Here is a 65,216-nt window from a genome sequence, read left to right on the forward strand (position 1 = left end):
CAGATGTAAATACTATTCAAGTTCTTAATGAGCTTTATAAATCATTAGATGTTCCTGTATTTGTTTAGTTTGATTGAGCAAACAATTTATAAATAACAAGTTACAAAAAAAAATCAATTTAATATCCTAAGTTAAACTGAATGACATGAAAGTTGGTATGTAACATCTAAACAAAGAATAAACAAAAACACAAGAGAAAATAAATATTTGTATTCTTTTTGATTTCCAGGATCTATTTCATTGTTGATTTTTTTCTTCTTCTGTGTTTCAAATACAGATCATTGTAAATGTAGATAAAATATATTGAAGGGTATGCCAAAAAAAGATGAAAAATAGGCATCGCAATATATACGATATACGATCGGGCATGAACTTGACAGATTTTTTTAGAACACAAAGGGAAAATAATTATAGGTTTCGTGACGAGTCAGATTAAATCAGTCATTAAATCTCACTTTGAATGTAAAGAAGGATAATCAACGATGTATAACTAATATAGCAAGCAAGACGATAGTTTGGTAGCTAATGAAATAGAAAGACCATAGTGAACATAATGAAGAATTCTTGAAAAAAAACATCAATAACATTTCACATCATCCATCAACAATCGCCTTCTCTAAAGATAGCATGTGCATGCAAACAGAGATATATCATAGGACAGAACTCTTAAGATAGCATGTGCATGCAAACAGATATACCATAGAAAACACTCCAAAGATAACATGTGCATACAAACAGAGACATACAATACAAAAAACTCCAAAGATAGCATGTGCATGCAAACAGAGATATACCATAGAAAAAACTCCAAAGATAACAGGAGCTAGTGAAATAGAAAGACCATAGTGAACATGGTGAACATAATGAAGAATTCTTGAAAAAAAAACATCAATTACATTTCACATCATCCATCAACAATCGCCTTCTCTAAAGATAGCACGTGCATGCAAACAGAGATATATCATAGGAAAGAACTCTTAAGATAGCATGTGCATGCAAACAGATATACCATAGAACACACTCCAAAGATAACAGGAGCATACAACCAGATACATACCATAGAAAACACTCTAAAGATAACATGTGCATGCTAACAAAGATATACAATAGAAATCACTATAATTTGTCTTCCCCAAACAGAGATATACATTAGAAAATACTTTTTATTGCAGATGACCTGTACAATATCTGATAGATGTACAAGTTTTGATTGCGTTACAGTAGTGGTATGTACAACCTAGGTACCAATGATAATCACAGGCCTGTTTTATTAAAGAAAATGTACAACAAGAGATGACGACAATGTTTAGATACTGCTTACAAAAATATATAAGTTCACTATCATGACTATGAAAGGCCTTCGCATGTAATGTACTAAACTGTTTTGAGATGTAATCGATTTAGGTTACAAATTATAAATAACTTCAGGTTTTAATTAATTCACAAGTATCTATCTATTTATATCAGTCTACCTTCAAGATTTGAGAGGAAAATGATAATTTAATAGTCCCAAGAGACCAATCTTTGACCCAGAAGCATCGGTATGAAAGATAAGTGCGTCGGAAAGTTAATTAGTGTTTCTGAAGAATTAGTTTTTATATCAAGGGAAAAATAACCAGATAACTGTGAAAATTATTTAAAGCTAGTAAAATCTGTATTCTTGGACACCTTTAAAAATAATATTCAGAAAAATAACTTAGATAAGTTATATTTAAATTAGCCTCCTTTTTCAACATTACTTGTATAGGTAATTTTAATTGTTACTTGTTTAAGTAATGCCCCTGACTGGTAATGTACACAATAGTATGTTGACCATAAATAATGACCGCTTTAAAATGTTATGTTGAATACACAAGATATGCCCTACTAGACTATGTTATATATAGTTTACATTTTGTTAAGTCAAAACAGGAAGATTTTGGTTGTGAATATTAACAATTTGTATTATATATGATTCACATCTTCCGGAATTTACAAGTAGAAACGATAGACTTTCTATTTTAGCTGGATTTCATCTCATTTCATTGTTTAATAATTATATTTAATATTAAATTATCCACTTAAAGTAAAAACTTTAACTGTGATATATCAAAAGACACGTCATCATTTTACTAATTACGACTAATTAAAGGGGAAAACCCCATGCATACCTAAATAGGTTCCCTTTATGTTAACGTACTGTTTTCAAAATTATTCATTTTTGCAAAATCGAGGTTTCATCTCAACTATCGTATACCCTTAAATGTAAAAGACGACATAGTCCGCGATGTAGAATGTTTATAGCTATTGAAATAGAAAGACCATATTATACATAATGAAGAATTCGAAAAAAAAAATAAGAACAACTACAATTTAACATTCAACATAATCCATCCACAATCGTATTCTCCAAAGTTTACATGTGCATGCAAACACAGATATACCATAAACAACACTATATGCTTATAGATTATCGTTGATTATCTCAACGAGATTGATTTTCTCGCTTGAGCTGGAAAAGCGAAAGTGAGAAAAGCAATCGAGTTGAGATGACCAATGATAATCTGTTTATCTCTATTTACCTATGTATGACGACGTTGTCAATTTCAATGTCAATTTCGTTAGCAACGCCACGTGACCTTCTTATTTTTATGCGATAATTTTTCCATCTCAAGCGAGAAGCATGATATAAAAATTATCACGAAAAAAGATCAAAGGAAAAATGCACAAAATAGCGATAATGCAAATTACCTGATATGTACAAGTTTTGATGACGTTAAAGTAGTGTTATGTACAACCTATGAAGCAATACATAGTGATTATCACAGGCGTGTTATATTGAAAATATACAACAAGATATGATGCCCGTGTTTAGATACTACTGAAAATAACAAATATAATATGGAAGGCCTTCATTGTTTATGTACCAAACTATATTCAGATATATAAAAAAGAAGATGTGGTATTATTGCGAATGAGACAACTGTCCACAAGAGACCAACATTACACAGACATTAAAAACTTTACGTCACCATACGGTCTTCAATAATGAGCAAAGCCCATACCGCATATTCAGCTATAAAAGGCCCCGATAAGACAATGTAAAACAATTCAAACGAGAAAACTAACGGCCTTATCTATATAAAAAAAAACACAAATATGTAACACAAAAACAAACGACATCCACTGAATTACAGGCTCCTGACTTGGGACAGGCGTATACATAAATAATGTGGCGGGGTTAAACATGTTAGCGGGATCCCAACCCTCCCTCTAACCTGGGACAGTGGTATAACAGTTCAAAATAAGAACAAAATATAAAAACTATATAAATATGTTTATAATGTAATATAAACAATAGTATGCATACCATGGATAATGATCGCTTTAAAATGTTTTGTTAAATACACAGAATATACCCTACTAGACAATGTTATATATAGCGTAAATGTAGTCAAGTGAAAACAGTAAGATTTTAATTGTGAATATTGACGATTTGTATTGAACATGATTCATATCACTCGGAATTTACAAGTAGAACGATAGTCTTTCTATATTAGCTAGATCTAACCGTTTTGAAAAGTTTAATGATAATAGTAAATATTGAATTCTCCTCATTAAGTGAGAGATGAACAACACACTGTGATATATTAAAAGACACGTAATCATTTCACTAATAATGAATATTAACAGTGAAAATCGCGACACAATTAACAAGATAAACAATTATGAAACATTCCACACGTAATGTTTTCAAGATAACTCATTGTCGCAAAATCAAGGTTACATATCAACTATCATACAAGTAAGGTGTTTAGATAACTAGCAATGCAGGTTAAATCTACCATTGTAGTAAATGCCTGAACCAAGTCAGGAATATCACAGTTATTTTTAAATTGTTTAATGTGCGTGAGCCTGTCATATTACATAGGAAAACAAATATTTTAAAATCAATAAAACATACTGTTTTTCAATAAATCAATGTATTTGTTATTTTATGACGCCTTAGTTTTATTGATTTAAAACAATGAATTGATAAATAAGGAATAGGTAATAGAAACTTTTGCGACTGTCATAGAAGTGAAAGGTTTAGCTAGGAATTAAAGTTTAGTTCACCATTGTTTACATGAGGACATATCTGTACCTAGTCAAGAATATGACAGTTGTTTCCATTCATTTGATATATTTTACCTTTTGATTTAGCCATTTATTAAGGGACAATCCAATTGAATTCGGTACCTTTCTTATTTTACTTTTGTTTAACATAAAACGTACACTATGACAACAAGTGTCAGTAACCTAACGAGTTTCAATTTTAATGCAGTCGACGCTCATCTCTAAAATTAATGCCTGCTTTTAGTAATGTTTAAATTCAAAATGTGTGAAAATAAGAAATATACTACAAATGTTAGAGAACTGAATTCACAAATAAGAACTTAAAATATAGCCAGTTCTAGAAGGGAATCAGAGCTTTGTATGAGGACGATACATTCATTGAGGTTAAATCATTTTCAAATTCCAGATTCCAATCAAACTGTATCTTACTTTTAATGCCAGTTCCAAAGACCTGCTACTACGTAGGAGTTTTCCTATAAGACTAACAGCCTCAAACAGAGGTTTTAAACTCTATGGTTTTTTTAATGGCAGTCCTGAAATCCTGCTACTGGGTTGGTGTTATTATATAGGACTAACAGCCTTAAACACCCGTGTTAACTCTATGGTCTTAAATGTCAGTACCTAAGTCCTGCTACTGGGTTGGAGTAATCATATGGGACTAACGTCTTAAGGTAGCACAATACAAAGATTTTATAACATCAACTCCCAAGTTTAAAAATGTTGTAACTTTCTTAATAATGCTTGGAAATTTATAAAAGTGGTAGTTTTGGATAGCTAACAGACTACTCTTTCAAATTAATGCAATGTTAGTAGTATGCAACAATTATGTAACCAATTATAATGTAAACTGTGTCTAAAATAGTTTTCAACAAATGTCCACTTTCAAATGAAATAAGCTTCGGCATAGTTATTCCTAGAGGAATGATTTTTATTACATGTCCATTATCTACAAAAGGTTGTCTCAGATTTCAGATAGAATGTATAGCTCAAATTTTACACCTAATTAAACATTATCTTTTTATGTGGTTAGGATGTTTACACTAAGTAGAGATTTATGAAAGAATGGAATACCATAGGAACAATTTGAGACACCCTTTTGAAGCCAATGATGTGTTGATTAAGATTTCGTTAAAATTTTCTGTATAGTTAAAGAGATGATAGAGCTAAATTCATGCAAGTGAACTGGCCGAGATTTTAGCACTAATTACATAATAATTGATTACATAATGATTGCATAATACAAATATTGCATTTATTTAAAAGATTAATCTTTTATCTATCTGTATATACCTCTTTTATTATTTTTATGCATTCATAAGAAAGTCAAATCATTTTAAAGGTAAGTGATTGGTAGTAAAAAACTATTTGTATTGTGCTACCTTAAGCAGTGGTTGTTGACTCTAGGGTCTTTAATGTCAGTACTGAATCCTGCTACTGGGTTGGTGTTATCTTATGGGACTAACAGGTTCAAAGAGAGGTTTTTAACTCTAGGGTCTTTTAATGCCAGTACCTACGTCCTGCTACTTGGTTGGTGTTATCCAATGGGACTCAAACAGAAGTCATTACCTTTAGGGTATATCAAAGGAGAATATTCTCAACTTAACATTAAAGGATACGATTTGTATAATAGTCTTATAAAATTGAGAATGGAAATTGGTAATGTGCCAAAGAGACAACAACCAAACCATAGAAAAAAATAACTGCAAAAGATCACCAACAGGTCTTCAATGTAGCGAAAAATTTCCGCACCCAGAGGTGTCCTGCAGCTGGCCCCTAAACAAATATATAGTCTAATGTATGAAAACATAATGAAACTTAATATTCTTAAAAGAAATGAGTACTGGTCGTTACAGTCTTTTGATAGTATGGTAATACTAGTAAAACATAGTAAATGTTTAAAATCAAAAGCAATAAGAATCAATTGAAAATGGGCTTTAACTTATTGAAAATGCAACTGCTATAGTTTGTTCTGTTAGTGTTCTTTTTGCCAGACATTTTGTGATATAAGGTGTATGATGAAAAGCAGGACTAGAATTTAATAAGTGACTTTTATTTATCGTAAAACAATTGATCATAATTTCGGTAAGGATGATTTTCGTGTTGCAAGTTAAATAAAGGAGTAATAAGACAGTACTGCTTGCAACACTCAAAATATATCAGGTATATGAATAATTTCAAACTATCTTAAGTGTTCTTGCCACGATGCGACATCGTGTTGATAAAAAAAAGATGGAGATTAGGAAGTACGAACATTGAATAATTATGATTCTGTAAACTATCAAAGTTAAGTGAACGAAAGCGATTATCTTATCTATCATATTTAACAAATACATACAACATGTACAATGTAGTTATATTTACCTTCATTTGCACTATCCACAACGTCTTTATGCTTTAAAACAGCACTTGTTTCGTGGTGATTTAAACTAGTATCATGACACGGCGAGTATAAAGGGAAACGATCCTCCAAATGAGGCAACAACTCAATTCTATTCTATCAGTAGTACATACTAGTCAGGTCCATGACGCGATTGGTAAAACATTAAATATTCCTGTAGCTTAGTTAATTTTACTACGCAAAAAAACTATATGAATCACAAGACGAAGTAACATAATCCAAGTGCTTGTGATTGACATGATACTTAGTCATATTTAACATCTGAACAAAGTATACATTGGCTCATTGGCACTCACACCACATCTTCCGATATCTATATAAACAAGGGGAAATAAATCTTTGTATTCTTATTGATTTCAGGGATCTTATTCTTTCTAGTATTGTTTTTTCTCTATTGTAAGAATTTGGATTTTTATAAAATGTAATGAACAAAAGATGAATAAGTTGCGAAACATTATTAGAAGATCGGAATGAACTTAACAGATTGATTTAAAAAAGTGGAAATAATTCATGTCATTATAGGTTTCACAACGATTGAGATTTGGCTATCGTTTGATATTAACTCGAGTTATTCAATTTCAATACAATAATAAATGAGCCTTAAATAGCGAGAGTTGATATCTAGCATTATCCAATAATCACTAGTTGTTTAACCTATTTATCTTATGATCAACACTTGTGTTGTGCAAAATTATATTTCCTAATACGACTTTTTCTTTAATTTTGATATAATTTGTCCCTAAAGTAAAAATAATTTTTCGATAGAGCAGGTGTGAGTATTCCAATTTGTAATATTGTCCACAAGAAATGCACTACAAAATTATTAAAGGCAACAGTAGTATACCGCTGTTCAAAACTCATAAATCGATAAAAAAAGAATTCGGGTTTCAAACTATATCATGAGGGTTTACCGCAGTACCATGGCACGACGACCGTGAAGGAAAACGATGCACCAAAATGAGGCAACAATTCACCGCCATTCTATCAGTTGTACATACTATTCATATCCATGACGTGGTTAATAAAATATAGTTTTAAAATATGTTATACTATCAAATAACTGTGTTCGCGAACATATTATTAAGCGTGTTTGTACGCTACAGATGTTAACTTGCAAAAAAGGAGATTTTCAGGTGAAAATATTTTAGCGTTTTGTATATCATTGAAGAAATTACAAATGTCTGTTGCTATGGTAAAATTGAATATCGTGTTAACCTTTGCAAGCCATCAATGATCCCAGTATAAGATAATGAAAATGACATAGTATTGTATAATTATGCTAGATAAGCCAATCAAATTAACGCAGGTTTTGGATCACTTTTTTTCCGTCCAGTGTGATACGAGAAAAATGTCTCCATGGGAGGAATAGTATCAGGGCAGACTGGCCACAATAATAAGATACTAATATTATCTATATCGTTTTTTTTCTTTTTTTTTTTTTTCTATTTAAATAAAATTGAGAATGGAAATGGGGAATGTGTCAAAGAGACAACAACCCGACCATAGAAAAAACAACAGCAGAAGGTCATCAACAGATCTTCAATGTTGCGAGAAATTCCCGCACGCAGAGGCGTCCTTCAGCTGGCCTTCAAGCATGTTCATCTGTTCAACCAGTTGTTGGCATGACACGGGTTATGTTCTTCTCATATATGTTATGATTGTATGATACTCAACCCCTAACGGGAAGGATTGTGCCTGATATTCATATGATGAAATAATAATCTTTCAATCAGTTTAATTGAAGTCTGGAGCTGGCATCACAAGATGATTAAATAAGTTGAGCCATTGTCAAGCGTAACAGTAATAGTTTTCCAATTGTTCTGTGCAAACATTTTCACATTATTGATAGTGAGTACATGTCAATGTTTGTTTTAATTAATTGGTTGCATTCATATTCGTAGAACAAGCTTCTAGTTTTGAAAATTAAAACAAAACTGGAAAAACAAAAACAAAAGGCATAACAACAAAATTAAAAGCCAACTTAATACTATAATATATATGTACGTACATTATATCAATCAAACTAAGAAAAGTGTTTTTGAAGAAGTTTAAAACTCTTAGGAAGACAAATGAAGGTCTTTCAAAATGTCAGAAAAAATACACAAACTTAAAAAAAAATATTTTAAGGACGTAGTTTTCATCAATTTAATTTATCTAAGGCCAAGTACAACTCTTTTCGTATACAAACAATTCCGAACTTAGAGACAACTCGCTCCGGAGACAAGGAAATCTTATTTGTCATATTCATTTTTTCATGAATTGATATGTCGAAGAGCAAGCTATCTGTAAACTGGATTGATCGTTTGAATTTTTCATCGCTTGCCAGGACGGGAATATCTTTTTAGTGTTGACAATATATATATGACATTTGCTTATTAAAAAAGAAATGTCGGTTATCCTATGTTTCTTTGTCTTTGCTTCATTTAGAGTATGTTAATTAGTTGTCTTATTAGCAATATATAATACCATATTACACTTATATTTTGAAGGAAAGGTCAAGAAAAAATTAAATTTGTCAATTTATCGACTAAAAGAGGCGATTGGTTCTAAAGCCCGAAACTCATATATTACCAATGAATAAATCGAATACGAACTGACAATGCCATGGCAAAAAAATACAAACTACCGATAGACAAACAACAGTCTACAAAACACAAAATATTAAATAAAAGACTTGTTACACGAAATCTATGACAAAAGGGATTATCTTGGGTCATATGGAAGAATGATATCATCCTTCTCTTATGTTGTCACCCGTCGTGTTACTCATTTATGTACAAACCTGGTGAAACTGCTACATAAAATCTAAATACGGTAATTTAAAACGTTTAGTACTGTTAATGTTTATATTTACATTCCATCTAACACCAACACAACAGTTAAGTATGTTATCAGCAAGCCGATTCAAAACAGTAAAGGTATGATAAGATATAAATATATATGCAAGTACAGGAAGAAGTTTTAGTGCCATTTAAACGTTTAATCCCGCTGCAAAAGTTTGCACCTGTCCTAAGTCACGAATCTGATGTACAGTGATTGTTGGTTTTCTCGTTTGAACGGTTTTAAATTTACGCTTAGTAATTTTTGGGGCCCTTTGTAGCTTGCTGTTCGGTGTGAGCCAAGGCTCCGTGTTGAAGGCTGTAACTTGACCTATAAAGGTTTACTTTTATAAATTGTGACTTGGATGGAGATTTGTCTAATTGGCACTCATACTACATCTTCCTATATCTATATACAATGTATTGTGTCAGATCTGGCAGTGACAATTCCAAATACTAAAAACTACAATCTCTTGACTAGTTGAAAAATAAGTTTTTACTTGACAGATTTTTCATCAGCAATTAAAGACTAGTGCTCAAATTTTTTTTTTAAATTTTACTGTTGAGTTCTTTTTTAGAATTATTCTTTTGGAGTGCTCGGTATTTATACATCTAGCCTATAGAGAGTCTATATGCCATTTTGTTTTTCTTTGTTAAAAGAGTTATTTGTTTTTATAGTGATTAAGATCATAACCCCTTGTTGACCGCTGCACCTTAATTTTTGACATGCTTACTTATATTGTTTATTCTTAAGTTTTCTATGCTGTGTCATATGTACTATTGTTTGTCTGTCTGTCTTTTTCATTTTTAGCTATCATGGCTATGGCGTTGTCAGTTTATTTTCGATTTATGAGTTTGACTGTCCCTTTGGTATCTTTCGTCCCTCTTTTATATTGCCAGTTTTGTTTTGTAAAGTGACAACAATACATATACATGCGATCATCATGTAAGTACGAGGATTGGCTAGCTATAAACCAGATTCAATCTACTTGTTAACCATCAATTTCTTCGTCTTTTGAAACCTTTAAGATTGTTTCTCAGTTCCGATTTGTTTTTATAAAAGGACGTAACACAATCATTGACCGGGTGTGAAATACCCCCCCCCCCCTTTTCCCTTTTAACCTAATATGTAATATAAAGAAATGTACATCACTACTAGCCGTGTTTGAAATGAGCCCCGCCTCCCTAATAACATAATATAAAATATATACGGACGCTTTTAACCAATCATATCCCTAGAAATGTATCGGAGGTAAGATAAATGTAAACGCCTGTAAAAGTTCAGGAATATGACAGATTTTTTCAATTATTTTGAGTTGTTTTAGTTTTTGGTTTAATTTGCCATTTAATAAAGAATTTTCTGTTTTGACTTTTCTTGGAGTATTTTTGTTCTTTGGCCTTTTTTTTTCGTAAACACGTTGTGCTCGATTGGTCAGCACAGACATGTATCATATATCATAAATTTTTATTACAATCAATGGCCGGACGTACGCATATAGACATCTCTCAGAATGAGTTGACAGCAATAGTCAAAAGTTACAGAAAAATTTGGCAATAGCTGAGGAGCAGAATAAGCAGATGTGGAGGACAACCGTGCTAATTTATCAATGGCAGTCGCACAACTTTATAAGGGAGGTAAGTTTAAGAAACTGAAAAGACGACTGAGCGACCAAATAAACGAGGATTTCAAGGGATAGTGTGCCAGCCAACGAAAAAATGGTTAAATTTGTACTTGGAATTAAACATAAAAATACCAAATACCAACAGAAAGGGCACCCGTAAGAAAAGATACAACCGGTAACTTCATTTATCTAAATCACGTTATCAATAAGATTAAAATGTTTCTTTACATACAAATGGTCAAAACTCTTTCTCTGTCATTCTAAGACAAAATTTGTTGTCTGCACATTTTGTGTTTTCCTTTGACTTGTGTTTGGGTATCTACATATGTTGGACAACCCAGAGCGGACTACCTGTTAATGTCATGGCAACCCGACCCTTTGTGAAAATACTATAATGTCTGGTTATCTTTGTTGCATTTGATGATAGAGTTCCATTTTAGTATAATTTCCAATATATGTCCCTTTCCCTGTTTTTTATAAAAAAAAATGGATATTAAGTGATAAAATGTTGAAGATATTTCCGCGTAAAACTGCATAAAAGAAATTTTCAAACTGTTACAATGTGTAAACAGCAAAAATTTAAAAGATAAGTTCCCCAAAAAACAGTATAGAAGAGACGCGGTGTTTTATTTAATATACCAAAGGAAAATGTCCTTTACAGAAATTATGTTTATTTTTTTATTGCATTTGATAGTAAAAATGGATGTAATTGCAAATTAAGCAAAGATATTACAAACAGTCCAAATACTTTATCATAGAGAATGTAATCCTAGATTACTCAATAGTTTATGTTGTGTTTGTTTTTATTGTTAACAAAAAGTCGCCCGCACCTAGAAGGATGTACTTGTTTTTCATACAAATTGTTTTTCATACATAAGGGCAGTAATTGCTCGAGATTTAGGCAGTGAATTGTCAAATATAAGACAACACATGGAAAGGCTGTAGAAAAATGTAGGATACATAACATGGAAAAAATTGGAATGAAGGTAAACTTTATCGTTATAAGGCAGTGATATTAATAAGTTGAGACAAATGTGCAAAAAAATGGAAACAAAACGTTTAATAATTTAATGCGTCCGAAGCGCTTTTCTGAATTTACCTTCATTACGAACGCTCAAAGCCAAACATTTGAAATCCAAGGATGTGTAAGTACCGAAGCCGTTGAAGAGCTATATGACAAAACATACCTAAAATAAATAGCCAAATTTATCTAAAGTCAGAGCATCATCGCCAGTTTCTAGATGTTAGATGTTAGTAAAGATATACGGAATCAGCATACGAAATGTATGCTGGTTGTTAAACACTCCTTTCCCTCATTTGATGAAAGAAATATTTATGTAAGCAAATAATAGTTATCTTTATCGCTAAAGTAATTTTAAGACACAAATACTTATCGCGTTACTGAATGAAAAAAAATATCAATCGGGAAAATATAGTCTAAAAAAACACGAATTATTTTTAAGGTGAAGCGACGTAATAGCACGCCTCTAGCGGAAGTTGAGATAACAAACGTTCGTCGTTAGTTACGCAAGTTATCTCCCTTACGCCAAGAGAGAAAAATGTTCAACTACTTCTTGTGGTCTATTATGTAGCCAACAAGCAAAGCTGTATCATAACCTCATAGAACGTTTCTGAATGACTCCAATTAAAAATGAAAGTATCATATTTTTTTGGCAGCCTTCAATTTAAACAGTTTTTTTTAATACGCGTAGGAGAAAGTAATACAATACGACTCATGTTTTTTATCAATAAAAAGTAAAACGCCTTACAACAAAATTATAAACAAATAAACATGTGACAAACCTCCTTCTATTGATAACGAATTGATTAATTAAAATAACGAGACCTGGATTGACCCAACAATATTGATTTATAAAACTGTAGTTTTGAAGTCAACACGCGCGTCTTTACGAATAATTTATAAAATAACATGCGAATTAAAAAGACGTTACATGGCATTTTCGTTTTTTCTGCACTTGAAATATAATGACATAATTTAAAGTAATGACTATTACATTCATCTGCCTTTTTTCAATAAAATAAATAGGTATATTCTATTCCGTCAGCAATTAGAACCAATTTGCAATTAAATGTAACGTTCATATCAAAATATTCATAAAGCCAAACATGTACAAAGTTGAAGAACATTGAGGATTCAAAATTCCAAAAAGTTGTGCCAAATACAGTTAAGGTAATCTATGCCTGGGATGAGAAAATTCTTAATGTTTCGAAAAATTCAAAGTTTTGTAAACAGGAAATTTTTGAAAATGACCCCATTATTGATATTCATGTTAACACAGAAGTGTTGACTACTGGGCTGATGATACCCTCGGGGACGAAAAGTCCACCAGCATTGGCATCGACCCAGTGGTGTAAATAGTTATCAAAGGTACCAGGATTATAATTAAGTACGGCAGAAGCGCGTTTCGCCTACATAAGACTCATTAGTGAAGCTCATATCAAAAAAAGTATAAAGCCAAACAAGTACAAAGTTGAAGAGCATTGAGGATCCAAAATTCCAAAAAGGTTGGGGCAAATACGGCTACAGTAATCTATGCCTGGGATTAAAAAATCCTTAGTTTTTTCGATAAATTTAAAGTTTTGTAAACAGGAAATTTATGAAAATGACCATATTATTGATATTCATGTCAACACAGAAGTGTTGACTACTGGGATAATGAAACCCTCGGAGACGAAAAGTCCACCAGCAGTGGCATCCATTCTTTTGTGTAATAGTTATCAAAGATACCAGGATTATAAATTAGTACGCCAAAAGTGCGTTTTGTCTACATAAGACTCATCAGTGACGCTCACATCAAAATAGGTATAGAGCCAAACAAGTAAAAAGTTTAAGAGCATTGAGGATCCAAAATTACAAAAATGTTGGGCTAAATACAGGTAAATAAATCTATGCCTGGGATAAGAAAATCCTTAGTTTTTAAGATAAATTCAAAGTTTGGTAAACAGGAAATTATGAAAATGACCACATTATTGATATTCATGTCAAAACAGAAATGTTGACTACTAGGCTAGTGATACCCCCGGGGACGAAATGTCCACCAGCATTGGCATCGACCCATATGTGTAAATAGTTATCAAAGGTACCAGGATTTAATTAAGTACGCCCGAAACGCGTTTTGTCTACATAAGACTCATTAGTGACGCTCATATAAAAAAAAAGTATAATGCCAAACAAGAACAAAGTTGAAGAGCATTGAAGATCTAAAATTCCAAAAAGGTTGGGCCAAATACGGCTTATGTAATCTATGCCTGGGATAAGAAAGTCCTTAGTTTTTACGATAAATTCAAAGTTTGGTGAACAGGAAATTTATGAAAATGACCACATTTCTGATATTCAGTTTTGACTACAGGGCTGGTGATACCCTCGGGGACGAAACTTCCACCAGCAGTGGCATCGACCTAGTGGTGTAAATAGTTATCAAAGGTACCAGGATTATAAATAAGTACGCCAGACGCGCGTTTCGTCTAATCTACATAAGACGCATCAGTGACAGTCATATCAAAAAGTTCATGAAGCCAAACAAGTACAAGGTTGAAGAGCATTGAGGATCAAAAATTTAATAAAGGTTGGGCCAAATACAGCTAAGGTAATATATGCCTGGGATAAGAAAATTCTTAGTTTTTACGAAAAATTCAAAGTTTGGTAAACAGGAAATTCATGAAAATGACCACATTATTGATATTCATGTCAAAACAGAAATGTTGACTACTTGGCTGGTGATACCATCGGGGACGAAACGTCCACCAGCAGTGAAATCGACCCAGTGGTGTAAATAATTATCAAAGGTACCAGGATTATAAATTAGTACGCCAGACGCCCGTTTTTCTAGTCTACATAAGACTCATCAGTGATGCTCATATCATAATGTTCATACAGCCAAACAAGTACAAAGTTGAAGAGCATTGCGGATCCAAAACTCCAAAAATGTTGGGCCAAATACGGCTAAGGTAATCTATGCCTGGGATAAGAAAATCCTTAGCTTTTACGACAAATACAAAGTTTTGTAAACAGGAGATTCATAAAAATAACCACATCATAGATATTCATGTCAACACAGAAGTGTTAACTATTGGGCTAGTGATACTAATGTAAACAAAACGCGCGTCTAGCGTATTAAATTATAATCCTGGTACTTTTGATAACGATTAAATCAACTCTACAGAAATACGTTTACATCTAAAAGTTTGCTACAACAGACTTTAAGGACCTTGATTTAACGTGAGGATCTTACACGCGGTCAGCTCTATTCTGTCACTAATTTCAAGATTTTACAACAAAAAATCATATTTTAGGTTTTTGACGTACTTTTACGTAACACACTTTAAAATTATAAAAAATGGTCATTGTTATCTCCCGTTGACCATTGAACTTGTAAACTAAACAAAAATCGTATATTTTGACGTACGTAATACACCTTAACTTGGTCGTTGTAAAATTGTGTTTGTCTCCCTTTCTCCATTTACTTCAAATCTATTTAAAGTAGCGTATTCCACGAGCAAGAGTTTACACTTGTCTAATATCTGAACATACAAAAATGCAAATGTTGTTCGCAGAAGACACAGATATATTTCACATGATATACAGTTAACACATTTTCCTATTTTCATACAAAATTAACTTATTTTTTTAACTAATTTGTGAATATGGCGTGCGGCGTGCAAAGAGTATACGGGATGATGAGTTTTTGATTATATTTATTCGAAAAAGGATTAAGTTGATCAAAGATTAAGGAAATTGTACAAATTCAGTAATTTAGGTAAATATGTACATGAAGGTTGCAATGTTTTTCTAATATTTAGGCAAATTAAAATACCTGTATTATTTGGGGGTTATTTAACTGATTAACCTTTAACATGAGTAAGGGCTTTTATAAATACATGTGAGAATGCCAAACATATTTTTGTTGTCTTATTGATGACTCAGCTTTTCTTTTTTTATAAATGAATGATCTGTGTCGTGTGTTCCATGATCTTTCTAGAAAAGCAGTTCGAGAACTTTTACTTGGAAAGTTCATAACGGCAAGTGCAAACAAAAAACATATCGTGGTGTGATAAATTTGCCATGCTCAGAATCCCTTGAAGGATGCAGATTCAAGAGTGTCAATAGGGGTGTTATGAACGGACGGACCGACGAACAGGCTGAGAGGGATCGACGGTACCATTGTGTAACTATTATCCTTCGCAACATCGCGGGGGAAAAATAATTACTCTAAAAAAAAAGTCGCGGAATGAGAAAATGTCGGTGTGTCGACTAAAAAAATCCAAGGCGACATGTTAGTATCCAAGGCGAGAAATTGATGAGCAGAATTCCATAAGTAATGACCCTGACATTTGTCATTTTAATTCTTTTCTTTTCGGAGTCATAATTTTTCTTTAAATTTTATAGATAATATTTCATTATTGTTAACGTTCAGTATATCTCTTTTCCTCGATGTATCTAACAATTTCTGTGTTTCAAGTCGTATAATCATGCGACAAACGTTTAAGTTCTTTATTTAACTTGATGCACTACAATGTTATCGTAATGACGACGTAAAACTTGTCACTAGTTACTAGAAACGGTCAAATGAACTAAAAATCTTAAACAAAAATATAGATTTCAGTTTTTAATCTTATTTTCAGACCACAGTCCTTGCTGTAATGTGTATCAGTTGAATCTGTTTAAATCTCACTCACCTACACGACTTGGTATGGAAAATGAAAAGGACTCTTCCAATCTTGATTTACCTAAAGAATTGTACTTTGAAAAATGATCTGAAAGGGTTTGAAATCTTTACAATTTTATCTTGTAACAACGAGAAAAAAACAATCGTGCATGGCCTTATTCTGCAACTGTAGGAACATCTTATTCTTAATCAAGATCATTTATAAATTCAGCCCTTCTCTTTAAAAGTCCAACACATAACTAAAAAGTAAAATCACAATAAAACTGAACTTAGAGGAAAATCAATTCGGAAAGTCCATAATCACATGGCAAAATAAAATAACAAAACGCATCAAAAACGAATGGACAAGTACTGTCATATTTCTGACTTGGTACAGGCATTTTCCAATGTAGAAAACTAAACTATACGTGAGAGTTAACCTTTACACTTGTCAACCTGTCGACTTTGCATTTATCGACTGTTCATCATGTCGACCTGTCGACCTGTCAACCTCTTAACCTTTATACTTGTGAACCTGTCAACCTATGCATTTATCGACGTTTAATCATGTCGACTTGTCAACCTGTCGACCTTAACACTTGTCAACCTTGTAGATATATCTAGTGTCAACTTGTAAACCTTGCTCAAGTCAAACTGTCGACCTGTTACTCTGTCGACTTTTGTACATATAATCCGATTTACCTTTCATTTTTGCTATGGAACTACAATACCGTATATCTTATTTGACCCCACCTTATGAGGTAGTTGAACCCCGTTCTGTCAGTTCGATAGAACGAGGATCATGCTGATCTATTTGCAAGTATTCTGGTATAGAGAGGTCGATAAATTCCTTCAGTCCCGAGAAGACGGAAGACAAATGAATATGAAAATATTAACTTTCAAATACCCAAAACTTTGTGGTAAACAAATTATTCTGTAAATGTGTTAGTCTTCAAATTGTACACATTTTACCTTCGTTCAGCTTAATAAGTGTCCATGTTTTTGATAAGGAAGCAACCCTTTTTATTTTTAGGGGAGGGGGTGCATGGATAAATTTGTTTTATTTCTCACTTTCTGTTCTAAGTTTTGATTGAGCCAATTTGTCCTAGCTTGCCAACATGATTTTTTCTATATTCGAATAATCTTGTTTTGCGGCCATTTTTTTTTATTCTGCCTTTTGATTTTGTAAATAATCTTCCAAAATTTGCTTCGCCATAAATTCGAAGGTTCTGTCTGTTTATTTCAAATTTTATATAGGCCCCTCTTAACTAGTTATGATTGTATAAAGAAGAACATTACGTTTAACGCATAACTGATTTAATTTGTCTTTAGGTCATCGATCATTTATTTTTTTTAGGGGGGGGGGGGGGGGGGGGATTTTGATGCGGAATTATTGTTTAAAAAATTATCTAATGGGTAAATGTAGACTTTTGTTTAACTCAAAGTGCTGGCCAACTGTAAAATCAATTTCATTCAGTCATAATCAGGATCAGACATTTCTTCATTGTAAATCCCCCCTACTGAAAATCGAATGGTCCGGGCTTGATACATGAATGTTATTTTAGAATTAAAACAATATTATAACTATCCGACTGAAAATTGAATGCTGAAACTGGCGAAGGGAGACAACCACAATTTATATTATGTCTTATAAGTCCGTATGCCTAATTTAATTGCGTGAACGTACGTAAGTTTCGTTTGAAACTTAAAATTCTCTAATAGGTGCTTTTTCACCTTAAATATCAATGAAATATCTGCTATGGGATAATTCAAAACTCTCTGATCTGTTCTATTTTGTTAAAATTGATTTGTGAGTCTATCCTTCTTTTGACATTATAAGAGTCATACAAAATCTAAAGGTTAAATGATATCAACACGTTTGACATTTCATGCGTCCAAAGCGCTTTTCCGGATTTACTTTTATCAAGAAGGCTAAATGCCGAATATTTGAAAGCCAATGATGTATAAAAACCGACATAGTTGAAGAGTCAATTTATGCTGACTTTTGGAAGCCGTGGATGTGGATTTTGTAAACTAATAAGTGTACAAAAAATATATTCCTTTATTACCGAAACTCCATTCAGCAAACATAATATCAAGTTCTGTTGAAGGAAAGGGATAAGGTATGCGTCACGTGCATGTGTAAAAACGACAAATAAAATAGTGTTTGATGTAGACTATATCAATTGCTAAATACTAACAGAAATGATAAGGATGAAAAGATGCAGAAAAAATTATCTTTCATTGCGTTTTATGTTTTAATACAAACATGCAGAAGTAAGATGGGAGACGGCTTTTTTACCCGATCTTAATAAAAAGAAATGAAGATAATATCTAAATTAACTTTTTTACACGTGCAGTACATTTATTTGCCAAGTTGCATTTTTTTCATTCAACTGATATGTAAAACACTATGACGTACATGGAACTTTTGTGTTAGTGTTTTAATAGATACATTATAACAAAGACGTTGTTTTGTTTGATCTTCATCACATTTTATTGTATAGACTACTGCAGTTTTAAAATAAAGAGTACAAAATAAAAAAATAACAGTTAAAAATTGAACTAATGAAAAGTGAACTTCGACATGTTCAAGGAAAATTCAAACCGGAAAATTCCTAATTATGATATTTTAACAGTCATGGTTTTTTTTTTAGTTCGTATGGATCATTTATTAGGGGGAATGCATATCAAAACTCAATGGATTTCAATTAGTTGTGCCAGTTTAATACAACTTATAATATATCTTGGATATCTCAGATAGTTAGAACGACCAAATCAGACGATGTCACATGTTAACCTAGTTTTACGTCTGCTTTTAGAGTAATTTGATACTTTACCAAAGAAGGCAACTATGTATTAGACTGTATAAATGTTGCAATTACTATCAATATTTTGAACACATATTTATCTAAAAATCAGTTCTTGACCCTTCCTGATAGTAGATTTGAAATCAAATACAGGATCTAGGGAAAACACGGGGACAATAAAAGGTATACAAAAAAACAACAAAAGAGTTGTACAGGCCAAATCAAGGAAACCAGGCATTTTTCGAAGAACGACACGCATCTCCAAACAAAGTAGCTGCACAAACACCACGTTAAAACTACGGAAACGGGAGAGCTGCCTACACTAAAAATCAAAATCCGAAAACACAAATTAAACAAAATAAAGACGAGTACGCTGTACGGAGAATCACCATAACCAAGGAAACTGATGAGTATTACCGATAAAAAGTCAGGCCAAAGAAACGAGAAAGCTTAAAACATGTTAAATCAAAGAAACGAGGAAGCTTTACAACATGTCAAATCAATGAAACGAGGAAGCTTGATAACATGTCAAATCAAAGAACCGAGGAAGGATGACTACATGTCAAATCAAAGAAACGAGAATTCTTGACAACATGTCAAATCAAATAAACGAGAATTCTTGACAACGTGTCAAATCAAATAAACGAGGAAGCTTTACAACATGTCAAATCAAAGAAACGAGGAAGCTTGGCAATATGACAAATTGAAGAATAAGGAAGCTTGACAACATGTCAAATCAAAGAAACGAGAAACCTTGACAACATGTCAAATTAAAGAAACAAGGTAGCTTGACAACATGTCATATCAAAGAAACGAAGAAGCTTGACAATATGATAAATGAAAGAATCAGGAACCTTGACAACATGTCAAATCAAAGAAACAAGGAATCTTGACAACATGTCAAATCTAGGAATAAAGAAGCTTGATAACATGTCAAATCAAAGAAACGAGGAAGCTTGACAACTTGTCACATCAAAGAAACAAGGAAGTTTGACAAAAAGTCAAATCAAAGAAACGAGGAAGCTTGACAAAATGTCAAATCAAAGAAACGAGGAAGCATAACAACAAGTCAAATGAAAAAAAAAACGAGGACACTGAGCTGACAAACAGTTAAAGATAAGTTCACCAAAGAAAGTTAAATACAAAACGATACAAAAAGACTATCATGAATGTCAATGATAATTTACTGGATAAGGGATATGAACTGGGTGATCAATAATCTTTAAAATAACTGTTCAGTAGCAAACGTCTTAACAAGTTACCGTGTTTTCAACACTTGAAATAACCATATGCGATAGTGATTTATATTTAAATATAAGATATACACGATGAAGTACAAATATATAGGCTGAAGGAAATTAAATTAAAGTAGATTTATGTTAGAATAACTTACCGATGTCTGAATGATCATTTTCTCTTCAGGAAATAGATTTACTAAGACATTCTTTTGGAAAAATCAACAAATCTTCCTCATGACGCTATTAAATGTAATGTGTCTACAAGGACGATAATTTGTCACACACACATTAACACACTTCAGTAAATCTGAATAGTTCAGTAGTTGAAGCTGGTGGAATATATGTGTTGTATTTACAAGAAATGATTCGATAAACGATTTTATCTATCCACTCGTGATCGATACAGCTAAATTTTATGATTTTAAACGAAGGATTCAATGTGAAATATCTCTTTCAAACTTGGTGATATATCATTTTACGATATCTGGTAAAATATGTTCCCTTTGATAAACTGTATATAGGAAATATTAATCTTTTTCTTCTTTCAGTGATATCGAAAACGATTTACTCTGTTTATGTACTATCATCATGCATGCACATCTTTTTCATAATATAGATTTAGAGAAAAACAAAACAAATGAGATCGAACTAAATACAATGGGATCATAATGAAAATGATTAACCGTATGAAGACAGTATAAATTGGTTCAAATTTGGGAGTGGCTTTTGACAGAATGAACTGTGAGAAATGACTCACCAAAGTAATGTGAGAACAGATAAAATGAATCAAACATATTGCTTGACAACTAATACTTCTTATTCTATTTATAACTGTCGATACATACTTTTCAAGTATTCACTATTGGCACGAGAATTTAAAACGATGAGTTATTGATTTTCAGATTTTCATACCAGATAATTTTTTGTTTTGTGATACAGTTACTAGGAATTTGTCGTCAATGTATATAAGGAATCAAAGTGTTAGTTGAACGATAACTGTTCTATGTTTTTATTTAATGCTGCTGGTTGTACAGTGTAATCGTCATTTTACTTTTTGAACATGATTAATGTGTTTTATACTGCACTCGTTCTATTTGAGCAGTCAAAATGCGTTGACTGTATATTTCTATGTCATATACAGTCACTGACCCGATATCACTTTTCCTCATGAATATTTAAATGGAAAATGCCGAAATAATATTTAATTATTCATACGACCTCTTCAACCTGTTCTTGTTTCCAATGCATACAACGACGCGTGGATCGACTAAACCTTGTTTCTTTTGCAATTATTGGGAAAACATATTTCATTTGTTAATATTTTTTGTTTGCAACCTATAAATTATTATGTTTCATGCTTATGGTTGCTATTTTTAAAAGTCCAGAATCAAACGATTTCGTTCACCGTCGAGTGTGAGTTTCAACAGGTAAATATGTACATTTCATTGTGTTGTATATTTCTCCGCGAGCATGATATGAGGCCTTTTTAAAGGGGATTTTCCCCAATATTTAAATCCAATAAATAACCTTAACGCATTAAACAACCATTGAAAAGGTTGTTTTAGATTGCAGTATAAAGACAATAATAGTGCATTGACTTGACATATCAACGATATAAGGATTCGGCCCGAAACGGGGAAATAGCTCGGCACAGCCTCGCATTTCCCCGTTTCTAAGCCTCATCCTTATATCGTTGATATGTCAAGTCAATGCACTATTATTGTCTATATGCAAGTACTTGGTATACATGTACTTCACAAATTAGTCCATATTTAAAAATTCAATGGTTGTGCTGATTTCTATTTTCATGCACGATTGTTGTTATTTATTATATCTTTTCAGGTAAGATATTGATTGTACTTGTTTGATGACAGGCAATGCATTAGCTGTAGTTGTGCGATTACAGACATACCATGTGTTACACTTGTTACATTTCAAGCAAGATATTGATTGTACTTGTTTGGTGACAGGCAATACATTTAGTCCAGTCAGATTTTTGACAAAATTGCTCACATTGTGGTAAAAGCATGAAATTTGGCATAGTAGTAGCCAAGTCAGGAGCCTCTGGCCTTTGTTAGTCTTGTATTATTTTAATTTTAGTTTCTTGTGTACAATTTGGAAATTAGTATGGCGTTCATTATCACTGAACTAGTATATATATTTGTTTAGGGGCCAGCTGAAGGACGCCTCCGGGTGCGGGAATTTCTCGCTACATTGTAGACCTGTTGGTGACCTTCTGCTGTTGTTTTTTATTTGGTCGGGTTGTTGTCTCTTTGACACATTCCCCATTTCCATTCTCAATTTTATGTCATGGACAACATTTTAAGCTATGGACCCAATCTGAAAATCGAAATTGGCGGAAGAGGCGGCCATTTTAAAATGGCGGCCGTTTGATCTCAATAGATTAATAATAGAAAATCATGAAAATGATATTAGAGAAGACATTGACATGCAATCTGGTTGTTAGAATAACAGTGCTGAATCCAATTGTCTTGTAGAACAATTTTTTTGAAAATATTACCCATATTGAATGGCGGCCATTTTGAAAAATCTTTTTTTTTTTTTAAGCCAAAATATTAATTTTTCGATATAATAATAAAATGCATTGTGGAAGATATATACAAATGTATATAAACAGGACAAAAAGCTAGCCTATCCCCCTCCCCCGAGTTATTCTTCTGTTTTGTAGCGGGTACAAAAGCATTAAAACGCGGACACGAAAAGGATCATAAAATGAACTATTACTCTTAAAGCAATATTCGTGCAACCGCTTGTTCAACATAGAATAACAGGAGAATTTTATTTTATACGAAGAAATAAAGCAAGAAAATATTTGTATACCTGTCGTTTATAATTCTTGGCTGATTACTACATAATTTGTTTTGTTGATATTGTTCATTTGAAACACCTTTCAAAAACCTTAATTGCAGACATAATGAATTTTATATCATACAAGTAATGTTATAAAAACATCAACTGCTCAAATGTTCTAAATTGACGTTAACAATATCTAACAATAGATGAAATGTACATGTACAAGTTTTGTCAAACCACACTCTATCACATTGTCCTCCACATTAACATAGAGTAGTACAACTTAATACTGCCTTTACACATTTACAATTCCTTAGTATCCGTGTTCACTTTACTTATAAGTTAAGCGCTTGCTGCAGGAAATTATTATATAGTCATTTGATATGTTCATCACAATTGACAAGGACTGTCATCTGAGGACTTGATACATATTGATTTTTTGGTAGCCATCTTGAATGATGGCCATTTTGAAAACATGAATTTCTTATATATCATTATTCGCTAATCTTATTAATTCACTGTTTGCATTCATACTTTTTTTACTAATTTATATTGGATATTCACAAAGAGGTCAGATAAGGCATGCACATGTTCACAAAATTAAGATATCAGTATCAAAATTTCTGTTACTTACACGTTTGCCTAAGTAACTTTTTAAAACAGAAATTACGTATATATTATATAATTTATGACCGAAAGTTTTTTTTTGGAAAAGATCAAAATTGTAGATTTCGAAAACACTGGAACTAGATATAAGAAAAACATAATGGGCAATTAGACTGGAAGTAATGTGTGAAACGACAAGAGAGGACATGTAAGGGTTAGCAATGCCAGGCAGATACAAACAGAACAGTCATAGACATTTGAGCTGGCAATCACTCTTTTGATGCAAGCATACGAAGATGTTGGGTCTTGAATTGGTTTTCCTTTCGCTCAATTCGAAACAGTTGAATGAGGGCTATGGAACTGCAGAAGCACTCCAGAATCACAAGGCATATTGGCACAAACCATGTCAAACAAATTTTCAGACCTCAAAATATTTCATCAGGGAAAGGGAAAACTTACTTCTGATGATGAAGATAAGTTGCCAATTGAAATGACTCAATAAGTAACCAGACACTGTAAAGTGGAACTGGATCAAAAAGAACAATGACTGCAATATATTTTTTTCTGTGGTGATGTATCTAAAGATCTCCATGATACATCGACATTTTCAAATCGACAAAAATAGGGCATTACTGTGAACTTGTACTACAAGACATATTCCCTCAGCCAAAGTAAGAGCTGGAGATGTCAAATCACTAGTATCATGCAGTCCGTTTCTGTGTGTGTGTGTGTGTGTGTTACATTTTGATGTTGTGTCGTTGTTCTCCTCTTATATTTAATGCGTTTCCCTCAGTTTTAGTTTGTTCCCTTGATTTTGTTTTTTGTCCATAGATTTATGAGTTTTGAACAGCGGTATACTACTGTTGCCTTCAAAATACTTTTATGATTTAATTTTTCATAAAAATTGATATCTCACAAAACATGCATGTTTTATCCATCGCATTTTTGCGCATGTCCCAAATAAGAAACCTCTGCCAATGTTGGTCTTCTATATTCGTTTTTAAATTTTGGTTCATTTGTTTTGGAGTTTGAGTGACCTCCTTTTTCGCTGAACTTGTACACTTTCTTAGTTTAGGGGGCCAGCTAAAACCCACATCCGGATACGACATTTCTGGCTGTGTTGAAGACCCATTGATGTCCTTTGACTGTGTTCTGGTATTTTGTCGGGTTGATTTCCCTAGCACATATTCCCCATTCTCAATTTAATTTGATATATATGCAGGTTATCGACAATAACATTCATCTTGCTGTTGGATTTAACATGTACGAGACAGATAGCATTATTGATTATTGATGTCCAAAACTGTTTCTTACCTGGTGGAAGTCTAGCGGTAACCGAAGGAGATCAGGTGATACCAGTAATAAACAATATCCGGTCTGAATATAAAGAAGACATTTCATTGGTGGTTTTATCACAAGACTGGCATTGCAGTGACCACATATCGTTTGCATCTCAGCATAAAGGTGCCGGTCAAGTCATTCAGCTTTCGTATGATAAATCAGGTAACAATAAAAAAAATCTTACTGTTAAAGAGGGGCGAAAGATACTAAATATACATTCAAACTCATAAGCCGAAAATAAACTCAAAACCACATTGCCAAAACAGAAAAAGACCAACAAATAGATAATGGTAGACAATACACAACATAAAAACATAAGACTGATCAACACGAATCCCGGGAAAAAATGGGGGCGATCTCAGGTGCACTTAAAGACTCCCATTTTAAATTTCAGTATCATAATTTGTAAGCAGTATTTTCGGATATCACAATAATTACTCTTGCTTTTTTGCGACGTACGACAATGGGAATAATAAACACGTAGAAATTTCTGAATTGAATTCTATAATATTTTAACGAAATATGTTTGACAATATCTAAAAAGATAAGTCCATAGACGATTCAGTATAACACGTAAAATGTGTTTTTCCTACAAACAAACAACTCTTTATGTTGTTATGGTGATACATGTACATAACACTATCGGGAGCTGACTCTGTAAATATCAGCTTGACATTTTAATCACATTCTATATATGGAAATACTAATACAATTGAGGATAGAAATGGGACATGTGTCAAAGAGACAACAACCCGACCACAGAACAGACAACAACAAAAGGTCACAAATAGGTCTTCAATGCAGCGATAAATTTCCGCACCAGGAGGCGTCCTTTACCTGGCCCCTAAACAAATATATAGACCAGTTTAGTGATAATGGACGTCATACTTAACCCCAAATTATCACAAAAAAACTAAAAGTAAAAATAATCCAAGACTAACAAAAAGGCCAGAGGCTCATGGCTTGGGTCGGACGCAAAAATGCAGCGGAGTTGAACATGTTGATGAGATCCCAACCCTCCCCCTATACCTCTAGCTAATATCGAAAAGTAAACGCATAACAATACGCACATTAACAGTCAGTTCAAGAGAAGCCCGAGGCCGATGTCAGAATATTTAACAAAAGAAAATAAACAAAATGAAAATAATACATAAATAACAACAGATAACTACCAGTTACATTTGGGTCTTTACTGATTTGAGTCATAAGTTGTAACTAATAGCAATACAAAAACAGGTCTACAATAATTGATGCACAGTTAGTCCCAATTGGAATTCAGATAAACTGAGGATATACGGAATCTCCAAAGCGAACAAAGATGTAATCTAGTAAACAATCAAGAGCAGATATAGTATCAAAGCATGTCCAACTGTCATAGTTGTTTTGTGTATTGCTACTTAAACATTACCTAAAAGAGTTTGAACATATGTATTCACATTCTGACTTTTTAAATGCCTGTTTACTCGCGTAGTGGTATTTCATTAGGTGTGTGAATTTGTTTTAATCAGAATGTGAGGCAATGTGGTATACAGGGTAGAAAAATCAAAACTTTGTACAGATTCAAAATCAACAATATAAGCATGCAATTTATCAAATACTTCCAACGACTTTTTGACACTATAAAAGTAATGAATTCCACTATTTCAAAGGCCTTATTTGAACAATTTATTATTAAGTTTTTCAAAAATCAAATGAGTGTTTGTCAAACTTCTATATATCAAGTGAATGCATCCAAGTGAATGAATCGTTAGTGAAGTGAAGTGTAATTGTCTGGCTGGACTGTTGTTCGTAACTAAATCTTTCTTTGTTTTAGTGCCAATTCGTTGTTTTGTTTCCTCCAGCATGTGATTTCAGATTGCCATTTGAGTAATTCATATTTATTTATATATTGAATTAGGTTCCCTATGTGATGAAAAAAACAGCTGCACTGAAGTGGCATACAATCTTACACAGCACCTGTGGCCAGACCATTGTGTTATAAACACTCCATCAGCTAACTTTTCACACAACTTGACTCATGAGCCATCCGACCTTGTTGTAAGAAAAGGATATAACTGCAAGGTAAGTACTTAATAAGTTGCCCGTTGGTTCATCCTTACCAAATACCTTAAAATCACGTTTATAGGAACGAGAATATTTGAACAATCGGAATGTACCGTATCTGCAAAGTAAATGAAATCATTTGTTAATAACTAGTACTTCTACATTACAATAATTGTATGCTTCAACATAAATATGTTATAAACAGGTCGCATTCAACATCAGTTTTCAATATACATATACATATGTAGTTAGGAGACGAAAAATTCAGAACTTTGTTTTACCTTTTATGTTGATGTCTTTTAAGTATCTCGTTTTTATGGTCAGACACGAACACAACAAACACAGCAAGTGAAACAATAAATATTAAAGAGAAAGATAGAAACAAATACCAAACACGAAACATTCTACATCTGTTTTTCTTGTGTTACTTTAGGTAGATTCTTATTCTGCGTTTTACGACAATGGCGGTTTCCGTCATACGGAATTGCATGATAAACTCCAGGAAGACGGAATAGATGCTTTAATCATAACAGGACTGGCACGTGATTACTGTGTTTACTATACAGCAATGGATGCTAGAAAACTGGGTGTGTGTGATTTTTGTTTCTGATTATTGTACGGATAAAGGGACGAAAGAGAATAAAACGAAATGTCCATCGTTTCTGAAATGTTGTTAACTCCGAGGAAAATTCAATCGGAAAATCCCTTATCAAATGACAAAACCAACCAAAAACCAATGGACAACAACTGTCATATTCCTGACTTGGTACAGTCATTTTCAAATGTAGAAAATGGTGGATTGAGCCTGGTTTTATAGCGCCAACCTCTCACTTGTACGACAGTCTCATCCGATTCCGTTATATTTACAACGATGTGTGAAAAAAACAGACATAATAAATAAAATAGTCAAAATATGGGTACAGCAGTCATCACTGTGTTACAATTTTAAAAGAAACAATTTTACAAATTTACAAAAAAGGACAAAATCATCTATCAAATTAAAAAAACATTTATTGCTTCGCGTGTCTAAATGTAAGCTCGTTAATAGAAATGTTTTGTATGTTCCACTGAGATTCTTCAATTATTTAGGAGGTTTTAGATTACCGTACATTAATTTTTTTTGTTTGAATTATTTTACATTTGTCATTTTGGGACCTTAATTATCAATACTATGCAGTATTAGGTTTGATGGTATTTGAAGTCCATGCTGTGCCCTTTAGTTATAAATTGTGATGTTACTTAGTAGTTTATTCGAATGTGCATGTTTTCTGTCATCTGCAGGATATGAAACATACGTTGTTTTAGATGCGACAAGACCAGTTACCAAGAAAACCGGAGATTCTGCAGTAGCTGATATGAAAATTAAAGGTAACATAAAATGCTAACCAAGATTTGATAAATGCTTTATGTGTTGAATATATATTGTATTTGTTTAGGGTACAGCTGAAGGACGTTTCTGGGTGCTGGAATTTCTCGCTGCATTAAAGACATATTGGTCACCTTCTGCTGTTTTTGTTCTGTTATCGGGTTGTAGTCTCTTTGACACATTCCCAATTTCCATTCTCAATCTTATATCTTCTAGGGAATGCACCGGTTCTAAAATACCATTGCATGTGCCTTATCGGATAATTAAAGACAACAGTAGTATACCGATGTTTGAAAGTCGTCAATCGATTGAGAGAAAGAAGGTCCGGGTTATAAACTAAAACTGAGGGAAACACACCAGGATTGAAATTTTGTATTTTCGCCAGACACGTGCGTTTCGTTTACAAAACTATCAGTGACGCTCAAATCCCCAAAAATAAAAAATAAAGCAAAACAAAGTACGAAATTGAAGCACATTTAGGACCAAAAGTTTTGCCAAATACAGATCAAGCAATCTATTCCTATAGAGATAATCACAGTGCATTGTACCTTTTTGTGGTCCTTGGAGTGAGCTAACTGAATATGTATGGTTGAGTGATCGGAGGATATTCTTAACGAATCGATTTTATTACATATGGTCCATTTATGGACATTATATTTTCTGGTCAGTGCGTCCGTTCGTCCGTCTGGCCTTCAGGTTAAAGTGTTGGTTAAAGTTTTTGGTCGAGGTAGTTTTTGATGAAGTTGAAGTGCAATCAACTTGAAACTTAGTACAAATGTTCCCTATGATATGATATTTCTACTTTTAATGCCAAATTAGAGATTTTTTCGTCATTTTCTCGGTCCACTGACCATAAAAAAATGATAACGCGGATGGGGCGTCCGTGTACTGGGGACACATTCTTGTTCTTTCTGTTCTATTATTGTATAATGTTAAAAAAAAAAACATTTTGGCGAAGACGACTCACTTACAAACATAAGAGAGTGCGACATGACTATATTTTTAATATTTGAATGAATTCAGAGAAAGGAAAACAGAAAGTACCAAACATATAAGGCACAAAAAACAACTACATCCTACTTTATTTTCTATTCTTTATATTTTAGCACTTCGTTATTCACTACTCTGTATTTCATTTTCGTCGATTATTCTCTATTTTCTATTCTGTTAATTTTCCCAGTCCCTCTTATATAAATAAATAATTGTGTTAATCTTTTTCTTTAGATCTGCAGTGGAATTTTTAAGCCTTTTTGACCTGATTTTGAAAGTGTTCGTTCTTATGTTGTACTTTTTTTACCACTGTCCCAGGTTTGGGGGAAGGTTGGAATCCAGCTTACATGTTTAACTCCGCAACATTATGTATGTATGTGTCTGTACCAAGTCAGGAGCCTGTAATACAGTGGTTGTCGTTTGTTTATGTGTTACATATTTATTTTTCGTTCATTTTTAGTACATAAATTAGACCGTTAGTTTTCACGTTTAAATTGCTTTACATTGTCATTTCGGGGCCTTTTAAAAGCTGATTATGCGGTATGGCCTTGCACATGGTTGAAGTGCGAACGGTGACCTTTAGTTGTTAACTTCTGTGTCATTTTTGTCTATTGTGGAGAGTTGTCCCATTGGCAGTCATACCACATCTCCCTATTTTTATTTATTTACAGCAGCCCTTGTTCTGATATCGATGACACACTCTTTAAACATGGCCAAACATTATTTCTTTAAGAAACCAGCACTATAAGCAAGTGACTACACTAAATAAAATGTCTCAATAAGAGCACCCAAAGTTTGTACTTGCTTTGGAAAAAGTTATCTACCATCAGTAAGGAACGACCATATAATTTTAAAGGGAGAAGAGTTATGGTTTTTCTTTGTAAAAAAAAGTGTGATTCACAATTTGATATAAAAAAAAGTGATCTGGTCTAGCAGATGACAAAACCAATTCTGCATGGAAACTTAGTCAATACCTTTTTGTGTTTAACTCTGAAAAAAAAAAATGAAAAAAAAATGTTCTGAGAAAAAAATGTACACCCCTTGAAATGAAATGGTTGCTCCCTTAACATTATGTTTGATCAATTAAGTTGTTATGACGTTGAAAATGTGTAAGAATCGATGTTTTTTTTTGTTGTTTCTCTCTTTCTGAATGACTGGTATGCTTTGATTTTTTTACTAGAGTAACATTGTTAAATTCATTTATTTATTAAACTATGTATCATATGTTTATGTTTCAGGTATTCAGATAATCGAATCACCCGATGTAGCTGGGGTAATTGCACAGCTGACCAGTGATGCGAAATGTTTAAATTCAACGTCTATATTGATGATTTCCATAATTCTATGTTTATTTAAGTGTTTGATAGGCATGTAGTGAGTTTTCTATTTTTTTTATGTAGTAAATTGTCAAATTTAAAGCCTTCATAAACTTATTTCAAATCAACATTGACCCGGGAACGGACAACGTTTTTGACATAAACCCGGACCATTAATTGTCTTGTCTACTCATACATTTGTGACGTATAATAAAGTCTGAGTAGAAGCTACAAAGTTGAAAAATTCATGTTTACCACTGTAAATCTTGTAGCAAAAGAACTTGGTTTGATGGTCGCAAATTATGTTTGCGACGGGTCTCTGATTGATGCCGTCGGAGCTTAACATACAATAGTGGTTTCTCAATTTTCAAAAAACTGACAGAAAACACAGTCTAATCATTTATTTAAAATCTTTCAAATCATCAATTAAGAATTGATGTCATGAAAATTTGTGACTTTATCCAAATAAAATAAACGATACAAACGATGTTGCATTATAATATGGCAATTATATAAACAAGTGAGATCATTGATGTCAGTCACACCATTTACATCAAGATCACCGCCTTTGATTCAAAACAAGTACTATATATATATTGTTTTGATTTCAATTGAAAAAAAACTTTTGATAAAGTGAAAGAACGAAAACACGGAACTAAAAACAAGTAAGGGAACGTTTCTGATCAAATGGTAAAAACCAAAAGATCAAACACATAAAATAAAGCAAAACAACGTTCACATTCCTGAAAATGTTGTAACAATCCAAGTGTTATAGATAGCTAAACATATCACTATAATAAATGTTTATACCTTAAAAACACAGAAACCTTACGACAAAAACAAATATCAACAGGAGGTTGTCTAAACGATAAAATATTAAAATTAATTATCTATGTACCTCTTGATTTCTAAGGTCACATAATTTAACATTTCACGCAGACATAGATAAACACAAAAGAAAAACGTAAGCAGTACATTGATAAAATTCAAAGCAATAGTATGGGAACATACAAATTATAGAATAGTCATATATTTCCATTTTAAAAATAACACCAGTTAGATTTTTTTGCAACGGCTGCATATAATTTGTTCGAAACAAGTTGGTTGTCTGTAAAAGCTTGATCCGGTGTCACAATTTCTGGTGCAATATCCCCTAAACAGCTGTGCGAAAAACCATGATGTTCAAAATTTAGATGCATGATTATTATCAAAATGTAGCGAGTACAACTTTAAAATATAGTTTTACTTTAGATAGTGCTATTTTCAATTTATAGACGTATATCAATGTTTTTTTTTTCATTCAGAGAATGAGAATATTTTCTAACATATTAAGTCGAAGCGCACATGTGTTACTTTAACGTTTTTGTTTCCAATAGGGATTGGTAAACATTTACAGTGTAAAGGTTAAGTCATAAGATGCACTGCATGAAATGATGCATTTATTAGAAAATTATATCCATATAAAAGCTAATATATATTTAAAATTTCAAAATATATCATTAGTATAATCCATTTGAAAATATCTTATTTACACCGTATTTACTTTAAGTTTAATATAACCAATAAACTTTTAAGAATAAACCCAATTTACATATATTTTTAAAGTTGTATAAATCTAAAATTTATTTTCTTTTAAATTGCAGTAAACCTATTTAAATGAGAAATTTAAATTAGGGAAAATTTAAGTAAATTTAATAAAATTAGAAATTTAAAGCAGAACAAATGTCTTTATTTTTCTGATTTAAACCATTTACTGTGAATTAAATTTCTAGTTTACAAATGCAATAATGAAAATAAACTTATTATATACTAAATTAAATATTGTTAAATTTTCGTAAATTTGAAAATTATTCATATGTTATTGCCAGTAAATTTAATATTTAATATCAATTTATTACCCGCAATAAACTGTTTCAAATGTTCTAAGTAACTTCTTACTTCCTTTTTTGTTTGTTTGTTTGTTTGTTCGTTTGTTGTTTTTTTTACGATTGTTATAAGCGTTTAAAAGGGGAAGGGGTGTGTGCAAATATGTTGATAGTTTGATGATTTACAAATCTACAAGATTCACAATTAACAAGAGTGTTTGTATTTTTATAAAGATGGTTAAGTGAGACTTAGGCCATAACCTCTTGCACAAATTTGCTGTACTATATGGCTGTAAAAGTTTCAAGCTTCAGGTGTATCTTGACTTGCTAAACGCCTTTATGTCATTTATCGTTTTTTGTTCAGGAATGAGGTAAAAAAGAAAAAAAAAGAGTTGCATTTTGCGTCACATGTTGTAAACGTTAAAAAAAGACACCGACACTTTGACTCAGCAAAAGGTAATTCGATCAATCAGTAATCAGAAGACTCTGGACTATGAATCTTAGAAAAGACTGCACTGAGAACATTTTCAAATCAAACAATTAGAATCACGAAATTGCAACGATAAACACCAAAATCGAGCAGCACACCTATATCAAAGTTCCGATACTCAAGAAGTACATTTTGCAATATAAAACTCTGAAATTATATTTTTCTTATTTACACAAGAAGCCCCGGAACAAGCTATTTACAAGTATAAATAATAAAGTAAATACATTTTATGTGGTCATATTCTTTATTATACACATTCAAATGGCTACATGTTTGAAGAAGTGTTACATATTTGGCATCCCATTCTGATCAAACCTTATTTTGATAAATATAAATCTAAACAAACTGAAAACGTGTTCATTATATTTCTATATTCATTTTTTACATTAAATTTATGATTTCTTTTTTTCGGGAAGTCAGCGTATTTATAAAAACCATAAAAATAAATGTAATGAATTTTGTGAATTGATTAATAGTTTTAGTGGACAAAAATGATAAGACAAAACAAATGAATAACACATCATAATCAATGACATACACATGCTACATTTCATTTAAAAATAAACATGTACATTATTGAAAGAATAGATCCAAGCGAACAAAATTTTACAAAAAATAAACAATTGTGTACACAAGTGAAAATATGTTTGTGTGCAGCGCGTGTGTGTCAATCCGCCGCTTCCCTTTCCCACCAAGCATATCAAATGGTTTTACGTTAAGGGTGAATGACCCGTGGTTCTTTTCATGTTTAGCTGAAACTGAATATAAACACAATTTAATAAAATGAAACGAGACGGCAACATAAGTTCAAATTAATTCGTCGTAATAAGTTAAACAAGACCATGTATGCATGTCAAAATGTTTATTAGTACATGTACATGTATCTGAAATGACTGATGGTCAAAACTCCATATCACCTAAGCCAAACATCCACTCCAGTCCCTTGGGCTTTTTGGGACACGGTCTATCTGAAGGCTCCCCGACTGTTCTTTTGGATTTTAATCTCTTCCCCTGAGCATTTAACATACGATCGTATTTTCTATCCAAACGCTGTATCAGCTGTTTAAACTCTGTCGACACCCACGACAGAGGACGTGTAACGAAGATAGAATCGTCCTCAGAATCGGAATCTTCTGAGGACATGGTTTCAATCTCCAATGCTTTCATGAACCTTTCCTCCTCCTTTGGATCAATTTTTCTTTCTTTTAGGGTTCTTCTTCGGTTGATAAGTTTCTGAAAAACGATACATATGTACAGTATACCTTAAATGTTAAACTCAGAAGATGGTGAAATGAAAATTTAAGTAAATACCACTTGATGTATAATTTGGATTATTTCCCTTGCATCACTATCAACAAACGAAATTGAAATCGCTATAAATAACGAATTATTAAGTATTGGTACCTTGTACAGTTGTTTTCGTATATAGCATAGGCGTATCATCGGGGACACTTAACTCGGATTAAATTAAACAGTGTGATTTTAGGGTAAAATGGGTCCCCCTCTTTTACAGATTTTAAACAAGGCGCTCTCCTTTTATTCAGAAAAATCCGGACCCGTCTCTGAGTAAGCGATTTGTTAAAATGGTAATTTTCTCATTTACAAAAAAAAATTTACCTATGAAAACCGTGAATTACCCATAATATACGGAAATGATACATGAACCTTCAAATCTCTTAATCAAACTGCCTACAACAAATTGATTACGTTTAATTCATTTGAACTCATCAAAAGCATCAAACATCTCCTTACTGTTATATAAGTTTCAATGTGTCTTTAATCAATCTTTATTGAAATTCCTATCTTAAGAATAATTATCGCCGATGTTTATTCCTTATCCAGATGACTAAAACTGTCTCAAGTGTTTATTTAGTACATACCCTGTGTTTTCGGCCATAGAGAACCATTTTTCTATTATGTTCTTCCTTTTTCCCTGTTAACTCCATTATCTCCTTCTGTTTAACAGAATTGAAATACGTTTCAATCCCACCTGCAGAAAAAAAAGAACTATGTGAAAATATCAAACCTAAAATTAATACTTCAGTGTCAAAGCCTACATGAAATAATAAAAAAAAACAGAATAACGCCGCGAACACCAGTACAGTTTGAATTAAAGGTCCATACATGTTACGCATTGATAAACAAACTGAGGAGGGTTGGGATCCCGCCAATATTTCAGGAGCCAGTGATTCATTGGTTTTCGTTTGTGTATATGTTACATTTTTGTTTTTCGTTCATTTTCTGTACGTAAATTAGGCTGTTAGTTTTCTCGTTTGAATTGTTATACATTGTCATTTCGAGGCCTTTTATAGCTGATTATGCGGTATGGGCTTTGCTCATTGTTTAAGTCCGTACGGTAAGCTATAGTTGTTAATATCTGTGTAATTTTGGTCTCTAGTGGAAAGTTGTCTCATTTGCATTACCACATCTTCTTTTTTATATAAAAAGTTAAAAGTTGAGGGATTTTAGAGCATGTGTATTCTGTTGCCATAGTTAAGCGTCCTTAAGTTCAAAGGACACAAACCGAAACTATACCGACTACGTCGGAAAAAAAGCGATGTAGTAATGACAATTAATCACTTAGGGTAAAGAAAGAAATCGGATACTGTCGTAAATTGACCGCCATTTGATATTCACGGAGGAATTTGGGGATGATCGAATCATTCTTTTCACTTTTTACTAAGCGTGTTTATTTGATTTTGTTTTTGTTGTTTTGTTTGTTTTGGTGTTTGGTTGGATTTTTTTTTTTGGGGGGGGGGGGGTTCGTTTGAAAAAAGTAATTCCCAATCCACCATACAATCATAACTTTAGGAAACAAGTGATAAAACGCATTGGATAGGTAACTTTGATCGTCTATAACGACTGTTACAAAATATTATAAGTATAAGTGCTGCAGCTATAGATGTACTTACACCTGATCACGCCCTCTTCAACAGTTTGATGCTGACCCTTCACATAGATCAAAATCGCCTCTGTCATTGCTTTATTTTCTTCAGAATTGCATCTTTGAATATAAGAATATGTTCATCATCAATTTCCTTATTTTGAAATTAAACTCATATAGTTCGTTTATTGATACTTTAAACATACTTGTAACAGAAAGAAAAAATGGGACTAGCCTTCCTTGTCCTTTATATTAAAAAAAAAGAATTGTCACTATAAATGTAGGTGCATTTACGTTGCATACAAGGGACACTTAATTAAAAGGCGGACTATACAGTTCATAAAAGGCAGAAACGTTTTGATTTGATAACAAAATATTTGAAAAAAAAAAAAAAAAATAGCATCCATCCGTACATTGCTATACTTTTGTTTGGCAACATATAGGTACAGCGACTCCTTGGACGCAATAGAACGACCATAATTCACATCATTGAATGGGGAATCGGATGGTATATGATTGCTTTAATTTTTAATAAATATGCCGCGTTAAGTCTAAGCCAGCAATTTCTCTGTTTTCTATAAGGAGTGTGCTCTTCCGTCCCACTGCCCAAGCAAGTTCTTAAAGGGTCTTCAGATGTCAAAGTCATCTCGGACTAGGTATTCGATTGCTGTTTTAAGATACATGTTATACTCACTTAAGTACTGTACCGGCTGCAGTTTTTGTGGTCCACTTTAACCCATTTGCTCTCTTATTATGTTTAAATCCGTCACGTACAGATTGCTGTAAAAAGTTTAAAGTAAACATTATTATATTTCGAATGATGAGTAATGTATAAAAAAAGATGAAAACAAGTATGTTAATTGATTACACTGTATCATCATGACTGTATGCATACATGTATATTGATAACTGAATATTTGATTGGTTAAGGCTACTAGTTTATTCCAAGTGACATTAAATAAAACAACAGTAAGAAATGAAATACCTTTATATATGCAGGCACGTGAATCTCATTTTTACTTTTATTCAGCTGCTTTCCATTTTCTGGTCTTTTTTCCAAAGTTTTTAACATGGAAAGGCATTCTCCAACAAGAGCATTTTGTTTGACAAACTGTTCTTGGAGAAATGTCCTTTGATTGTCAAATAACTTCTCAAGTGTCTGAAAATACAAATATGTTGATATATTTAAACTTTCATTGGTATTATTAATAATTCACCAATCATGTGTCAATTTATAGTATTGCACCGTGGATTAGACTTGAACATAAATATGATGATTGAAAGTTATTGAAAAAAAGAATAGCATGAGATCTTAAAAATAACCATGTACATAACCCTATTGCCTACAAAACTTAAGTATAAATTGCGTTTTTTTAGTTTGTTTGAAATACTGTCAATTTTAATTTCGTACAAGAAGAGATAATTCATATGACAATATGCACTTCGCTTTTTTTCATACAGGGCAAACAAACTGTGGCTGTGCAGTTAATATATAATTCTTATTTTTTTTGAAAAAATTATCAATTAAATGTGCGACATAACCTTGTTAAATATAATATATGAAGAGGTTATATTTAAAATTGAACGTGTAATGCCTTCAAATAAAAGAAATAGATTTTCTCCAGCTTAGTTTCCTTTTAGCGAAAGACCTTTATGTATATATATATATTGGCGTTTATACTAGCACTTAAGATAATACATTTTTAATCTCCAGGTTGTACGTACCCAACACCTTGACTAATATAAATATTAATTTGGCTCGTTAAATTTTCTTAAAATTTTGACAAAATGTTTACTTTGACCCTTTGACAAAAAATTTTAAAAAATCAAAAATTTGAATCAACCACTTTATAAAAAAAATTTCATTGGTTATAAAGCAGTTTGACTAAGAAGCCTAATATTTAAAAAAAAAAGTGATTAAAACGTTTAATTGAATTTCGGAGTTATCTCCCTGTAGTATTAGGTACATTCATTCATTCAAGGAACCGTAAAAGCTGTCACATCAATCAAAATGAAATATCATTAAACTGATAAAAGTATCCTTATCAAATCTAAAATGGAAATGATCACGCCACAAAATGATAAAATTATAATATCGCCTCACTCATGCCTATCAATTCCCAATCGTCATTATATATCGTGGAAGTATGTCAATTTATTACTTCAATTGGTTACACACATATGTTCATAAGTTATAAAGTGAAGTACCTTAATACACGAGCTGGATATACGTGAAGTGTTTTCTTGTTGTACTCTACCCAGTAAAGGGGTACTGGTTTGTCGGGTATACGAGCGAGGAGTATCTAGTGGCCCTCCACAAGCAACTAATGAAACTGTGACTGGGCTATTTGCTATACCTGGACTCTCAAAATGTGGCCTCCATATCTGTGCTGGACTTGGGCTTCTTCCTTGCTCAGGGACTTCTGAAGTCTGTGATGACTCAAGGAACAAATGCATGCTGCTGTCCCCAATATCCGGATCCTCATCAGAAGACATCAAAGAGTTGAAAGTTGACATTTTGAGGTATGTGCAAATCTTAGAATTCGGAGTTCGTGTTTAGAGAGTAATTTTTTATATAAATGAATATGTGTATATATTCTGATCTTTATAGCCAACTTGCAGTTGTTACAACTGCATGCCACATGACCAGAAACAGATTTATCCTATGCAATTTACAGTGATCCTCGATGACATCAAAGTTCTTCAACTCTATGTGTATAAGGGATCAAAGCTTCCGTATTTGACATATTAACAAAAGCACTCCTCCTTTCTAGTTAGTCATACAATAGTTAGTGAATGGGACGGAGAAAATAATTATTTGCAACAATTGTGATAATGGTTCAGAAAGGAGCTTCAAAATTAACATTGTGCTACTCATTTACAGATCAAAGTATTTGTATACATTGCATGAACAATATTGTTTAATTACCAGTTCAAGAAATCTTTCAATATTATCATGTATAGATATTTGACGGTTAAAAAAGAGACTGATTTATTATGATACATGTTTTTATCATTCATATACTACATTTGATATTTGATGATTATTTTCCTTTTTCTATCTTTCAGTAAATTAAGGTCGCATATTCAAAAGTGCGTAATCATCTCCCTTTATTCATTTGATTATATTATGTACAATAATCAAGTCAATAAAAATTGTAACAGATGTTAAAAAAAATAATAAACTTTTAAGGAACCGAGTTTTTTCCTAAAAAAATATTCTGATCAAGCAGATGTCAAAAAAAATTTTAGACAAAAAAACCCATCTCCCCTCCCTTTGAAGTTAAATGGTTGCTCCCTAAACACAAGTGTTATAATGTTTACCATTACGAAATTAAAGGGATCGTTAACTTCATTTTGTTTTTATTGTATACACTAGAACACATCCGCGATATCACAGGTCCGTGACTGAATAAAAGTATATAACTATGTGCAAGCCTTATTTTCGCCTGAATTTTTAGTATTGGTATTGTAATCTGAAAAAGTCACGCTGATTATAATATGCACAGTTTTCTCTGCTTTCAAATTTTTTCTTGTTTGAACTCTTCGAACTGGAACTTATCAATTATGGTAATAAGATAAGATAAGAGTTTTATTAATCTAACCAAGAACCTATAAAGGGCATCATTTTACAACAATATTATGACAATATGATTGGTTATATTAATTATGGGGAAAGCAAAAGGGTCTGGAATGGTTAATCAACTTAAGTGTCTTATATTATTAATTAGCTATATATAAACAGTTGAAGGACGCCTCAGGTGCGCCATAGACGGATCCAGAGGAGGGGTCAGGGGGCCCGGGCCCCCCTTTCATGGGAAAAATTTGGTGATTATATAGGAAATCACCGAAGCATGGCTGTAGCCCCCCTCTTTTAGGTCAGTCAGCGCCCCCTCCCCCTTTATGAAAAGTTCTGGATCCGCCACTGTGTGGGAGTTTCTCGCTGCATTGAAGAACTATAGGTGACCTTCTGCTGTTGTCTGTTCCATGGTATTATACAAAATGTTGTCTCTTTGACACATTCCCCATTTCTATTCTCAATTTTATTTATTACAAGACCTTCCTATAGAATTTATTGTTAACTTGTTCTCGTTATGAACATGCATGAAACATTTGCAACAGGATGTTAAGCAACCAATAATCAATCTTATGCAAGTTTATACACTAACAGTAATACAAAAAATGACAAAGGTCAACTGTGTCCCACACATAAGAAATATTATATTTTTAAATTTAAAGTCCTGACCGCAAAGACACCTCCAATATATATGTATATCCACAGCCAGCAAAGTGATATATTATAACTTCCTAGCATTCAAACTGTAGAATAATTTACCCGAACAGCTTATACCCAAGATGGGACAGATGGACAGAAAGATAAAAGGACACAAGGAAAAATTGCCCCCTGATAACTATGCTTGTCTTTATGTCTTTATAATGTATACTTTTAATTTTGTTTAGCTATATACAACTATGTCGATGTGCTACGAAATAACTTTTAAACAGAAATGTCTTAGCTATAGGAAACGACTATCGCCTCCGGGTGCGATAATTTCTCGCTGCATTGTCTGCTCTATGGTCGGGTTGTTGTCTTTTTGACACATTAACCATTTCCATCTCAATTTTATTCAATTATAAGCAATAATGAAAATTGATAAATTAAATTTCATTATTTTAAGGCCAAAGTTACCGGACCTAAGCCCAATTAAAATAGCACGGGGAAGTCATAAGAAGCAAATATTATAAAAGCACATTTGTCCTTTATAAAACTCGCAAATGTCTAATTGAAAAAGCTCAAATTTCTTATGAAAAAGCGCAAATATCCTGCGCCGTATTGTATATGTATAGAAGATACATGTATGTCTGTCAGTTAAATAAATTCTATGAAGGTTTAACAGAAATGCTGACGTTGAAAAAGAGAAAATAACCCCAAAAATGAATCTAACTGGTGATGACATCACTAGACATGCTAGATAAGGATTAGTTTTGTTACATAATTTTTATTTTATAATTTTAAGTTTCAATCATACAAAAGAAACATGAGAAATACAGAGGGATTTGGAATTAATAAGAATTGATATAAATCCGTTCCTCAAAGAAGGATTGTTATATCTAGATTTTGGCGACTTTAGTTGCAGTCAACAAATAGCAAATTGTAAAACTGCATGTACAGTAAATATTAAAACTGTTTGTGTTGGTTAGAGACACATTTGTAATGATGATGACTTGTAAACTAAGACCGTGTTCACATCAAACGCTATGTACAGTAAACATGGTTACATTTGGTTTAATGTAATGTACACGGTGACGTCCCATTAGTCCGACAACTATTATTCCGACAGTCCATTATTCCGACAGCCTAATACTCCGAAAGCCCACTATTCCGAAAACCCATTACTCCGACAATGCATCTGTCTTGTGTGTATGCATGGATAAATTTTCTTTAAGAAAGATACTATACCAATTTTGAAAAAGGACGCATACGGTCCAGACCGTACGCGTACGGTCCAAATACTCATACGGTCTGGAACATATATATAGAAAGTATTCCGGAAATACCTTAATCTAGTGTAATATATACAGTGGAGATCAGTTCTAACCTCTCATAAATTCTGTCAGAATCTGTCAGGAGAACTGTTCTAGAACAGTATGTAGAACTGTCAGCCTGACACCTTTTAGTCAGTTCTAGGTTAGAACTGTTCTAGCTAGAACTGATTTGGTCAGTTCTACCTAGAACTGATTTGGACAGTTCTAGCTAGAACTGATCCTGACAGTTCTACCCTAGAACAGTTTTAGACAGTTCTAGCTAGAACTGACCAAATCTTTGGTCAGTTCTACTTCTAGAACAGTTCTACGGTTAGAATTGATTTCAAATTCTACGGCTAGAATTGATTTATAAATTCTACGGCCAGAATTAATTTATAAATTCTACGGCCAGAATTAATTTATAAATTCTACGGCTAAAATTGATTTATAAATTCTGCGGCTAGAATTGATTTATAAGTTTTAAGAAATATTTGTCTTAATATAAAGGCTTCGGCAAAATAGCGATTAATATTATATAGAGTTTTGCTATTTTGCCGGTTTTATTTCAGATTTATAATCGGTAAGAGAACATGTTTAACCCGCCATATTCTGCATGTATGTGCCTGTTCCAAGTCAGGAGCCTGTTATTCAGTGATTTTCTTTTGTTGATGTGTTACATAAATTATTTGTTTTTCTTTCATTTTTTGAACATAAATTAAGCCGTTAATATTGGGGGGGGGGGGGGGGGGGGCATTATTATTTCATTTATTTTACATTTGTCATTCGGGGAGTCAAGATGACTCGTTTTACATAACAAAATTATCTGACCTTAATGTAATACGTTATTCCGGCCCAAACCACCAGAGACGGATCCAGCAGTTTAAAAAAAAGGGGGGGGGGGGGGGGGGGTCCAACTAAAATTTATTGTCCTCATTCAAATGCATTGATCGTCCATAAAAAGGGTGCTGTACAGTAATTCAGTTATAATTTTAGGTCAAGAGGGACTGTAATATATACAAGTTATAGCAATATTGGAAAACAATGACCTCAAAATTTTGTACGCATGAATTTATAGTGCCAGCATGTCCTCTTTTTATTCAAAGTATTGAATCGTAAACAAATATCAGTAGTTTTCATACTTCAGACTGAGTCGTGTAATAAAATCTTTTGACCGCATCATTCTAAACTGACCTTATTTGCTCTTTCGTTCTGCAAATCTATATAGCTGTACAGCAATTCAGTTATAATTTTAGGTCAAGAGGGACTGTAATACATACAAGTTATAGCAATATTGGAAAACAATGACCTCAAAATTTTGTACGCATGAATTTATAGTGCCAGCATGTCCTCTTTTTATTCAAAGTATTGAATCGAAAACAAATATCAGTAGTTTTCATACTTCAGACTGAGTCGTGTAATAAAATCTTTTGACCGCATCAATCTAAACTGACCTTATTTGCTCTTTCGTTCTGCAAATCTATATAGCTGTACAGTAATTCAGTTATAATTTTAGGTCAAGAGGGACTGTAATATATACAAGTTATAGCAATTTTGGAAAACAATGACCTCAAAATTTTGTTCGCATGAATTTAATGCGCCAGCATATCCTCTTTTTATTCAAAGTATTGAATCGTAAACAAATATCAGTAGTTTTCATACTTCAGACTGAGTCGTGTAATAAAATCTTTTGACCGCATCAATCTAAGCTGACCTTATTTGCTCTTTTGTTCTGCAAATCTATATAGCTGTACAGTAATTCAGTTATAATTTTAGGTCAAGAGGGATTGTAATATATACAAGTTATAGCAATATTGGAAAACAATGACCTCAAAATTTTGTTCGCATGAATTTAATGCGCCAGCATATCCTCTTTTTATTCAAAGTATTGAATCGTAAACAAATATCAGTAGTTTTCATACTTCAGACTGAGTCGTGTAATAAAATCTTTTGACCGCATCAATCTAAACTGACCTTATTTGCTCTTTCTTTCTGCAAATCTATATAGCTGTACAGCAATTCAGTTATAATTTTAGGTCAAGCGGGACTGTAATATACAACTTACAGCAATATTGGAAAACAATGACCTAAAAATTTTGTTCACATGAATTTATAGTGCCAGCATGTCCTCTTTTTATTCAAAGTATTGAATCGTAAACAAATATCAGTAGTTTTCATACTTCAGACTGAGTCGTGTAATAAAATCTTTTGACCGCATCAATCTAAACTGACCTTATTTGCTCTTTCGTTCTGCAAATCTATATAGCTGTACAGCAATTCAGTTATAATTTTAGGTCAAGAGGGACTGTAATACATACAAGTTATAGCAATATTGGAAAACAATGACCTCAAAATTTTGTACGCATGAATTTATAGTGCCAGCATGTCCTCTTTTTATTCAAAGTATTGAATCGAAAACAAATATCAGTAGTTTTCATACTTCAGACTGAGTCGTGTAATAAAATCTTTTGACCGCATCAATCTAAACTGACCTTATTTGCTCTTTCGTTCTGCAAATCTATATAGCTGTACAGTAATTCAGTTATAATTTTAGGTCAAGAGGGACTGTAATATATACAAGTTATAGCAATATTGGAAAACAATGACCTCAAAATTTTGTTCGCATGAATTTAATGCGCCAGCATATCCTCTTTTTATTCAAAGTATTGAATCGTAAACAAAAATCAGTAGTTTTCATACTTCAGACTGAGTCGTGTAATAAAATCTTTTGACCGCATCAATCTAAGCTGACCTTATTTGCTCTTTCGTTCTGCAAATCTATATCCAATCCGGATGTCAATTATAGACCCGATGCATAATCTGTACCAGGGAACAGCGAAGAAATTAATTAAAATTTGGTTGGAATTAAAAATTTTGCTACCAGAAGAATTGAAAACGGTACAGGAAAGGGTAGACTCTGTAAATGCTGCTAGCAACATCGGTGCTATACCAAGAAAAATATCCTCCTCTTTCGGTGGATTTACTGCAGAGCAATGGAAGAATTGGACAAATGTTTTTTCCATATTTTCACTAAAGGATGTCTTACCTAATGCAGATTTGGATATTTGGCGGAAATTCGTACTTGCAAGTCATACAATCGCTTCTAAGTATGTTACAGAGGCAGATATAAGGCAATATGAGGATAGCATCCTACAGTTTTGCAAAGACTTTGAAGCTAAGTATGGCAAGGATCGAGTAACACCGAACATGGATTTGCACTATCATTTGAGCGATTGTATAAGAGACTATGGGCCAGTTTATTCGTTTTGGCTTTTTAGCTTCGAACGATATAATGGTCACCTTGGTTCACTGCCGAAAAACAATCGATCGGTTGAATTGCAGATGATGCGACGTTTTACTCGAGATTCCTTTGTAAAATCTGTAAAACTACCACAAAAATACGAAATTACTCTAATAAAACACTTTCAACAGATGGATACCCTTGGATCAGTAGCAGACATAGCTGATGAAGAGGTTAGACATCTTCTCTACTTAGCAAAACGAAGTGCCCCAATTTTAAACCAGGACTGGTCACACATTGGTGCATATCAATACTCAAAGGCATCACGACACTGTCTTACATATGACGAACACCGTATTATTTCTCGTACTAACAGTGTCATGTATCCAGATTTGTCGGAAGCTGTAATTCCAGAATCTTGTAGAAAATGCACAGCAGTTAGTTTAGGCAATGAGGTATATGGTTCATGGGACTCTAGACACAAGCGTTCATCATTTGTAATGGCTTATTGGCATACAAAAGACGGGGAAATAATTACTGAGACCGGCACTGGGGATCTTACACCCGGCATTATCCAGACTTATTACTTACATAACCTGTTGGTCAGAGGTGATAACAACATTCACTTATTTGCAAGGGTAAAGTGGTTACGTGCTCTACCAGCTAGATACAGGTATCACTGTGGGAGACCAGTAGAAGTGTGGAGCCAAGAAATGTTTGAACCTTTTGGGCCATCTGCATTTATACCTGTTGCACGAATTTATTGTAAATTTGTACGAGCGGATGGTGAGCTTTCAGGAAGGAAAGTTTCCTTTATTTGTCCATTAAATACTGGAACGAATATATAAACATTATTTCACTATTGATTATTAAAATGTATAAAATTTAAGGCACATATTATATGATATTGATTTGAATATGTTGAAAGAAATATTGATTCTTGAATTTTTTTGTCGTTGGGGCCGTCATTTTTTTTTAAAAAAAAGTACGTGCGTTCCAACTATAAAGTTTACTTTAATCACTTGTGGTAGTAAGAGTCAATTCAAATGTTAAGTTATTGCATTCGAGCCCCGTTTTCAATTGCAGATATTTCTGTTTTTATGGTTTCACAAAGATAAAAGATTTAAATAGCAAGTTTCATTTCGGTTTGGGGGGGGGGGGGGGGTCTGTCTGGCAACTCCAGTGCAACAAAATTGCCGTATTTTCAAGGAAAGATAAACTTCTTTCGATACCTTGCGTATGTAAATACATGTATATACATGTATCATTTATCTTCATATTATCCATTTGGAAACTATTTTCTTTTAAATGTATAGTACTTGGAACGTTTTATATAAGATATTGCAGACGAATCTTGGTCTTTATAAAATCTTTGTAATAGACATACAGACTTATTTTAACAAATGCATAATTTCATTGAATTCTCAAATTTTCCTAATCACAAACAAACTTACATTTATATATACAATGGATACACATTTATTTTCTCTTTGACGTCTTTCAACTTCTAAGAAATGATTACTTAATATAGCATTTTCGAGCTCATATTTTGTTTTGATTCGGCTGTTCAAGAACATTTTATTTTTTTTATCAGTTAATGTTAACTTACTTTCAATGTAGTTTTTTTAGTCTTTTATTGGTTCTAACATTGGTTAGAGGTATAGGGGGAGGGTTGAGATCTCAAAAACATGTTTAACCTCCGCCGCATTTTTGCGCCTGTCCAAAGTCTGGAGCCTCTGGCCTTTGTTAGTCTTGCATTATTTTAATTTTAGTTTCTTGTGTACAATTTGTAAATTAGTATGGACATTCATTATCACTGGACTAGTAAAAATTTGTTTAGGGGCCAGCTGAAGGACGCCTCCGGGTGCGGGAATTTCTCGCTACATTGAAGACCTGTTGGTGACCTTCTGCTGTTGTTTTTTTTATTTGGTCGGGTTGTTGTCTTTTTGACACATTCCCAGTTTCCATTCTCAATTTAATTTTACACTTTCAGAATGAACTTTTCTCTTGTTAAAAGTTTGTTCCCTGTATTTTATTTATAAATATAGGAAGCTGTGGTGTGAGTGCCAATGAGACACATCTCCATCTAAATAACATTTTATAAAGGTAAACCATTATAAATAGGTTAATGTACGGCCTTCGACACAGAGCCTTGGCTTTATATCTGTTTTTTTTTGTATTTTTTGTATGAGAACCATGAACATGCTACAATTTTATGCTGAGCCATTTAGATTAACTAATTAAGTAAGCATTGCAATTGTAATAAAACATATAAATTGGATATTATTATAATTGTTGTATATATTAAAAAAAATGTGTTATATTTGTGTGTGCTTTGTATTATGAAAAGACTTTATAATATTCTAACGAGGAAATGTAAACCTAGATGACCCATCTGAAATCTCGTATTTCCAAAAAATCAATTCCAACTGATCATTTCGGCTTATCAGGTCATTTTATTATTTTAACAAAGAGATGACCGGATATCGTTGCCTTTACCAATTATCACACTCAATTTACTATGATTTTAACAAATATTTTACACTGAAGCGTTGATAATGTGCACAATATGTGGTTTCTTTATAGTAAAAGTAATAGGTCATTGGATCAAAATCAAAACAAATATACAACAAAACCAACGATTAACGTCTTCGGTAGACAAATATTCAAACTATACTGATTAAAGAAGTTATTTTCTTTTAAAAGAAAAAGAAAAAAAGAGTAAAACAACACGTGAACCTGATGCCTCTTTGCAAATTCATTAATTTAATCTTTATTGCAAAATTACACCCACATGGCCCATAAGGGTCAAGCAATAAACAAAAACAATGATTAAATTAGATAAAATACAATGCAATGATATGCAATACAATAAAACATATTCTAAGAAAGAGTTCAATTTACAAATATATAGTCGACACAAAAATTATGTGAAATTACACATTTTTTATATGAAATGTAGTAAACTGATATGAATTATATATAAATACAATTGGCTTGGATGCTGAGAGGACAAACGCGTATTGCCAATCCAGGAAAAGTGAATTATCGTCCCCTTAAAGCGGTCAGTTTGAAAACAGTTTATCTTATATTTTTTTGTTCCTTAATCCATTAAACAGAAACAAAGTAGTTGTTATACAAACTAGTCTAATGGAAGCAGGTCACGGGTATGATTGCAAATGAGACAACTATCCTCCAAAAAAAAATTCAAATAACTTATAATTATGTAAACAACTATATGAGATACCATATGGCCTTTAACAATAAGCAAAATGCACAGCTTGAGATTATATACATCATAAATGTGAAACAATTCAATGAGAAAGTGAGCGTTCCGATTTATGGAAACGTAGGAAAGGGTAAACTATTATGACAGAAAGCGTTCAAAGCTAGCCAATAAATTATAAACTGCTGACATAGGATATAGAGATGTTTTGAATGGTTGAATTTACTGTGTTTGCAAGCTTTAAATCCCTTCGATAGAGTTGCTGTATTTATACCACATAGATATAGGAAGATGTGGTGTGAGTGCCAATGAGACAATGTCTAGTTAGACAGTCTGCATGTTAAAGATTTCTCAAATAAAAACTATAAAATGTGTAAAGAAAGTAAACATGATGCTAACATGGCAAAACTTGGACTTTTTCGCCATATTTTATTTTCTTTTCCGTTGTGTCGTTTCAATTTCGAAGCTCCTGGTTCTCATCGAAAAGGGTAGGGTTTGTGATATACACAGTGACATACGACAACCACTGATAGAAAAGATACTGACTTTAGACAGGGACGTACACAATTTAACGGAATACATAGTATATACATGTATGAGTTTGCTGGAACCAATCCCATCCCCTTATTGTTCGCCATAGGACATGTATTTGTGATAATCATTTATGGGCGGTTTGATATAACTTTTATATTTTGTGAACGGGATGATAATTGGAAAACGATAGTAGAGGGAATTATGTTTTCTGGTCTGTGCGTTCGTTCGTTATTCCGTCTGTCCCGCTTCAGGTTAAATTTTTTTTGATCGAGGTAAATTTTGATGAAGTTCAAGTCCAATCAATTTGAAACTTAGTACATATGTTCCTTATGATATGCTCTTTCTAATTTTAATGCCAAATTTGAGTTCTGACTCCAATTTTATTGTCCAATCGACATAGAAAAACAAAAGTGGGAGTGGGGCATCCGTGTACTAGGGACACATTCTTGTTGGACATATATTATAAGTTTTATATTCACATTCACCCTTTAAAATTGAACACATCAGTTTATTTAAAATTACAGATAAGTTTTCATCTTATAACCCAACCCCTTTTTTCTCTTTTATAGCTTGTTTTGTAAAGAAAAGATCTGATTCAGAATTAACATCTAGTTTTATCTCATGTTCATTGAATGAAGCTGTGCATGTACCTAGCTGCATGGGGTAAATCTAAATGACATGTTAATTTGAAGTTAGGTAGTTAACTAATAAAAAAAAGACTAGAGCGTTGTAAATGTGCCCAACTATTGTTATTTTTTTAATTATAAAATGTACAAGTCAATAGCAAAGACGTTACGCACGGATTCGTTCCATTTAGCGTTACACGACATTCCTAATAAAACGTCGATTTTTGACGTTGTTCCACGAAAAGTTTCAAACGTTGACCTTATATTCCACTCGTGTCAAATTGCCGTTTAAAGTACAGATCACAAGAGACCAAAATTGACACAGAAATAAACAACTATAGATCACGGTATGGTCTTCAACAATGAGCAAAGCCCATACCACATATTCTGCGATAAAAGGCCCCGAAATGACAATGTAAAACAAATCAGACGAAAAAACTAAATGCCTAGTACAATTTATGTTACAAAATGTAACAAAAGTTTGTTTGTATATATTTTGGCGTTTTTTTTCTTCGAAATGTTTTTAAACTTTAAAATTTAGTTTGATACTATGATACCTTCTTGGCAATCAATTATTCTGTTTGGTTAATCATTATCAGTCCTGTATATTTACATTTTCATTATTCAATAAAGCAGAACATAGACCTTAGATTTAACTACAGAAAAGAGAAGACACCAAAATTCATACCGAATCAGGCTACTCTTACACTCTCTTGAAAATTAACATCATATATCTGTGTTTTTGTCAGATTATTTAGTATTTTTATTTATATCTATCTGATCAGTTAAGCCTTCATCAAATGATTTGTGTAGTTTGTTTTTCATGTTGTAGTGTCTCAAACTGTACCTGTTACAAGTGAGGAGACTAATTCAGTGGTTGTCGTTTGTTGGTTTGTTAACTTTTTTTTCGTTCATTTTTTGTTCATAGATGAAGCCGGTATTTTCTTATTTCTATTATTTTACAATAGCCAGTTCGGGGTCTTTTAAAAGTCTATGCGGTATGCACTTTGCTCATTTTTGAAGGCCGTACAGTGACCTTTAGTTGTTAATTGTTGTGTCATTTAGTCTGTTGTGGAGAGTTGTCTCATTGAAAATCATACCATATCTTCTATTTTTTTCAATTTATACAACTCAAACCTTGACTGCTTCAATCTGTGTAAACTGAACACCTAATAAATTCAAACAAATTCATCATTTACAAACGATCCTACTATTTATTTGTATCTAAAAAGCGGACAAACAAAACAAAACAAAGAGATTTTGTATTAATCAATCATACTAGAACCATTTTACATAGACAAACAAAATTCCATACACTTCGACATTTTACGGCCTTCAACACGGAGCCTTGGCTCACACCGAACAACAAGCTATAAAGGGCCCCAAAATTACAAGTGTTACTGTAGAACCATTCAAATGGGAAAACCAACGGTCTAATCTATATATAAAAAAAAACGAGAAACCAGAAACAATTTCTTTTTAAATGGGTAAGGGAGATAAATCAAACGCATATATTTGACATGTAAACAAACGAACTCAACGTATGAATACGTAACATTCAACAACAGAAAATCAATCAGAACACTTATCTTGAACCACAACAATAAAATGCAAGGTTGCAAAAAGAGTATATAATTGTTTATTGTTGTCTTTAAACATTCTACAATATCGTTGGAAATAGTTTACTCCACACAATGACTGCTCCATAACGATACGTTCGTCGAGTTTCGTCCGTTCGTAAGATGTTGAGAAACCTCTAATATGATTTACGAAAAAGTCAGGAGCAAATACAACCGGAATACAGAAAAATCCCGTTTACTTCGTGAATATTCAAAAATTTGCGCTTAAAACAGCTCTCACTTTTTTTTTGTCCTTTTATACTAGTGTGCGGCAAATTTTGTTAAATTTATAAAGAATTATCCAACCATTCTTAAACTTGTATTAAATATGAAGAGGAAGACAGATTTCATATGTATTGTTTTAAGCTTTGTCAATGCAATGTTAGGGGAGATACTTAATTAAAAAAAAAATTCCTCTGAAACAGATATTGTTGACAAAAAGATTAGAGTGTATCCCATTTTAAATATTACTAAAGTAATACGACATTTACGAAATACTTGAGACAGTAAACTGTTGCGGGAAAAATAGTATATATATGATTATTATAAATATTATCAATTGTAATTAAAATGTCATAAATGTCAAAATATATTTAGTTTATTACAAGGGGGATAATCAAAACTGCTTGTTTTCAAAAAAAAAATTCTATTTGTGTATTGTATTGTACATATATAATTCAATAAATTTATTTGTTGAAACTTATCAGAACTGAATAATTTCTAAAAAAAAAAACACGATAAAAACAAACGATGAAATCAAGCAAATATTTAAGCTCTTGTCATTTGCTTTGTCAGTTTTGAATTTTCTGTTATAGAGACAAATAACCAGAAATATCTATGGAAATCCGAGAACGACCTTTATCTTGGTTTAACTATACCCCTCATTGGTTGTCATTGTGAAAAGGTTTGGGATATCAAAATTTGAATATTTCCTTACGTAAGTTGTTGATATATTTGCAACGAAACTTTCTATTTTTTTCTGTTTGGACAATTTTTATAAGCCGGATTGTAATGTTGTCTTTTCTTCTTCTTAATAACGCTCGGTTTTACTTTGAAAACCATGTATTCGTCAGTATTGAAGCCTTGTTGGCACAAAGAAGAAGAAGGAGAAGTAGTCCTGTGTAATAAAACAAGATATTAAACAAATTTATTGAAAAAAATACATTCGTATAATCTTGTTACTTAATCCAATTTAAATTCAATTAAATTGTCTTATATAAGTACTTTTGTTAAAATATAAACCTATCTGTAAACTAAAAGTTTAATGAGGGTAAACTAGATTTAAATCTTTTAAATAACAAATTTAAACTTGTATTATTTTTCAAATAATTAACAAATTTAAAAACCCATAAATCGGAATTAAACTCAAGAAAATTTGAAATTTAACAAAAGCATTAAATTTTCATAAACTACTTAAATAATTCTTCGTAAATCAGAAGTTAAATTCAAAACTAGAAATTTAATATGAGAATAAATTTTGTAAACGTATCATTTCATGCAGTGATGTATTCACGTACTACTAGGTTTTATTCATATTTTAAAATGAATAAATGTCATTGTTTGCGTCCAAACTTAAACAATCAAGTACAAAAATATATAACTAAGGGAGATACTTTTCTACTTCCGTTTCAAAAGATGTTACTGCCGGTATTTTTTTTATAGTTTACTTGACCCTGCTTAACCGAACACTTTCCCATATAAGAGTTATCTCCCCGAACACTGTTTTCCTTGTTATCGCTTAATATTCGCAACTGTATAAGAAACCGACAAATTTATTTTACCAAATTGCTCGTTATTTTCTCAGGATGAATTGATCAATTTTGACCGAAGCTATCTGGAGACTCCATACGATAGTTATTTCCCCTTTTTTATTTGATATAATTGAAATGTATTTCTAACTGGAAAACCATAAGTGATATAGGCCTAGGGTCTTTTGATTTGAGGTCCACGGTTCCAAAAAATGAAAATGAGGTCAAGGTCAAAGGTCAAGGATATGTAAAAAAAAAATGATTTTGGCTTGTTATCTCTCATTTTCAGAAATCTTATAAGATATCGACAAAATATTTTCACACAATTGTTAGTTGCGACATGTTGTTACACATAAATTTTAGTCGATAGGGAACGTAACCCTTTGATGCGAGTTTTCCCCCTTTAATATCTAATATCAGTCGTATGGTAATATAACTTAAAGTAGACACCTATAGTCTTTTGATTTGAGGTTCTTGGTTGATGACCTTGAAATTGAGCTCAAGGTCATATGTTCATTGAACGTTCTAGATTTTGACCTTTGCTTTTACCTCATTAATATTTTGATAAAGCTATGGGACTTTTTGCATTAAGTGCCAGTCTGCCTAAGAACCAGACAGTGGTGAAAACATGACCAAAAAACCCCACCCAATTTGACAATAATTTCAGTTCATAATATGTAGTTATGCACAAAAATAACATTCATTTCCGTTTTCTGTTCTGGTAATAGAAGATACAATTTGGTTGAAATGCACTAGGAGTTAACAAATAAGGGGAGATAACTCTGTAATTTGCTATCACTCTAACCAATTATCTAACCAAGTTATATGATATTACCAGACACACACAAACGAAAGACTACTAATGTTTAACTCAGGATGATGGTAAGTATTAAATAGCATAATTAGCTCGGTGGTTTTTTTCTGATCATGTTTTGATTATTACCTAAATTGCCTGATTCTTACAAAGATTGGTACTTAAGTTGCAAGCATTATGACCTTGAAAAATGCTAACCGGAACCGGAAGTAGCTAATTTGTGTTATTAATTATTGTAAAAGTATGTTTAATCATATATTTTTGGAATCAACGTCAAGTAAACTATAAAACAATATTGGAAGTAACATCTTTTGAACCGGAAGTAGAACAGTATCTCCCTTAGTTATATCTTTTTGTATAGAAACCTTATATTTTTGGAATTAGCGTATATTTAGCTGTCATTTGACGATGAAATTGATATTTAAAACCAAATTTTAATATTTTTCATATCAAAATAGATCCTTACTGGTGGAAAGACCTTCAATTGGTCTTAGCTGCGGAACCGTAACTCTTATGGTCCTTTTTTTAATTTTTTTTATTTTGCGGACCATAGAGCTACGGATTTTTCCTATTTCAAAACGTTCGGAATTGCGACCCAGGTTCAGGTCGCACTTAGTTCCTTTCGTTTAGCTATTTATCCGTTTTCTGTAACCTATAAATGTGTTTATTTCGTTTTGTTAGATATAATTCTATAACATTACGTACCTAATTACGTTTGAATATTCATTTTCTAGACACGATCATCTACATATGTCCTTTTGTGTATATCCCCGCCTATTTTGTTCTGCCATTTTGAATCGGTGTTAGTCTCGTATTTAATCACGTGACTTATTAAACATTCAAGAATAGATAACTCTGACCGAAAAGCACGTGTTGGTTTGTTTACGTTTTACCGATGTGGGACTGATCGTTCATATGTGCATTTATTTTTTATATTAACCTGATTATTTCATAAATTTGCAAAGTAATGGATGTGCAGAACATTTTTAATGATAAATTAAAAGAGAAATATAAGTTTACATTTTCTCTGAGAGACAGGCAAATTAAACTGATAAGTCATGTTTAACAAGGAAAACATTCGGTTGGAATTTTTCCAACTGGATATGGAAAAAGTATAATTTTTCAGTTGCTCCCTCTAATCCGTGAGGAAATTTCTCAGAAAAGGAGTACAGCACTTGTGTTTTCACCGTTAAAGAGTTTGATGTTCGACCAGTGAGCACAAACTCAAGAACATGGAATATCCAGTTGCTGTATCACAAAAAGAGAAGAAATGACAGATGATAAAATTGAAGGTATATAAACATTTTTTTGCGAGTGACAGGATGAGTTAGGATATATATTTAATATAAATAGTTTTTCCATCTTTCTATCAGCTGTCTCTTTCATGACAATTAAGAATATTGGAATATAAAAATATAGATATGTATTGAGAAAAAAGAACAACATTTCAATGACAAAAAGACTTTATATGCAAGTGTAGTAAAACATCATGTAATCAATAACAATTTTTTATGCAAGACTGCGTCTTTTTAACATCTTAAATTTAAAACAGTCAAATTTATATTAACAATTAATATCTGCATCTAGTTTATAAATCTAACATTTCTAAAGACACATATTTTTATAAATAAAAATAATTACTTTATTCAAGCAATCTGACAAGTTTTTTAATAACATTGTCCAACATTATGTTTTTTTTTAAATTTACAGGCATAAAAAAAGGATTCTATTCCTTGATTTACTTGTCGCCAGAAATTCTAATGAATTTTAGATACTGGCACCAAATTATTATTGAGTCCCCAGTATACCAGGAGCAGCTTTGTGGCATTGTTATAGATGAAGTTCATTTGCTAGACACTTGGTATATATGATGCTATTTTAAGGACCAATCAATTTAAAATCAAATTAAAAATCGAATTAAAGTTTGACTATGATATTAAATTTAGCACTTATGTCCCCTGGAAAATATCAATAAGGTTACAATTCCTTTATCATTCCTACTTCTTTTTTCTTCAAAAGTTTCTTTATCTTCTTATCATTATTTATAACAGCAGTGATGAAGTTAAAAGAGTTGATCCGTTTTCATTTTCAAACATAAGTCATCAAACTAGCTTTGGGCTACATGTGTATATTATAGGGGAGACAAGTTTAGACCAACGTTCCAGAGACTTGGTGAAATGAGAAGCCACTTCACAGAGGTTCCATTCCTTTTACTTACAGCTACCTGTACTGATGTGATTCTCAAATCCATCACTAAAAAACTGCATATTGATGCCCCCACAATTGAGTCTATCTCTCCTGACAGGTATATGAAAATTTAAACTAAATTTCATAGAATAGCATTAAGGTGCACTACAATCCCAAACTTCAGAATTTGATAAACAATTAGGTTGTAACTTTTTTCAGTTTATCATAACTCGATAATGAAGAAGTTAAATCTCAACACTTATACAGTCTATAATTGCTACTTTGAAGATCTATTGATGACTGCTGTTGTCTGTTCTATGGTCGGGTTGTTGTCTCATTGACACATTCCCCATTTCTGTTCTGATCTTTATCATCAACATATTAGAATAATTTTTCAATAATTGCACATGCATTTTCTAACCTTATGATAAATGTCTCCGATTCCTCTTATGTTCCAAGGTTCATTATACTAAGCATTATATTTTATCACAGAAAAAAACATATTCTTGAAATATAAAAGTGAGCCTGGAATGGATCCTCTTGTTGAACTACAGTGGTTTATTGATAAAATAAGAGAAAAGGGACAAAATGCTGATAAAATGTTATTGTATGTTAGGTAAATATCATTTGTAGTACATATATACAAATACATCAAACTTTCAAGGAAAATTCGAGTTTCTAGTCAAACACTAGATCTGTATCTATCAGTTGAAGATTTATTAGTTGAAGAATTTGATTTGATTTGATCTTAATAGACATAATTTATTTCATTCCAGCAAAAATATATAGCGTAAAATGAAAAACGTTTCCAGTATTGAAAATATCTACCAGTGTTTCCTCATAAAAATTTCAAGGAGGAACGTGTTTTGTATAAATAGTAAAAGAATATGTCTCCGGCCTTTCAAAAAAGTTATGATTTTGTTCATGTTTTTTCTCGTTCATTTTTGAGACGAGTTGACTTTTTTCAGATCATTGAATATCATACTTCGAAGCTGCTGTACTATTTGAAAAAAAAAACATCACAAATGAGACGTTTAAAACAAATATTCAAATGTTTAAGAATAACAACATTACTATACACATATAACAATGTATGATTTATTATCCGGTAATACAAAGTTCTCCTTTATGCATCATAAGCAGATCTCATAATATTTCTGCAACAAAAAACATAGGCTTCAGATACGCCATCCGTCGGAATGAATTTTTTTTCAAAATAAACGTTGACTCCGCTTCAGAAAGGAAAGTTTGTTTTTGCTCTCTCCCTGTCATTACCAGAGTAATAGAAAATAAAAGGTAAACAAAAAATATGACACTGGCTAACTCATAGATAATTAAGAATTAAGACGATGTGGTATGAGTGCCAATTAGACAACTATCCATCCAAGTCACAATTTGTAAAAAGTAAACCAATAAAGGTCAATGTATGACCTTCAATTCCTTGCTCACATCGAACAGCTTGATATAATGGGCACCTAAAATAACCAGTTTTAAACCATTCACACCAAACAAAAAGGTCTAAAAAAAATTTATAAAAAAACGAGAAACTACAAACTCTTCTTAAAATCATTTGACTCACTATATTTAAGACTAGATGTGTAATGTTTTGTTGGCGTCACGCTTTAGCGCATTTTTCTAAATATTGATTCGTGACTGTTTTGTTGAAAGACAGACAGAAGCACCGACGGACGTCGCTGTACGAGTGTGTCCCGACTAAAATGGGCATACAAATAATCTCATGTAGTTTGTTGATTCATTATTTCTGAATATTTAAAATATAACTATTGTAAAATATTATCCCCGTTATTTCTCTTTGTTTAGCAATAATAGAGACAGATATATAAAATGCAAATAAGTTTAAAAATGAGTTAAGAAATAAAGAATTTTCTTTTAAACTCTTTCACCAAAACAGTGACGAAGATTGAAAATTGTGCTCAATCGAACGTCTGAAAGTGATGTGGACAAATAACACACATATAGTCTTTTATAGTGAGTGCCGTATGGTTAACAACTTTGTACTTGTTTGGCTTTATAACTATTTTGATATGAGCGTCACTGATGAGTCTTATGTAGACGAAACGCGGGCGTACTAAATTATAATCCTGGTACCTTTGAAAACTATTAACTATTAGATTATATAATTGGTTGACATGACAATGATTAGAATCAATCCGCAAAAACTGGGAAATCATTCATCACAGATTTAAAACAAAACTAACCAAATGATGTGGGTAATGGTCTTTTTTTACAACTGACATAATCAAATGTAACACTTGATTTCTCAATACGGTTCCCACCTTGGCTCATCCGCTAATTAAACATATTCGACGTATTTGTATGCTATGATTGACAAGCTTTATAGATTGTTTTCCGACTTGAAAACATAATGTTTTGTCTTTTTTACTATCATACTTTTTATGCGTTTGTTTCGAACCGAAGTTCAAACTTTTGATAATGACTTCAAAGAACGAAACTTTTTTATTATCAAATCCTATCTGATATTATTCCCTTATTATTGTGTTGCGTTGGAGAATCATCTGCAAAATAAAGGCAACAGTAGTATACCGATGTTCAAACTCATAAATCCATGGACAAAAACAAAATCGGGGTAACAAACTAAAACTGAGGGAAACGCATTAAATATAAGAGGAGAACAACGACACAACACTACAATGTAACGCATACAGAAACGGACCAAGCAACAGACAAAATCCCACGAGAATAACAAATATAACTTCAAAACCAAATACATGAATTCGGGATAGACAAGTAACGTGACACGTCTTATCGCAATGTGAATTTACACTCAAAATTAAGAGAAAACAAACGACGCAACGTTAAAATGTAACACATACAGAAACGAACTATAATATAACAATTCCTGACTTGGTACAGGACATTTTTAAAGAAAAAAAATGGCGGGTTGAACCTGGTTTTGTGGCATGCCAAAACTCCTCTTTTATAGCCATGTGAAATATAACATTAAGATGACAACTTGACACTACAGGACTACAATATAAATAAATTGGAGAATACAATTGACAAAGAAACACACGAACAGTCAACAAAAGGCAACAAGTTGAAAATTTTAATACGCCAGAAGTGCATTTTATACACACAAGATTTACTAGTGATGCCCAGATACAAAAGTTTGAAAGCCGAAACAAGCACAAAGTCGAACAACTTAGAGGACTAAAAGATTAAAAAAGTTGTGCCAAAAACGGCCAGGGTTTTCTGTTAGTTACCAGAACATCCTTATCATTTAGAATAATTTATAGTTTTGCAAACAGTAAATTTATAAAATTAATAAACAAAAGACGCATGAATTGACATAAAAATGAATATAATTCATAAATTATAATAATTGATAACATTAAGTAGTGATCGATACTAAGTTTACATTAAAAATCATATTTAATAAGCTGAATGAGTAGTGAATTAGAGTAGACGATGTAGCTATGCAATTGCTACATACAATTATCTAATAATACATTTAAATCATTGTAGACTTTTTAGATAGTTGCTTGTAATTACTTCCGGTTCTGCTTCACTACACGTGGAGGCAACATTCCGACGTTGTTTATCATACAATATGCAGCTGTCATCAAAGAAATTCTAGTTGTGTTCTTTACTAATGTTACTCTAAAGACACAGTAAGGATCTATTTTGATATGAAATTATGAAAATTTGTTTTTAAATGTCAATTTCAGCGTCTGGTTCCATAAATATATGGTTTCTATACAAAAAGATATAAATAAGGGAGATTTTTTTTTACTTCCGGTTAAAAAGTTGCTACTTCCCGTATTATTTGATAGTTTACTCGACACTGATTCTCAAAATATATGGTTCTATATACTTTTGCATTAATTTAGTAAAAAAAAATAGCAACATCCGGTTTATAAAAGTCATTTCTGGTTGGTTTTTTCAAGGTCACATTGCTTGCAACCTAGGCCATCAACCAAGGACCTCAATTGAAAAATCTCTAAGCCTCTACTTTAAATTGTTAATAAATCATATTGCAATAAGACTAATATTAGATATAAAAGGGGGGAAAACTTGTATCAAATGTCAACGTACCCTTACAACTTAATTTATATGTTACGACATGTCGCAACTAACAATTGTTTGAAAATATTTTGTCGATATCTTATATGATTTCTGAAAATAGGAGATAACAAGTCAAAATCAAAATTTTTAACATGACCTTGACCTTTGACTTTGACCTAATTTTCATTGTTTTGGACCAAGGACCTCAAATCTAAAGACCATATGCCTCTATCACTTATTGTTATCCAGTTAAAAATACATTTCAAAATATCAATTACAAAAGGGTAAATAACTCTCATATGGAATCTCTATACGGCTTCGGTTAAAATTAAACAAAACATCCTGAGGATATAACGAGCAGTTTGGAAAAATAAATTTGTCGGTTTCTTATACGGTTGCGAAGCCTTAGAGATAAAAAGAAAAACAGTTTTCGGGGAGATAACTCTTATATTGGAAAGTATTCGGTTAAGCAGGGTCGGTTTCAAAAGCGTATACACTGTTTAATATCATATTCCAAATATCTAAGCGACATCTTGCGAAACAAAAAAGCAGCGAAGGAAAAAAAATTGGCGGAAGAAAAAGAAAAAAAAAACAATAAAAATAAAATCAATAGGTCTTTCCACGGAAAAGTGGAAAGACCTAATCAGTTTAGAATATGTAAAATTATGTTCCTGCATGGGTCTGCCATATACACCTATGTGGATATGATTGAGGATACATATTGATGTAAGTCTTGTGTAGTTGTCTCTCAATATCATGTTGGTCCTTTAAATATCACGTTGGTCTTTTCAATATCACGTTAGTCCTTACAATATCACGTTGGTCCTTTCAATATCACGTTGGTCCTTTCAATATCACGTTGGTTCTTTCAATATCACGTTGGTCCTTTCAATATCACATTGGTCCTTTCAATATCACGTTGGTCCTTACAGTATCACTTTGGTCCTTATAGTAGCACGTTGGTCCTTTCAATATCATGTTGGTCCTTTCAATATTACGTTGATCCTTACAGTATCACGTTTGTCCTTTCGATAGCGAGCAGTACGTTGGTCCTTTCAATATCACGTAGGTTCTTTCAATATCACGTTGGTCCTTTCAATAATACGTTGGTCCTTTCAATATCACGTTGGTCCTTTCAATATAATGTTGGTCCTTACAGTATCAAAAGACTCCTGAATATCGACTTTAGTGTCTGTCTCAAATATATCCATGCAAAGTCACCAAGAACCAAGGTTACAAGATCATCTGTATATTCTGTTACACGGAAGGTCCAGTTATAAAATGAATTAAAAAAATTTCAAGGATTTACTTTTTAAAGGGTTGATCCTTAAAAGAGATTTTTTATCAAGACAAAATGTTTAAAACATGCTGTGTTTCATAAAATCGGCCTTTGCTATCCATCAAATGAATATTAAATAAGCATTCTAGTATTGTTTTTCAATAATATGAACCAATATGGTATTTATAGTTATGCTATTGTTGACCTCTCAAATTTCCTATAAAGTGCAGACAGGACACCAAAAAAGTCAAATTTCATATGGTAAAAAATTTGAAAATTTATCCCAGGAATAACGGGCTATCTATTTTTATTAATTTTGGTCTTTTAACTATTGATATAGCTTGATTTACAAAATATGAAAAAAATGTCCTTGGCAAATGAATTTGTCTCCATGATTTTTATTCATCTTTCAGTCGATTTTATAAATTTTTCACATGGTTACATTAAATAATCAAGTAAATTTTCAAATTGTTATACATAAACATTTTTTATATTAATTCGTGTTGCTTTAATTGTGTGTACCTCTTTAGCAGTACAGTGAAGATATGTAAAATTGTGGAAACCTGTTTAGATAAACTCATCATAGATACCAGGACTAAATTTAGTATATACGCCAGACGCGCGTTTCGTCTACAAAAGACTTATCAGTCACGCTTGAACCCAAAAGTTAAAAACGCCAAATAAAGTACGAAGTTAAAGAGCATTGCGGACCAAAATTCCTAAATGTTTTGCCAAATACAGCTTAGGTAATCTATGCCTGAGGTAGATGCATTATTACTGTGATTGAAGACCGTACTTTGACCTAAAATGGTTTACTTTCAAACTTTGTGACTCTGATTGTAAGTTGCCTTATTGGAGCTCATACTTCATCTTCTTAATTTTTAGAAATGTTTATTATTTCAAAACATGTCTGGAATATTCCACCGTTATGTAGTCTTGGACACACCATCAATTTTTCTATCTACATGGAGCTATATTTGTAAAAAGCTAAGTCTTATGATATATGAGAAACGTATCAGGGTATACCTTAATTATGGAAAGGATTCCAAGGGATTATCAACAATAAACGCAATTATGAAAACAAAAACAATAAAAACTCAAATGCAGAGAAAGGACAAGACATCAATAGACGTTCTCAAAAGTGTGCCTGACAATAATACGTAATGAGGTAAACGGAAATTCAACTAATACCACTGAGTTCCCCCAACCTATACAACGAGGGACTTTGATCAGAGACATATATGTCTCTGCTTTGATTAAGTACAAATAAAAAAAGCAATTGTAAACCTTATAAAGCTGAAATCGAAGGATTAATTTACAGTTCCAAAAAGTTTCTGAAACAAACCAAGCTCAATTTATTAAAATTCTTATATAAAAATTTATCGGTAATTTGTATATTTTTCCTTTGATGTGTACTCGCTCATAATGTCAGTATCAGTGGACTGGCCTTGATATAAAAATTATTGGGTTAGTACGCAAATGACATGCGCGAATGCAACGCGTAAGGATCTACTTCCCCCTTTCATTCACAAAATTGCGCGTTATTTTTTTTCCCAGAAACGCACGAGATTTTTGATGGAATGAAACACTTGACATTGTATGAAACTTTCAAAAAGGCATTCTAGCCGTTTTGAACGATTGTTGTGAAAATGTGAACAGAAAATGCATGAAAAATCCGATAGACTTTTAAAAAAATGCGTTTATGAAGTACAACATATCGTCCATGCTGAGTTTTTATTCATACAATACCAATACATAGCCTGGTGCTGTTCCAAGTAGTTTTCTTTTTCTGTTTCTTGAGAAGTATTTGTTTTACCTGTTCAGTCACTATAAAGTGTTACAATTCATATTTAAACGTAACACATAAATAGTTACCAAAAAGATTCCGCTATCGCATGATGAGAGAAATTAGAAAAAACTGAAATTTATGCATTTTCGACATGTTTGTGGGACCATGATAAACAATTTTAAAAGATGTGGTCTCATTGTCAATATGACAGATATTAATAGAACAAAGAACAAACAAGTGAACCGTGATATTCATATGCAGATCCGTAGGATAACTTTTAAAAAAGGGGGGTAACCGGTAGCCTTTATGAGGGGTGATTGAATATCGCCTATAGTCGCCGTCACGTAAAATTGGCACCATGATTTTCGATGAAATTTTTTTAAATATTAGTTGCATTTACTCGAGACGATGTTTTTCAAATAGAAGAATAAAAATCAATTCCAAATATCCACTACTGTCCTACCTTTTATTGTATTTGCACTGTATAATCCTGACCTTCACATTATCCAAGCTCATTTTTAATGGTGGAATCCGACATTGTTATTACCGGAAGTGTTTCTGTGGAGTTTCACGTACAGTTAATTTGCATATTTCTCGGAGCCACTCGGATTTTTTCATCATTTTAAAGGTAAGTCAAGAGAAATATTTTATAGCAGACGATAAACAAAGAAGAAACATTTATAATATTACTGAATTTATCGTACCATAATTATTTCAAACTAAAAATGCCACCTAAAATCAAAAATGTAGTCAGAAACCTTCAGGTAAATACTGGTAAACAAAAGAAATAAAAAGAAATACGAAATTTAAACACAAAACAAATAAAAAATGCAGACGAATAATCTAGAAAGGAACTCTTCATAGCACAGGCACTTGCTGTCCTTGCTTGTATCCTAAGGTCGACAATCCATATATATACACTATTGAACCTAAGAGTTGAAATGCATAGTAGAGTAGCACAAATGGTGCAGGTTTTTTTTTCTCCAACTTGTGCCAAAACTTGACAAAATAGTGCTGGACAGTACTCAAGTCCGGAATCTCTGTTCCTTTACTTATGCCTATAGCTATGTCCACCCCTATCAATAATCTCTGTTCCTTTACCTATGTCTATAGCTATGTCCACCCCTATCAATAATATCTGTTCCTTTACCTATGCCTATAGCTATGTCCACCCCTATCAATAATCTCTGTTCCTTTACCTATGTCTATAGCTATGTCCACCCCTATCAATAATCTCTGTTCCTTTACCAATGCCTATAGCTATGTCCACCCCTATCAATAATCTCTGTGCCTTTATCTATGCCTATAGCTATGTCCACCTCTATCAATAATCTCTATTCCTTTACCTATGCCTATAGCTATGTTCACCCCTATGAATAATCTCTGTTCCTTTACCTATGTCTATAGCTATGTCCACCCCTATCAATAATCTCTGTTCCTTTAACTATGCCTATAGCTATGTCCACCCCTATCACTGAACAGTACTCAAGTCCGGAATCTCTGTTCCTTTACCTATGCCTATAGCTATGTCCACCCCTATCAATAATCTCTGTTCCTTTACCTATGCCTATAGCTATGTCCACCCCTATCAATGGACAGTACTCAAGTCCGGAATCTCTGTTCCTTTACCTATGCCTATAGCTATGTCCACCCCTATCAATAATCTCTGTTCCTTTACCTATGCCTATAGCTATGTCCATCCCTATCACTGGACAGTACTCAAGTCCGGAATCTCCGTTCCTTTACCTATGCCTATAGTTATGTCCACCCCTATCAATAATCTCTGTTCCTTTACCTATGCCTATAGCTATGTCCACCCCTATCACTGGACAGTACTCAAGTCCGGAATCTCTGTTCCTTTACCTATGCCTATAGCTATGTCAACCCCTATCAATAATCTCTGTTCCTTTACCTATGCCTATAGCTATGTCCACCCCTATCAATAATCCCTGTTCCTTTACCTATGCCTATAGCTATGTCCACCCCTATCACTGGACAGTACTCAAGTCCGGAATCTCTGTTCCTTTACTTATGCATATAGCTATGTCCACCCCTATCACTGGACAGTACTCAAGTCCGGAATCTCTGTTCCTTTGCCTATGCCTATAGCTATGTCCACCCCTATCACTGGACAGTACTCAAGTCCGGAATCTCTGTTCCTTTACCTATGCCTATAGCTATGTCCACCCCTATAAATAATATCTGTTCCTTTACCTATGC

At 32.5% G+C, this 65,216-nt stretch overlaps 2 protein-coding genes across 2 annotated transcripts; one reads left to right on the top strand and one right to left on the bottom strand.

The window, feature by feature from the left end:
• Positions 1-24,250: 24,250 nt before the first annotated feature.
• LOC143058182 (nicotinamidase-like) lies at positions 24,251-31,611 on the top strand. Its single transcript, XM_076231645.1, has 6 exons — positions 24,251-24,276; positions 25,291-25,571; positions 27,307-27,470; positions 27,886-28,039; positions 28,734-28,820; positions 31,047-31,611. The coding sequence occupies exons 1-6, from the start codon at positions 24,251-24,253 to the stop codon at positions 31,181-31,183; spliced, it is 849 nt and encodes a 282-aa protein (XP_076087760.1). The 3' UTR covers positions 31,184-31,611.
• A 2,108-nt stretch (positions 31,612-33,719) lies between these two features.
• LOC143059021 (uncharacterized) lies at positions 33,720-37,716 on the bottom strand. Its single transcript, XM_076232483.1, has 5 exons — positions 37,349-37,716; positions 37,058-37,143; positions 36,392-36,483; positions 35,360-35,469; positions 33,720-34,712 (listed from the first exon to the last, which is right to left on the bottom strand). Exons 1-5 carry the CDS (start codon positions 37,433-37,435, stop codon positions 34,380-34,382), a joined length of 708 nt encoding a protein of 235 aa, XP_076088598.1. The 5' UTR covers positions 37,436-37,716; the 3' UTR covers positions 33,720-34,379.
• Between the last annotated feature and the right edge of the window lie 27,500 nt (positions 37,717-65,216).

Source organism: Mytilus galloprovincialis, chromosome 14 (genome assembly GCF_965363235.1).
Source record: "Mytilus galloprovincialis chromosome 14, xbMytGall1.hap1.1, whole genome shotgun sequence".
Classification (NCBI taxonomy): Eukaryota; Metazoa; Mollusca; class Bivalvia; order Mytilida; family Mytilidae; genus Mytilus; species Mytilus galloprovincialis.

What these genes read in the sequence shown, in the direction of transcription:
- LOC143058182 (XM_076231645.1), top strand. Translation starts at nt 24,251, where the DNA reads ATGTGTGAAACGACAAGAGAGGACAT. An exon ending in GCTTTCGTATGATAAATCAG is followed by an intron (nt 25,572 to 27,306) that starts GTAACAATAAAA and finishes ATATTGAATTAG; the next exon opens with GTTCCCTATGTGATGAAAAA. An exon ending in GAAAAGGATATAACTGCAAG is followed by an intron (nt 27,471 to 27,885) that starts GTAAGTACTTAA and finishes GTGTTACTTTAG; the next exon opens with GTAGATTCTTATTCTGCGTT.
- LOC143059021 (XM_076232483.1), bottom strand. Translation starts at nt 37,435, where the DNA reads ATGTTAAAAACTTTGGAAAAAAGACCAGAAAATGGAAAGCAGCTGAAT. An exon ending in ACGTGCCTGCATATATAAAG is followed by an intron (nt 37,144 to 37,348) that starts GTATTTCATTTC and finishes AACTTTTTACAG; the next exon opens with CAATCTGTACGTGACGGATT. An exon ending in GCAGCCGGTACAGTACTTAA is followed by an intron (nt 36,484 to 37,057) that starts GTGAGTATAACA and finishes TTATATTCAAAG; the next exon opens with ATGCAATTCTGAAGAAAATA.